The sequence below is a fragment of the Ctenopharyngodon idella genome, chromosome 9, assembly GCF_019924925.1.
Source record: "Ctenopharyngodon idella isolate HZGC_01 chromosome 9, HZGC01, whole genome shotgun sequence".
Classification (NCBI taxonomy): Eukaryota; Metazoa; Chordata; class Actinopteri; order Cypriniformes; family Xenocyprididae; genus Ctenopharyngodon; species Ctenopharyngodon idella.
In genome coordinates this window covers 30,802,761-30,863,708 of record NC_067228.1, presented here as the reverse complement: position 1 = coordinate 30,863,708, position 60,948 = coordinate 30,802,761, and the positions used below count along the sequence as shown (strand labels likewise).

General features: G+C 37.6%; 1 protein-coding gene across 2 annotated transcripts; it reads right to left on the bottom strand.

Annotated features, from left to right (window-relative positions):
- Nucleotides 1–1,192: 1,192 nt before the first annotated feature.
- On the bottom strand, nt 1,193–32,460 carry prpf40a (PRP40 pre-mRNA processing factor 40 homolog A). 2 transcript variants are annotated; one of them, XM_051905929.1, is made up of 27 exons: nt 32,327–32,402; nt 31,420–31,500; nt 31,170–31,310; nt 26,995–27,078; nt 22,870–22,897; nt 22,759–22,781; nt 22,555–22,599; nt 21,523–21,633; nt 20,872–20,992; nt 20,740–20,764; nt 17,822–18,037; nt 16,622–16,727; nt 15,927–15,991; nt 15,664–15,828; nt 14,847–14,955; nt 13,744–13,894; nt 13,488–13,621; nt 11,823–11,937; nt 11,393–11,484; nt 11,191–11,307; nt 9,621–9,758; nt 9,385–9,480; nt 8,658–8,744; nt 6,633–6,726; nt 6,450–6,511; nt 1,862–1,999; nt 1,193–1,775 (listed from the first exon to the last, which is right to left on the bottom strand). In XM_051905929.1, exons 1-27 carry the CDS (start codon nt 32,327–32,329, stop codon nt 1,686–1,688), a joined length of 2,637 nt encoding a protein of 878 aa, XP_051761889.1. In that variant the 5' UTR covers nt 32,330–32,402; the 3' UTR covers nt 1,193–1,685. The 2 variants fall into 2 exon arrangements, with proteins under 2 accessions (XP_051761889.1, XP_051761890.1); XM_051905930.1 differs by lacking the exon at nt 31,420–31,500 and having other exon boundaries at nt 32,327–32,460.
- Nucleotides 32,461–60,948: the final 28,488 nt, after the last annotated feature.

The window sequence follows — 60,948 nt, the reverse complement described above, 5'->3', positions numbered from 1 at the left end:
GCTGCTCCTCTCAGCCACTCACTGAACAGAACAGACGCATAGAGAGATGCGCCTGCGGCAGGAAAGCAAGATCTCGCGCTCGTGAGGCAGTACCGGGGGGTCTCGGAAGCTAGAAGGTTTCAACAAGTCGCTATATTTGTCACAATGCGCTTTCTTGGAAAAAAGGCGCTAAGTTGGCAACACTGATGCAGCTCTCCGTCTCCAGGTCCAAGCCGGTAAACCGCTATCAAAAACGGCGTTATGGCAATTTTGCACCGGCCGGAGGCAATTACCAAACTGGTTCCGCGTGTGTATCACACCAATGTACATACTTTGCGACAGCAAATCAATTATTAATTATGAAGGCTATATTCAAAATAAACTGTTAGATAGTTTTGAAGAAAAATAGTACTAAAAAATTTAATGCCTATAGGAATCAAACTTAATGCTTTTTAATGCCATTTAAGGCCTTAATTTTCGCAAAATCCATTTAATGACTTTTAATGTTTTTTAATGCCCCGCGGATACCCTGTGAAAGGGTTTTTGAAAAATCACCCAGTCTTTTAAAATCACTATGCTTACTGTTATTTTGTGCTTGTGAACCTATATCAATTAAATAATTTCAGTTAATTCACTTACATTGATATAGTCAGATATTTCTATTCAGCTGCCTTCTAAAACCTCTGTGGCAGTTTCATGGTGTTTTTTGTCCTGTTTCTTCCTCTAAACTACAAGAACTTCTTCAGTCTTTAGGCATGTAGTGTTTCTTTACAAAGTGACATCACCAGCTACTGGCCTGGCAGCATTATACAGCGTTTGAAGTTGTTTTTGTGGATCTGTGTGAATGGGGATCACTTTAACAACATTGTCGTCTGTACGCAAAGGAAGGAAAAAACCTTTCTGTTTTTAGTACATCATTGTCGTGTAAACGTACCCTAAATCTTCAAAGTGAATTACACGGAGAAAGTTTAATCCGCTTCTTGTCCATGAGAATTACAAGAGTCCATGTTTCATGATCGGTTGTTCACTGCAGAGTTGACATTTGTAGCAAATGTTGAGACTCAATCTAAATCAGATTGGATTTGTCAACTTTAAACCTACTCTGAAACTCAAGAGTTTGTTCAACTAGCTTCATGCAAAGGACATCTGAAGTTACTGAAGGGATGCTGAAGTTGAGTAAATGTACGAACAAGGCAACAACAACAAAAAAAAATCATTTTTAAAGTTTATTTGTCAAAATTCAAGTTGAAAACAACGCTGCAGACAATTTTTTTCATACTGATAACATTGTTTTCCCAAAATGGCTTTCAAAGACAATCTTACAGATTAATCTGAAGTTGAATAATAGGTGTTTTTATGTAGGCTTGGTCATTTTTCCATTTTATCAGTGATGTTTAAAACTATTGGCATTAACAAATATACAACTACCTAAAAAAAGGTTCTGCAGTTAAAGGCAACTTAACACTTGCAACCTCTGAAAATAATGTTACAAAAGACAAACATGCCGCCCAGATCAAGAAGAGTGCTGATGTTCAGACAATACTGCCTGTCAGAGAGACTACATGACAGTCAATGAATTCACAGCCAAGTATCCAACACTCAGATGCTCATCAATATTCTGTCAGCACATTCCAAAAGGATGCAAAACACATTACAGGAATGCAAGTGACAGAGAGACAGAGACGGACAGACTGACAGTGAGTGATTTATGGTGCATCGAGCTGCTCCAGGAGAGTGCGTCTCCTCTTTTCCAGCTCTCCTTCACTCAGTTCGCTGCCAGATGTATCCCATCCACCCTGAGAGACAGACACAGAGATTGACATCACATCTGGGTGCGAGTAAATGAGACTATACAGACGCTGTCTCCGATATGATCGCTCACCTCTTCTTTTGCACTCTTTCTTTTGGGGGATTTCTGTTTTGATTCTCCACGTGATTTCCCTCTGGATTTGTCGTTCTCTTTATCTTTCTCTTTCTCTCTTCCTTTCCGCTCTTTCTCCCCTTCAGACTCGGGAGAGGCCTGCAAGACAAAGTGTGATATTCCACATATTCCTCATTATCCTATAATAGCTGTTTAAAGTTATACACTTTATAAAACTTGTGTTTAATGAATGTGTGAGTAAATGTGTAGCACCATGGAATTGAACACTATTTAAGGAATAGTCCATGGTTGAATACAAATTAAGCTCAATTGACAGCATCTGGGTATATAATACACACTCATATTCAATACACTGCATTCAATCCCACAGACAGACATTTATCAGTAAATGATGAAGAAAGACTTAACAGGTGATTTATTTATAATTGAAGTTTTCTGGGGTCTTTATAAAGCAGAATTTAATTATTCATCTTCAACAAATACAAAACATCCCTTATTACTAAATGGAAAGGAATTTAAAGGATTTGTTCACTTTCAAATGAAATTACCCCAAGCTTTACTCACCCTCAAGCCATCCGAGAGTTTTACACTTTCTTCGTAAGTTGAATACGGAAGGCGGTCTGGCAGAAGCTAGATATTTTACTGCATAACGATGAATATGGATTTTTTTTTTTTTTTTTTTAATAACGCATCGCTTCATTTCAGAAGGCCTTTAATAACCCCTTTAATCTCTCATACTTGTCACTGGAAGTTCAACATGGCACCTCATGGCAAAGCACTCTATGAGGATCTGAAAAAAGAATTGTTGCTCTACATAAAGATGGCGTAAGCTATAAGAAGATTGCCAAGACCCTGAAACTGAGCTGCAGCACGGTGGCCAAGACCATACAGCGGTTTAACAGGACAGGTTCCACTCAGAACAGGCCTCGCCATGGTCGACCAAAGTTGAGTGCATGTGCTCAGCGTCATATCCAGAGATTGTGTTTGGGAAATAGACGTATGAGTGCTGCCAGCATTGCTGCAGAGGTTGAAGGGGTGGGGGGTCAGCCTGCATCAAATTGGTCTGCATGGCTGTCATCCCAGAAGGAAGCCTCTTCTAAAGATGATGCACAAGAAAGCCCGCAAACAGTTTGCTGAAGACAAGCAGACTAAGGACATGGATTACTGGAACCATGTCCTGTGGTCTGATGAGACCAAGATAAACTTATTTGGTTCAGATGGTGTCAAGCGTGTGTGGCGGCAACCAGGTGAGCAGTACAAAGACAAGTGTGTCTTGCCTACAGTCAAGCATGGTGGTGGGAGTGTCATGGTCTGGGGCTGCATGAGTGCTGCCGGCACTGGGGAGCTACAGTTCATTGAGGGAACCATGAATGCCAACATGTACTGTGACATACTGAGGCAAAACATGATCCCCTCCCTTCGGAGACTGGGCCGCAGGGCAGTATTCCAACATGATAACGACCCCAAACACACCTCCAAGACGGCCACTGTCTTGCTAAAGAAGCTGAGGGTACCTAAACCCTATTGAGCATCTGTGGGGCATCCTCAAACGGAAGGTGGAGGAGCGCAAGGTCTCTAACATCCACCACTCCGTGATGTCGTCATGGAGGAGTGGAAGAGGACTTCAGTGGCAACCTGTGAAGCTCTGGTGAACTCCATGCCCAAGAGGGTTAAGGCAGTGCTGGAAAATAATAGTGGCCACACAAAATATTGACACTTTGGGCCCAATTTGGACATTTTCACTTAGGGGTGTACTCACTTTTGTGGCCAGCGGTTTAGACATTAATGGACAGCAAATTTACACTGTTATACAAGCTGTACACTCACTACTTTACATTGTAGCAAAGTGTCATTTCTTCAGAGTTGTCACATGAAAAGATATAATAAAATATTTACAAAAATGTGAGGGGTGTACTCACTTCTGTGAGATACTGTATTAATATAACTCTGATTGTGCTCATCAGAAAGAAGAAAGGGGGGTTTTCACACTGGGCTTGTTTGCCGTGTTCTGAGCCCGGGCGCAACTGTTCCCGGTGCCCCCCGCAGCGTTGGTCTGGTTTCACACTCAAATTGATTCTATTGAACCCTGGCACGTTTGCGTTCATCTTACGTCATCAAAGACATGCACGCCGCATGATAGAAAACAGAAAGCGGGTCAGTAAATTGTGTTTTTTATTCATTTGGGGCTATCATTTGCAGCAGAGTAAACGACACTTGCGTTTACTGTATGTGCGCTGCATGTAGATGGTTTTTCCGCTGCTTGCAAACAGACTATCGACTATTGAGGAGACAGCTGATTACCATTCATTTGTCACTCTGATTGCACTCGCTAAGCGCAAATGCACTGCAGGCTCACTCCTGCTCGAATCCAAGGTAATTCATCAACACTATCATCTCTTACGTGCGTTTCATTTTAGTAAATATATTATAATCGGCTAAAACGGATGCGCAGGTTACTTTACTTCCTGAACAAGTACGCACCCGAATCAGTGTTGCTTTCATATTCAGGCGAACCACGGCACAGTTCGAGTGCAACCGAACTCAGACCACCGCCTTCAGGTAGTCTCGGGTTCGGTACCCCAATGCGTTCGCATGACAGCTTTCACATTAGCGATTTTTCATGCGAACCGTGCCCCGTTTCGAACTAAACTGCCAGTGTGAAAGCTCCCATATACACCTAGGATGGCTTGAGGGTGAGTAAAGCTTGGGCCAATTTTCATTTGAAAGTGAACTAATCCTTTAACACTGCTGGTTCTGATTCGACTTTAATTATTAACTCTTTCCCCGCCACTGATGGAACTTTCCATCATTTATGAGATAACGCTTCCCACCATTGACGGAATTTTCTGGCTTTCCGTGTTTTCACTGTTATACGGTAGGGGGCGCTATTACGCAACTTCTGAAAGAGTACAGAATCTCCTGATCAAAACACAGGTGAAGAAACAAACAAGCCATAGCATATGTAAGCAGATGCATATGTAAAATATAGTTTTGAATCTAATCCAGACATGATTTTCTCAGCAAATTTTATGAAACTTACCCACATTCAAGTGTTGATAAAAAAAAAAAAAAAAAAAAAAAAAAAAAAAAAAAAAATGCATGAAGCTAGAATAAAAGTTTTTTTGTTTAAAAGTAGAGGGTACGTTCTTTCTTTTGATGTATTGCATGTTCAGATATTCATACAACAAAATATTCTGGGGGGAATGGAACTTTTGTGAAAATGATCAAAAAATGCTGCCGCTGGCAACTTTTTTTCAAAAACGGTGGGGAAAGAGTTAATCAAATATTAATACAATTAACGTCCTATTTATATGTTTAAATACACTATACAAAACAGTACTACCTAAAATAGTACTATAAGTACCATTAATTACAACAAAACACAATGTTAAACTACAAAATTTCAAATGACCACTCAGCGAAAACACTGATTTAAGTCTCATGAAGTCTCATGAAGTGCGATCTGACAGAGTATATCACTCACTTTGCAAAAAAACAATTACTACATGATGTAGCCTAGTAAAAAATAGTTAGAATGCCAACAGAAATGGTTCCAAACAATGCAGGAGCTCTGAGCAACACACAGTGGTGTTTCGTTTCTGAATCTGCATTTCTGAATGAATCATTTGAGTAAATGATTCAATAAGCCATTAATACAGACAGTGCCTTTATTTCTGGATGAATAAAAAAAACGGCCATTTTGAAAAAATCATTTGAATGACTGATTCAATGACTAAGCACTCATTATGATAAGGGCCTGCTGTCACCTACTCGCGGTTTATATTAAAAATATTGCATTTTTTACAAATAATTTCATTTTTAAATATTCAAAATTTTATATTTTTAAAACAATCTCATAGTATTACTTTGCAATTGTATATCTGAGCTGTATTAAACATGTGAATGCATCTGCAGCGTAACTCTTACACCTCTGCAGTGCAAAGACTGCTTTTGTTGATGTGGGTTTCATATTAAAATGTAAGAATTTGACAAAAGACAACACATCTAATGAAGTTAGAAAAGATTGCCCTTATAAAAGTAAAAATGTCCACTGCACAGAGTACGGGAAAAGCTTCGGGATTCAGCTGTCCACGACAGTCAAGGTACCAGCACAAAAACATGCTCAGCAAAATATTGCACAAACCTAAGTACAACGTAACAGCAACAGTTCTCAGTGCTCAGTTCATTTTGAAGTAAAAAGTAATGACTTTTAAAGTCATATTAAATGCTTGAGCTCTATAAAACAGGATGGATTCTGATTGGCTGTCAAGATTTTGTTCATCACCTGGAAAAAAAATCATTCTGAAAGTGATTCCAACAATATTGTTTCTCTGTGCTGTCATCGCTATAGTTGTGTGGGACTCTGCTATTCTTTTATATTTAGAACGGTTTTTAGAATGAATATCTTTATTGTTATCATTAAGTCCTTGGTGTAAACAGCCCTTAAGACTTTTAAACAAACACTGATGTGCTATGTTTGTCTGTGGGTAAGAAATTTAGTAATGTAGTCAGGCTCATCCTCAAATGACTTGAGTCAGTGGCTACACAAGGATAAAGTATAAAAGAAGTTTGTGTCTTCTCTACTCACTGATTTGTGTCGTCTTTTCTTTCCCTTCTTCTTGTGTTTCTTAGATTTCTTGTAACTTCTCTCTGTGAAGATCAATATCACATGATTATCATTGAGAGTCTCTGACTGCTGTTAAACGGTTGTGATGTATTCAGTATTGATGTGCTGTGCAGGACACTGATATCGATCCGAAACGACACTGACCAGATTCCCCAGAGGAAGAGTGCTCAGACGGTGATTTAGATGTTGAACGTTTCTTCTTCTTCGAGTGATACTCATCATCCTCTGACTCCGAGCCCTTCCGTGAACAAACACACAGGACACAGGTTAGGAGGATGTGTGAGAAAGTGTCTTGAGTAAATGCATACCTGCGAAATCTGAACCAGATCTTAACGCAAATAATATTCATTAATAAGCCTCTTTAATACTCTTTAAAGTCTTTATTAATTTCATAATTTATTAGAATCAGCAGTGGAAACTGTCAATTTGTGTCAATTAATGTCAATTTTTTGGATTGTCGTAGATCAACTGTTGATGAACAAATTGTCTCTTCTCTTCATAGAAAAGACACCTGAAAAGAATAGTGTTCATGCTAAGAGTGCTCATACAACATCCTTAAAACAAGGGTTACCTTATAGCCAGTTTTTAAGATTCCATCGTATTTGTTCTTAGAAAAAGCATGTTGAAGTCAAAGTCCAGACCCTGTATGCAGATTTCAAGTCACGGCGATATCCCAATAAGTGGCTTGATACCGCACTTGCGAAAGTCCGTACTTTAGATGAACAAGAGGTGAGCAGCTTTATTTTCTCATGTGTCTTTAAATCCAATTATAGTCAGCACATTATTCAGAGTGAGCCTCACTCCTGTTATTGAATGAATTTAATGATCAACCACTTTGTGTTTTCACTAGGAGCTCTAGTTTAAGGGATAAACTTGTTCATGCGGATACTTACATCTCCTCTCTGACTACTTTTGTTGATGCCCAGGGTAACTTTCCAAAATATGTTAACTTTCTAAATATGTTATATTTAAATCATTTACACATCCTCATACATTGGAAACATACAAGGTTAGACAACTGATCACTTGCAAGAGTACATATGTGATTTATATTATTATTTGTTCATGTTCTTTGTTACATGTTGGTAAAACCACATGTGAATTATGCACAAGAATCATTGAACACACAAGTGCCATCAGGAGACAGGATGATACATCTCCAATTTATCATCATTTTAAGCTAGCCAGACATTTTGTCTGACATGAAGTTCCTGGCCATTGAGAGGATTTAACCTCATATAAGAGGCGGAGATAGAGACAAGAAATTGTTACAAAGGGAAGCCTTTAGGATTTTTGAACTTGACTATTTCCTGATGGTATGAACAAAGAATTACAACTTTAGTGATTTGTTTGTGTGTCTGTGTGTGTGTGTGTATATTTATTTATTTATTTATTTATTTATATTAACTCTGTTTCTTTGTATCGTTTATAGTATTTATAAATATTACAAATGCAATTTATATATTATTTGCTGCTGTTGTATATTTGTAATGTCCTGTCCTGTCCATGTTAACTGCCATAATCTCTTGGAGCTCTACTCTTGCTAATTGAATCCAGCTGATTTATCACGAATTGGTGATCTACAAAGAAAAGGGTGAATGTTTGTTGTAATGTGAGCACTGAAGAAAGCAATGTGCTGAAACGTCTGATTGTGCTTGTCTAGCTTTTAAATCATTTTATCTATTTTTTGCTATACATTTTTTTAGTCTGAATTCAGTATGTGGTTAGCAATTTTTTTTTTTTTTTGTTAACAACACCCTAAACTGTAAAATGCCTGTTAAAATGATTTAACAACTTTACAATTCAAATAATAAAGTTGACAAAAACAAAGTCAAAATCATAAATTAGGCATTTTATATTTAATTGGTCAGAACAAAAACAGCAGATGGGCTGAATGAAAATGCAAATTCACTCTGACAGCCGGTGGTGCGTATGGAACAGCAGAAATAGAGCGGTTACCCCTGTACACAAAGCAGCACTGTGCTTAAACACCACTGCATTTGCCATAATATGGAGGTAAGACGAAAAGAAAATGCCATCAAAACTCCTGAAGACAGTTCCTTTCAAGGGATACATTCATATAAAGCCACATGAATGGCCTATTTCAATGTCAGAATGACATATTTCCCACAAAAGGTATGATATGAGATGGCTAGAGGGAGTACTCACTGATCGAGATCGGGAACGTTTTCTGTGATGTTTCTTGGATTTCTTGGAGTGTTTTTTAGTCTTTGAGTGATGATGCTGACATTCATGCTGTAAAGAAATCACAGACATAACCAATGAATTACTGAATTCTTGATTCAAATTAGTTGACAGGCTTTCCAAGATGAATTTTCTTTTTAAAATTATGCCCTATTAAGTCTTGTTTTTTTGTTTTTGTTTTGTTTGGTTTTTTGTGTGTGTGTGTGTGTGTGGGGGGGGGGGGGGTTTGGTTTTCATGCTTAATTTGTTCAAACATTTTTCCCATATTTGACATAGTTGCAGCACCTCACTTCCCATTCTGTCAGTAATGCTCTGTTTAGTTATTAAAAGTGCGATGTGCTTTGATTGGTCAGCTGGACCAGTGTGTTGTGATCGGTCAACCGCAATATTTAAATAAGGAATATTGTGACATGTTCTTCCCAGGAAGTAAACTCAAGAGAATAACTCCCTTCGGAATGACTTTGTGGTTTGCTGGCCTTTTTAATTTTCAAACTGCAACATTACACACTAAAGAAAGCTGACGATGTTAAAAAATCTTAATAGAAAAATAGATAAATAGAAAAATAATAAACTGTACATTGAGTGAATGTGATATAAAAGGAAAAATGAACACCCACTCTCAAGTCAAATCTTGTACATATGAATCTTGTCTTGTGAAGTCTGGTAAAAACTTTTTAGAATTCTTTTATACCTCTAGTACATGCATGAAGTCTTTGAATATCCTCTTCCTCTCAGACTCCAGAGTGATGTCCTCAAACGCAGGCTCTTTTAGGAACCGCTCTCGTACCTGATTTAGCATGAACACACATCATTCGCACCAGATCAGTAAGGAAGACTAATACATCATAAGGATCCAGTTCAGATAGATTCTACTTCTAATAGATAAACCACATAATTTTTCATATTTATTGCAATAGAGTGACATACTCCCTCCCATGTGGCCTCGGGCTCTAGAGGGGGCGTGGCCTGTTTCAGCATGCTCTTAAACGCCGCCTCCTTCCTCTTCATCTTCCTGGCCTCCTCTTTCTCCCTCTCCCTCTCACGTGCTTCAGCCTTCTCGAGCAACTAAAAGCAGAACCAGGACAAAGAAACCAAACACAAGTCAATGAATACGAACGATCACCTCATTAATCAGTAAACATGAACTAAACACACTGGTTCTCTGCTCCAAACTCTAGTGAGCTGGCATTCTTTTTGAAGTCTACACAGGCAAGACAGAATCCACACTGAAATGAAACCTCATAAGAGACTGACCTGAATGGTTCTACAAAAGCAGCTCACACAGTGAAAGTGCAATCAGCACATAAACTACATTAGAAAATATAGCTTAATGCTAGCATATAGCTAACCTAAAAAGCCATACTCTAAAGTAAAAATAAAAATAAAATAAAATATCATTATGTAAATACTTTTGACACAGGGGACTCTAAAAACACATTTAGCGTTGCTTTTATACACCATGAACTGATATGAACAGTTTTAACTAGTCTTATTGTACTTGCGTATACATTTATTTATTTATTTATCTTTCCTCTGATTTTACTCAATCTATTTTACATTTGGGTGATTTCAATTCTCCTACTATTTGTTTTTCATTTTCAATTTTAAAATTTGAGGCAGGTTTTACATGTTTTTTTTGTTTACATGTTTAAAACGTTTGATATATGAACACATATAGCCATCCAAAAATGTCTAAGCTATAATTTTAAGCTTATTTTCCTTTCCAAATGTTCTTAACACACCATAGTCTTTCACATTCATAATATACAGAAATGGTCAAATGTTTGGATTTTTTTTTTTTTTTTTAAACGTATTTGAAGAAGTCTCGTATGCTCACCAGGGCTACATTTTGATCAAAAATACAGTAAAACAGTTATAGTGAAAAGTTACAATTTAAAATAACAGTTTTCAATTTTAATGTATTTTAAAATGTAATATATTCCTGTGATGACAAAGCATCACGTGATCCTTCAGAAATAATTCTAATATTCTGATTTGGTGCTCAGTTGTTATTGATGTTGAAAACAGTTTTTGCTGCTCAATGTTTATGTAGATTTGTCGTTGATGCATAACAAGATCAAAAGAACAGCAAATATTTGGGAGAGAAATCTTTATTGTAAACCATTATATGGGTTAAAATTCTCAACTCTTAATTATTAATCCATTTTCTTTTTCTAACATCTGCAATTTTTTTTTTTTTATAGGCCACTTTAAATTCTAAGTAGCCCCCAAAAATGCTACCTGTGTCTATTTTAACATGGCATGAATCTGACATGAAAACCTTAACCCTAGCAACACTGACCGAAATTTGGGATTGCCTTTTCTGTGAAGTATACATCTTCATACATCTTCGAAGTATACGTCTTCAAATTTTGGGCCTCCCTACCTTGGCCTCCCTACCTGCCTTCATGCTGGATGAAAAGCATCATTTGTTGCCTTAAAATTTAGTTAGACACAAGGCTTATTTGAATAATGTACAGCAAGGCAGTCTGCTTACACTGTTGAAGGCCAGTTTGATGTTTCCTGCATCCAGCGTGGTGGCACGTTTATCAGAGCTGATCACTGAGCCAAACTCCTCAAAGCCTGTGTTGATCTCGACCAGGAAGCCCTTATCCTGCACAAACACACTCACACAATTCGTCAAGTGCTTCAGCACAGATCTGATAAACACTGATCGTCAGTCTCTCTCTCTCTTTCACCTTCAGGATGTCTTTTATGATTCTCTTCTCGTCATGGTAACGAGCTTTCAGATCCTCCACGTAAAACTTGAATAAGTCCAGAGGGGTGGAGCCTAAAAAATGCACACAGCACAACACTGTTGAGCAGCTTATCACTTTTACAATAAAAGACACCAATATCCAATAGCATTGCATTAAATAATAATTATCATAGATAATCATAATATAATAGGATTTTTTATTCGTCATTCAATTATTTTGTTTTAGAGGGCCCAAAATAAGAAACTGCCCATTTTATAAGTGCTGATGTATCAGAGTCATGTGGAGTTCACAGACTGTACTGGTGAAATGGAGACAGTCAGAAATGAGGACAGGACCCTTTTACATGTATTATTCATCAGCATCAAAGCCTGCCACGCTCAGTGTGTGTGTGAGCGAGAGAGAGAGAGACCTGGCTGGCCCAGCATGTTGTTGAAGCGGATATCAGCGCTGACGGTTGGATACATCTCCATCCAGGCAGACATGGAGTGCAGCTGCCCATGATCGTGAAGCTCATCCAGGAATTTCTGGAAACAGACACACACACACACACACACAGAACTTTACAACCATGCCAATAATGTTGTCCTTCACAAAGGATTAATACTGATGGTAAATTTTATTTTTTCAACCTTAAAAATTGGAATCCACTGACTATAAAAAAAAAACAATGTTTATGCACATATATATTTTTGGTATTAACTTAAGTGTTTCAAACTGCACAAACTAAGACTTCTAAGAAGCCTTTCCAGTAAGATTGAATGTGAGTGTGTCATCACTAAACATTATGAAAATTGAGATAAAATTAACATAGAATAATTACTTTCTAGTGCAAAAATAAAGTTAAATTCAATCCAAACCAGTAAATAACAGTGTCAGTAAAGTGACATGTTGTCTTTCGGGGTTCCTACACATTTAGGAAAAAAAAAAAAAAAAAAAATCCATACTTTTCCAGATTCAAATTTTCAATCTTCTCTGTAGATTTTTCAAACCATATTTAACATCTGATGAATGGTTTTAAAATTCAACTGTTAACATGTATTAACATTCTGACTATGTATGCTGTTATGTTGCTAAATTATTGCCGTAACCCAAACAAGTTCAATGCACTGCATTTTATTAAAACGGCAATGCTGAAGTACAGAATTACACTTCACACCTTCACTGACTGCATACATTTTAAATATTTTAAATCCATATAAGTTTTAAAATAATATTGTCATTGGCCACATTTCTATTTTCAAAATAATGGCATTATACTGTATAGAATATACTAATATTTCCTATACTATAAATTTATTAATGAAATAATTGCATTTCACTTAAAAGGCATTATCACTTCATCCAAGTCCTCACCCATAAAGTATTCACCCATATAAAATTATTTTACATTATTATCAGAATTATATTCAGTATACAGTACAATTCAAAGGAGTCTTGCTTATAGTAAAGACAAGCAGTTTTGCATAAAGAAAATATGCATCTTGACTGAATGCATCTTCATTCAGTCGTGTTAAACGATCACTAAACGATACGTTTAATTTTTTAGGATTCTCAATTCTATATTTTAGAGAACTGAGTAAGGGCAATAGTCTGGAAACATGTATGTTTCCATACTTACCCAGACCCAGAAAATACTAAAATCAAATTCCATACTCTTCCATACTGTGTGGGAACCCTGGTCTTTGTGACATGGGAGATTTAAATTGTAAACATTTTTGTTCCAAATGGATTGCTGACAGATTTCAGAGTTCAAGCTGTTGTTGTATGCAGTTTGAACCCATATTAAAGTGCAAAATAGTTATCAATTAATAGCTTTAAAAAATATTTATACTCCAGTGGGTATCTGAGTGTTAATAACGCCGAGTAATGCTTTAGCATTCTGTCTCCCTCACGGCACAATGACCTGCAGTAACTTAAACTCGGTCAAACAGATCATCTGTCATCACAGACTTTATTGATATTCCAGCATCAAGTTCCAATTAATCAAGGTGAGAGCTTTTCATATTAACAGGCCTGGACAGGTGACGCAGCGGACAAACCAGGACATTCACGTGTGTGTGCGCGCATGTGTCACCTGGAAGGCCTCTCTGTTCTTGCGCTGTCTGCGTCTCTCTCGCAGCAGAGTTTTCTGTTTCTCGTCCTCCTCTTCTTTCTCAAGAGCACGGATGTGTTCCTCAAAACAGATCAACGCATCTTCCTTGTCCATGTCTAAAACACACACACACAGGGGAAGATAAAAGCTTTGTCTATATCAAACACACTCACTCACATTATGCAAGTTAAAAGCATCATCATGTGGAGGTGGCTGTACAGTGTGTGTGCGTTCATACTCTGTAGCTCCTCGTCTTCAGCAAATGTGGGGTTGTCCAGCAGGTACTGTTGTGCCTCAGACCACGTAGTTCTGTATGTCACATTGGCCATATTGTCCAAAATGTTCTTCAGCGCCTCCCAGTTCCTCTTCCTCAGCTGCTTGGCTTGTTCCTAAAACAAAGCATTGAGTCACGATCAAGTAATATTAGGCTGCAGACAGGACAAGATCTTATATGCATCGGGAGGGCAACTGAGCAAATTTATTAGCCAAAATATTTTTATTTCAAATTTTATTTAATATATTTAATCATTATTTAAGAAGAGTGTACAAATACACAATAGATATGACTCTATATATTTTTATTTATCTTGTGATCAGAATTTATAGTAATAAAAATAGTATATATGGTAAAATCAATAAATAAAATTAGCCAAAATATTTTTACTTCAAATTTGATTTAATAAATATTTAATGATTAAAAAGTGTACAGATACACAATAGATACGACTCTAAATTCTGATCACAAGATAGATAAAAATATATATAGTAATAAATAGTAAAAAATAAAGTATTATTTGCATTTATGAAAAACAAACTGATTTCAGAAACTAAGTTTTTGTACTGTTTATAGGTGGCATTATTTTCATGACACTTAAGCACATTTTCAGCATTCAAAAAAAAAAGAAAAAAAAAAGGTCTCAAATATAAAGGCATTGGTTGTACCAAGAAATACTCATATGCACACCAGTGATCACAAATCATGTGAATTTTAAATCTAAAATGTAACAAAAATTGACAAATTATTTAGTAAATTAATAAATTAAATTACTTCTAGACCATGTGTATGTTATCGTATTCTTTTTGCTAAAGTTTTATAAACATAATAAGCTACCATGTGTTCACATCACATCACACCTAACAACATCCCTCAATCACTGTAATGAACAGCAATATCTGGTTTATTGCTTTATAATTGAAGTTTGCAAGTTGAAAAGCATCCAAGTGAGCAAGATATCAACATTTAAATTGTTAAATAGAAAAATGATAATTAGTAGATTATTAGATTATTAGTGTAAATATGAATATGAAATAGCAGTGATAACCAGAATCAGTCTATCAAACCTTCTCTTTCTTTGCCAGATAGAAGAGCACATCTTCATAGATCTCCAGCCTGTCTCTCTCTGGAACACATGACCACACCTCCTGATCGCCAAACATCTGTTCTGCTTTCCTGTACAAGACACACATTTACTCACTAACAACCTCTACTTAAAACACAACTTTTTTTGAAAACACTTTGTAAAGCACAATTTCATCTGTGTGTGAGTACATACATTGCTGCAGTTCAAAAGTTAGTCAGTAGGGGGCAGTAATATCACAGCATTTTAACATCATATAACTACTAATTAATAACGGAGAGTATCTATGAGACCTTATGGCACAGTGCAGACAGGAACACACGAAAAACAACACTGCTATTTAAAGCCTGATTACAAGTGAGATTTACACCAATAACATAATTTAACTTAGTGACATCACCAAAACCTCCCAACACGTCACCATGACAACACTGATGTGATTTTAATCAACTAAGTAAGTGGGAGAGTAAAGTTCAACTGCTCTGAATCAATGACAGATAAAGAGAACAAAGAGCTGAAAAATCAGTAACCTTGTTTATAGTAATACTAGATTAAAAAAAAAAAAAAAAAAAAAAAAAAAAGAAAGAAAGTAGTGCTTGTGCATGCAAAACTGCAAAACACTATGATGCTGGGGTGATATGGGTGGTTGTCAAGGCATTGAGTGAGTGTTTAAGAGTGTTGATATGCAGTTGCTAGGGTGTTTGTTCAAAACTCCTTAACCTTAAGTATGAGGTATACGTTTTTATTTTTTTGTGGGAATTGGTTAACATTGCATCATCAAAACAGCTGTAAACACTCACTTGTATCGTGTGGTTGAAGTCATCTTCTCATGGTTCTCCAGAAAGCGCTGGAAAGTCTCTTTAGACTCCTTGTATTTGATTCTGGCTTCTTCCTTTTCCTCTTTCTCTGTCTGGACTTTATAAGCATTGAACGCCTGTTTCTTTTCACTCAGCTTGGGCAGAGCACTGCATGCGAACACACACACGGAAAGAGATACGAGTTTCAGTGCAGTGCACAGGATGTAAACGCTATCAAATGACAATGCTGTGCAGTATTTGGATACCTGTAACGAGGGTCGTTAATTATCAGCTTCATTGCCTGCTCCCATGATGCATTGGAGGAAACACCCTAGTTACATGGAGGGATAAAGATGGAAAGTTACTTTTCGTCGCCGACTACAGCACCAGACTTAAAATTATGTTACTCGATGCATGATATGTTTGGTAAAAATGTTAGGGTTGGAAAAACTCCAAATGGAAGGTGAAATTCATTTAGATTTGCTAAATAACATTTAATAATAGAGACATTTTTCATCAGGTAGAATTTGAGAGATTTTATTTGACCTGAATAGATAATTAGATTGATATCTCTTGTGATTGTTGAGAGGCTTATATGGACGTCCACAGAGAGGGGCATCAAAGTAGCAGAATGGAGAGGAAAAAAAAAAAAGATAGAGTAATAAAAAGGTTTGGAGAAGTAGATCTCCATGTTGACTTCACAAAAGAGAAAGTTCTTCATTCATTATGAGCGTGTCTCTCTGAAAGGCTGTCGGGGGTCTGTGAAGCGTGCGATTCCACCGTCTTCTGTTTCACTCACTCCAGTCTAATCACACTCACAGCAATTAAACAGCCGCGGCTCTCACAGGAGCACTTTGTGTGCCAAATTAAAACACACTAAATTTAGAAACACCCAGCCGGAATATCAACACCTCCCTCCTCACTACAGGGGGGAGAGAGAGCAAAAAAAATAAAAAATTACCTTTTCTTTCAGCAGTTCTTTAAAGGCCTGCTTGGCCTCCTCTTTTGTGTTCCACTTGTAAACCTTCTTCACTAGCTCAGGTCTCTCCTCCTTAGAAACATCATTACTGCAAAAAATAAAATAAAAATAAATTACAAAACTAAAATTTACCTTTTGAAGGAAAAGAGCATTTTGTCCTATATGGCACAAAATTCCCAACGCTAAATTTCATAATCTGACATTTTCAAGTGAATCAGAATTTTCAGCAGGAAATAATGTAGCGCAATTTTTTTTTCCACTCGTCAGGATACAACTGGATCGAGAAAAGTGAATCATGTTAGACTATATAATTAATATGTGAATAAAAGCCTAAATTAAATCATATAAATTGATTGTCTCTTTTCAGAAAATTTGGACTAAACCGATCAATTCATATGGATTAGTTTTACGATCTCTTATGAGCTTTTGGAAGCGTCAAAGTGGTAGTTTATTTGCTGTCAATAGAGGGACAGAGATCTCTCGGATTTCATCAAAAAGATCTTCATTTGTGTTTCAAAGATGAACGAAAGTCTTACGAGTTTGGAACGAGATGAGGGTGAGTAAATGATGGCAGAATTTTCATTTATGGTGTGAACTAACCCTTAATGCATCCTTGTTGAATAAAAGTATTAAAGTACTGAATTAAATTAAAAAATATATTACATATATACACACACATATACATATATATACACATAGCTGACCCCAAACTTTTGAATGGTAGTGTTAATCAATGAAAAAAATAAAAAGTAAAATTAGACGCAATTATGATTTAATATTATGATTAATATTGTGAAATATTATTACAATTTAGAATAATTTAAAACAGAATGATTTCTGAAGGATCATGTGACACTGAAGACTGGAGTAATAATGCTGATGTTATTTTAAATTATAATAATATTTCACAATATTACTGTTTTTACTGTATTTTTTTATTAAACAAATGCAGCCTTAGTGACTTCTTTCAAAAACATTAAAATCTCTCCATTTCAAACTTGACTGGTAGTGTATTTAATGTAATCTGTTCTTCACAGTGTATAACCATACTATGTTTTGGGCAGAGATCTAGTTTGTTTGATTCAGACAGACACACGTGGGATGTTTAGAATGTTCTGGGTGTTGTTTGTAGGTTACGCTGTTTTCTGTACCAAATGTGCTGAGCGTATACGAGTTCATTACCTGGGTTGTGTCTCTACGCTGGGCGTTTCCTCAGTGGAGTTAACGGTGACATCACTGCTGACCTCAGCAACCTGCGCAGGCACGTGAGCTGGCTGTTCCTCTGAGGTGCCTGTCGCCATGGTAGCCTCTGTCTCAGCAACTGCCGCCACAGTAACAGAAGACTCACTCTGAGACGTAAGAGCAGGGGTGGTGCCAGGAGCCACAACATCAGCCGTCCTTAAACAGACAGATTGAAAATGAATATAACTGGATGACCTCTGAATTAAAAAAATAAAATGTGTATGAAAAGTCTACTTTTTTGGATTTCACATTTTACATTTCAAATTACAGTGACACTACCCTTCCAAAAATTATATATTTGCTATCTTGCCATTCATTTGCAGGGTTTTTCCTTCATTGAAAATATTTTGGCAGGCACCAAAATGATTCTTTGATTGGTTTAATGTGACGATACCTGCCATTCTGCAGTACCAGTACACGCTGATAGCTTTAAAACGCTCCCATGAGAGTTTGTGTAAGCACTCTGTGAAACCTCCATCAAAGGTTTCTATTTTCAACATGTTTTTGCAGCATTGAGGTTTGTAGCCAATCACAGACGTATCTGTTGAGCGCATGAACGGAATGGACAATAAGAGGTGTTTAAGTTAGTCAGAATCCGCTCAACACCGCCGAGTTTGTTCTGCATGCTCTCGAATCCTGTCATTATAAACAACAAAGTATAAACGCAATGTAAAAAAGAGATCCATTTCGCAAGAGTGCAGCTTTTTCTACCTTGCATTATAATTGACTTCATCATTAATTATAATGGCAGTGATCTTTGCTCGATTTCTGTATATATTATATATTTTTCATGATGCTAACTACACATTACAAAAGTTTCTGGATTGACAACAGTATTTAAATACGCGACTGAATCCGAATGACAGTGAAAACCATAGCAATGGATGTCAAATGATCAGTGCATTAAGTCTTGGAGTGTAAATGCAAAATAACAGACCTGCCACTTTTTCTAGATTTTTGTGCAATTTGTTACTTTGTTGTTCATTTTATTTCTAACTTTCAAATCAGTTACTCAGTGACTTTGCACATACAAATTTACAGATTTTTGAATAGGACTATAAAAGAGTTCTAAGCACTTTTATATTTTATGATCTGTCCTGACAGTGATTTTTTGCTATTTCATGAATAAATAGGATAAGTTAATATTACAATGTTTCTTTGTATTTATTGTTTGTATTTATTGTTATTGTTGTATTTATTGATTTAATGTCAGTACTGGGCTCGCAGTTGACTTGGGTAGGGTACTTTGTACTGTGTATGGATGACCGTGTTCAACCGCCACCACCGAAGACCATTTTTGACCCATGAAAAACCCTGATTTGTGGGAAATGAAAGTTTTCACCAATATTGATGAACCTGCACCACCCTTTGCCAACAACAGACAGTTTTCCCTCAACTGGAAAACTGTTTTGAAAACTAAAACTGCTTTCTATAAATCTAATGGTATATTAAAGGGTTAGTTCACCCAAAAATGAAAATAATGTCATTTATTTTTTCACCCTCATGCCGTTCCACACCCGTAAGACCTTCATTAATCTTCGGAACGCAAATTGAGATATTTTTGTTGAAATCCGATGGCTCAGTGAGGCCTGCATAGTCAGCAATGACATTTCCTCTCTCAAGATCCATAAAGGTACTAAAAACATATTTAAATCAGTTCATGTGAGTACAGTGGTTCAATATTAATATTATAAAGCGACGAGAATATTTTTGGTGTGCCAAAAAACAAAACAAAATAACGACTTATTTAGTGATGGCCGATTTCAAAACACTGCTTCAGGAAGCTTGAGCATAATGAATCAATGTGTCGAATCATGATTCGGATCACGTGTCAAATCGCCAAACTGCTGAAATCACGTGACTTTGGCGCTCCGAACCGCTGATTCGAGATGCTGATTCATTATGCTCCGAAGCTTCCTGAAGCGGTGCTTTGAAATCGGCCATCACTATACAAGTCGTTTTGTTTTTTGGCGCACCAAAAATATTCTTGTCGCTTTATAATATTGATATTGAACCACTGTACTCACATGAACTGATTTAAATATGTTTTTAGTACCTTTATGGATCTTGAGAGAGGAAATGTCATTGCTGGCTATGCAGGCCTCACTGAGCCATCGGATTTCAACAAAAATATCTCAATTTGCATTCCGAAGATTAATGAAGGTCTTACGGGTGTGGAACGGCATGAGGGTGAGTAATAAATGACAGAATTTTCATTTTTGGGTGAACTAACCCTTTAAAGGCATAGCTCACCCAAAATGAAAATTCTGTCATCATTTACTAACCCAAAGTCATTCCAAACCCATAAGACTTTCGTTCACCTTCAGAACACAAATGAAGATTATTTTCTTTCAGAATTTGTCCACTCATTGAAAGTCAACTCAAAGTTTTCAAGCTTCAAAACATACACAATGTTTACAAACATTGTAAAAGTAATTCATAAGATGATCATGAACCAATGAGCTTTGTTCTCACACATCAAGCAAGTATATCTTCCATTTACCACACTGGATGAGCTCTATTTTTGTGCACTGATCAGTGTTTAAATGGGAATAAAAGCCTTAATTCAATCTGTTCACCATATAAGTGATCATGTCTCTTCAGAAGAATTATATTAAACCATTCAATTCATATGGATTAATTTTACTGTCATTTTACTGTCAAGATTTTGGTGGAATTAACTTTCAATGGATGGACAAAAATTATGGGTGAATATTAAAAATATCTTTATTTGTGTTTTGAAAATGAACAAGGACCTACAGGTTTGGAACAACATGAGGCTGAGTAAATGATCACAGAATTTTAACTTTTGGGTGATCTATCCCTTTATGGTCTTAGTAAATAAAGCTGATGCTCACCCATTTTCCTCCGCCTTTATCATCGCTGAAGAAAAGAGAAAAAAAAAAGTTAAACCATTTTCTCATGTAAGATTTTTAGATTTGTGTTTGTGTAACAATGCTGAATGTGTTTTATTCATTTTGTGTACTGACCCTCTAGGTCCTCCAGCTCTTTGGGTTTAGTCCAGCGAGACTCTTTGGTCTGTGAATTATAGTAATAGGGCTTTCCGGTATCTGACTTGTATTCCTTCCATGGGCACTTGGACAACATTTGCTGCAAAACAAAGTTTGTTTCAATTTACACAAGTATTTACAACAAATGAGCATATTCCTGCAAATAAACTTTTGAATAGAAACAAAGGATACCTCATATTTTGAATACAGTTGAGTACTAGGTGGAATACAAAACATTGTATTCCACCTAGTTTAATGTGTATAAATTTAATTCAACATATTAATAAAAAAAAAAAAAACATAAGTTGGTTTCAGCAAATTGTTTGGACTACACAAAAAATGTGTGAAAATGTGTATTTAAAAATAAATAAATAAATAAATAAACCTTGATAAGTCATTTAGATCTCTCCTGCAGAAAATCTTTTCGGCACTTGGCATAAATAAACCTTATGGATTTGTTTCACATTATGTGTGAACAAGCATCAATTCAAAACTCTGTCAAGCACAGACTAACCATGCCATTTAATTATTGTTAATAGTAGTAGTAGTATTATGACCTCCTGAATGAGCAGTAATTGGCAGATGAAATATGACTGTGTAAGCGAGAAGGGTGTGTTGACCTCTTTTTACCTCTGCAGGTGATTTGAGTTCATCAGGTTTCTCCCATGTGGATTGTTTGGTCTCTGTGTTGTAGTAATATGTTTTTCCATCCAGTGATTTGTGCTCAGTCCATACTGACTTCTGCAGGAGACATGATGAATACTTCGCTCATTACATTATTAGTCTCTAGTCATCACTAGCCATTTCATCAGCTACATCTAGTTTAATTATACAAAACCATGTATGACTATTGCTCTTTTCCATGCAATAACAATAAATGAACCATATAATGGCTTTGTGTAACAGCACTGACTCGGGACTATTTACGAGAGAAGCAGAGATGTCCAAGTTGTGAATGAATCAATCAGAACTACTTGATGAATTGAATTGACAGATGCAGTTCTCAAAAATAGACCAATCTGAATGTTACAGCCATGAATCAAACTGCTGTGCTTCACGAATGACTCAACTCACTGACACTGAGTTAACCACTCACTGGAGGGAAGTTTTTACCACTGCAATGAATAGGCTAATGATCAGTAATAATGACTTAAATTTCAATCTATCCCTCACACAAAGAAATGTCATGGCTTCAGAATACTTGAAACATAGCACTCAAGTCATAAAGACCACTGTTGCGCCTTTAAAAGTATAGAAAAAGTATTTAAAAATATAATTGAAATTGCATGGAAAAAGAGCAACCAGGACAATCCTTCTTTTGTGTTCAATGGAAGAAATAAAATCAACAGGGATTTGAAACTTCAAGGTGGTGAATAAATGAGTACAGAATTTTCATTGTTGAGTACTCCTTATTTAAGTATTAAGTATTCCTTTAACAACACTTTGTTACAAATGTGAGTCCACTTCCTATCTACAAGTCGCACAGGCTTTAAATACACAAAACATTTTATTTAAAAGCTAAAAATTAAGAATGGTTCAGATGTGTCTTAATTCTAGACAAACAGCTTTATACTTTCATATGCACTTTTTTAAAAAACTGAACTTTAATTTCAAGCACATGTATTCATTTTTGACTGATAAAAAGTGTTTGTTGTGTCTTGCCTTTTTCGGCTGTTCATCAGGTGAAGACTCAGTTGATGTGGTGCTCTAAGAGGAAAAAAAATATTTCCATGTTAATAGTTTTTTTTTTTTTTTTCAATAATAGCATTGTACATAACTTGTAATTTATAGAGACAGGAACATTATTTAAATCACAATCCTAACTGTACAACATTAACAATATTGTGTTTGGTTGTTTGTTCTTACTGTTGTTCCGGGAGCCGCCGGTGCTGAAATAGAACAAAAACACTTATTACATTTAGAAATAATAATCAACAATATGATGATGATGATGATGCAAAACCAGTTATCTCTCACCTGCAGACTCAACTGGACTCACACCAGGCTGAGATGGACAAAGAAAAGAGGGTTTCATTACAAAATAAAATAAACAACAGAATAAACATGCTGATTTATGTGTGACATCTTTTAAATGACTTGAAACTTCATATAATCTATGAAAGCTCTGTCAATAAATGTTGGAATTAAATTAGTTCATGAGCAGACCTAAAGACATCAGAGCTAACATCATTAGTAGTGTCCTTACCCCAAATTACAGGAAAGGAAAAAGCCATCTGACTGACAGGGCAGTTTGACTGACAGCTCCAGGAGCATCAGCTGGATTCTGCATCTGATCAGACGTCTTCATCTACAGCTCAAAGCCTGGCGCTAATTATTACTGATGTTATCAATATTTAATATGGTTAACTAAGGACAGGCTGTTTGATGCTTAATATAGCTGATTACTTGAAAGCAGATCTTAATCACCACTGACTGAGGAGGTGTGTTCAAAAAAGATCTGCACATGTATGGTTAGTTTGTTCTTATATATACTGAACTGAAACTGCCATGTTGTCCTTTCATCCATATTCATTAGTGATGTAATGCTTTGAAACGCAAATGAATTAAGCCACTCTAATTGAACTGGGCTGTTTCATGTTATTGGTCAGATATGAATCAGCTTTCCAAGCATTTCTCTCCATATCAATTAACAAATGGTCACAGCTAATGTGTAGGTACTTCCTTTTAAGGAAATGTATTTTTACATTTAATTTTGAGAAGTTAGTAATTCTGATAACGTTTGGTAATTTTTGTCTGAAAACTGTCAAATTTTAGTATAGCTCAACAGTTTTTAACTGTCTCACATCCATCAGAAACAGTCTCCTAAGCTGGATTATTGATGAATGAAATGAAATGTGCCATTCAAACGCTAAGATTATTCAGAAAGATCATCTGAGCTAGACAAATTTTACCACAGGGTACTTATGTTTAAATAAACTATGGGTAAATGTTTTTTTAAAATAAAGAAATTAATAATTTTATTCAGCAAAGATGCATTAAATTGATCAAAAGTGAAAGGGCTAAAAAAAAAAAAAAAAAAAAAAATATCACGGTTTCCACAAAAATATTAAGCAGCAGCACAAGCATTTTCAACTATGACAAGAAATGTATGTTGCTAGATACTTGATTTTACTTTTTTTCAGACATATTTTTAGATGCGTCATCAAGGCAAAAACAACAATTATGCTAGCATTTAGTTCTGATGACATTCTAGCAGTGGCTTTCTCTGCTTCTGAATGTCGCAGCTGCCACTGAGATTCTGTTCAGAATAGGTTTAATGCACAAATATTTGGATCAGATTGCCAAGTTTAGGGTACATAATATAAACAGTGCTTTCAGAATCTGAAATCATATTGGACTTGGATATATTCATATTTGGATTGAAGAACACGAGTGCATGTAAACATACGTAACGAATGTTCTTTTTGGACTGAGTTCTGAAAGTTATAGTATGTTTGGTTCCTAATGATCCCATTATTGAGGTCATATTAAAGGGATAGTTCACCCCAAAATGAAAATTCTGTCATTATTTACTCACCCTCATGTCGTTTCAAACCTGTAAGGCTTTCGTTCATCTTTGGAACACAAATGAAGATCTTTATGATGACAGAATACTGTCAGATTTCCTTCCATACACTGCCTTTGCAACTGACACTTTGAGATAAAGAGATCGGAAAGCTCAAATGTGCTGCGTAACACACAAGGGCTAAACCCCTCAAGTTATATGGATAAGTTTTCTGATCTCTTTATGAACTTTTTGAAGCATCAAAGTGTCAGTTGCAAAGGCAGTGTATGGAAGGAAATCGGACAGCATTCTGTCATCAAAAAGATCTTCATTTGTGTTCTGAAGATGAACTAAAGTCTTACGGGTTTGGGACGACATGAGGGTGAGTAATAACTGTCATTTTATTTTCTTAATATTTCTCTTATGGCCCATATGTTAGTGAAAAAATTATTTTCATTGATGACAGATAATTTCAGTGTTCAGACCTATTAATAAAGGTTCTTTATTCAGGGTTCCTACACATTTCAGTTTTGCATAATGAATATGTGCGCCTTGATCACTCAGTCATGTTTGACAATCAGTAAACCTTTGTCTTGAAATCACTCTGCTTGTATCAAGTCAAGTCATCTTCATTTATATAGTGCTTTTTACAATACAGTTTGTTTCAAAGCAGCTTCACAGTGATAACAGGAAAATTAATGGACAGTTTGTTTTGGCTTTACAGCAGCTCTAAGAAAAAGTTATTATCGAGCTAAAGTAAGTTTTTTTTATTGAATCACTTCCATTGTGAAAATCATTAATTATTAACTTAGGGGCCGCTTAAATGACACAGATAAGATATTTAAGATAAGATATTTAAAATAAGATATTTTAAATACTTTGTTTTATTATCAAAGCTCTATAGTTTTTATTGTGGGGACAAAATGCAGTTCAATACATTGAGAGATGTTCAAATAAATATTCCTCAAAAGACTTATCATATTTAACATGATTTTTCTAAAAAATTATATATGGATAATCAAGTAAACTTAAGTTCCTTTTGGACCAGCAAGTGTTCATCTTGAAATAACAATATAAAATGTACTCTTACATTTACAAAAATCAGTAAAAATTTCACTTGTGTACCTGTACCACAACCGGAAATAGGGACGTTTAGAATTATACTAAAACGCCTTTTACTTGCTAAAAAAATAAAAATCAGATGACAGAAGGCATGTAGTAGATTATGTACCACAGTTGTTATATTAATAATTTAGAGGTGTTAGAAATTTGCATATCAAATATAATACAGCTGGCTTTATCAGGTTAAAAATACAAATTTCCCTCAACAGTAAAGTGCTAAACTACTTGTATGATAATAGTCTGGATACAGTCTGTAAACAAGTATTTTTCCATACTCTGTTTTCTTTTTTCTATACTTTTCCAGACCTGGACAATACTAAAATCAAATTCCATAATTTTCCATACTGTGTAGGAACCCTGATAGATCCATGAAAAACCTTTAACGTCCTTGGAACCTTTCCATTGCTCAAAAGGTTCTTTATAGTGGAAAAAGGTTCTTTAGATAACTAAATGTTACTCACATTAAGAAAAAAATGGTTATTTTAAGAACTGTTCATTGAAAGGTTCTGAAAGACACTGAAGTTAGGGAACCAAAATGGTTCTTCTATGGCATCACTTCAAAAACTTCCTTTATTTTTAAGTGTATAGACTGGTATTATATAATTTTAATTATATAATTAATTGTATAATAGGGCTAAATGTTTTTAAAACATAAGTGCTTTGCAGAAGTTTCGTGTGCACACACATCTGAAACGTGCACATGGAAAGCCGTGTCTCAGATAGCACGTGAATATTAAATATTAGTATATTTGTGAATATTAGAGTTCACTTTCAAGTCTTCTTGCATCTGAACGGACAAATTCAAACAAAAATGTCAACATGCCTGTCTTGGTGAGTATCCTAGCAAACATAGTAGGTTACGTCTAAAGTGCATGTAAACAGTCAAGACAATGCATGTGTAACAGTATATTGGATGTGTTATGTCTTAAATTGACAGCAGCCTAATATTCCTGCTGCTGTCTGTTTTTTTTACAGTGAAGATTATATGCAGTGTTATTTAATATTTGATTACTTTATTCAATTTCTGTACCTGAAAACTAGTTAGACCTGCCTGAAAAGCACTGTTTTTTTATTTGTATGTTTTCTCCATTGTATTTATTTGTGCTATTCCTTGTGGTTTGATTAAAAGGACAGTAGTCCTTTTTTATCTTGAATATAGCACATACCGAATCATAGTGAAACCGTGATACAAACCGAACCGTAAGTAATTTGAACCATTACACCACTAATAGCCACAAAGTGTGCTGTAGGGAAGGAGTATTATACACCGAAATAAATTAGATCAAGCTGATCTTTTCTGCTACTATCACTCATAGCATGTGGATAAGTGCTATAAAAATGGTGTTGATTCTAAATTGGTACATTTTGCCACTTTGCAGTGTGTTCATTAGGGTTATTCTGACACTGCTGACAGCATGTGAGGGTCTATATTTAACCAGCACTGATGTAATAGTGTGATATTCAAGCTAGTTTACCGGTCCTGTAGGCTGGATTGATGCAGCTGGCAAACGGGGAGGCATCATCATTCCTGGCATCATTGGCGGCATCATGGCTGGCATCTAAGAAAAGAGTTTCATGAAAAATTCATGTGAACTGCTAATTTCCCTCCTACGCTTCACACGGGGAGAGGAAGGTGTGAGTTGAGGGGAGTAAAAGCACATCTTGTGCTCTGTAGTCTCTAGTCCCTCATTACAGTCTGATCCTCACAGCCAAAAACATCCATTGACACACCATTCATCTCTCACACACACAGGTGGAGCCATCAGGTCCAATAAGACAAAATTACTGCAGTCATATCAATGATTTACATGTCTATATTCATGTTCGAGACTATGCACTTCTCTCGTCTCCATATTAGTTTGAATCCCATGAAAACTTCCAAGAAATGTTCAAATCATTTTTCACCTCATAATCAAAAATAAGTGCATTTTGAATAAATAAAACAAAGCCTAGTTTAAGAGCCATTAGAGCCTTTTTTTAATATGATATTTGCATGACAACTGTGCACACCTCCACCCCCCTCAATACTGTAGCACAGACAGCAATGACAATCGGTATGGGAACAATGACTTTTCCATAAAGTTTCATTTTGAGGTGAAATACAGTGTGACAAGAACATTTGTTTAAGTTTCAAGCAATAACTATAAATACTTAAGAGGATGGAGTCATAAGAACGATAACTATATATTAGCAGCCACACTAACAGACAATAACATTCTGTTTATTATAAACGCACACTGCAGTTTTATAGTCTGCCACTTTAAATGCTCAAGCTGATTCTGATTGGCTGTCAATGTTTTTATTAGCTCATCAGCTAGAAAAAAACATTTTCTGAAAGTGATTCCAACAATATTGTTCCTCTGAGTCGTTATCGTTATAGCTGCAGTGTGGACTTCACAGAATTAAAATGATTATTAAAACTTCATAGTCATCATTTTTGTAATGCCTATTATGTTGCTGCTACAGAATGTGCATTAAAGGGTTAGTTCACCCAAAAATGAAAATAATGTCATTTATACATAATGTCGTTCTACACCCGTAAGACCTTCATTCATCTTCAGAACACAAATTAAGATATTTTGATTAAATCCAATGGCTCAGTGAGGCCTGCATAGCCAGCAATGACACTTCCTCTCTCAAGATCCAAAAGAATAAAATAATGACTTTTCAACAATATAGTGATGGGCGATTTCAAAACACTGCTTCAGAACTTTACGAATCGAATCAGTGACTTGGAGCGCCAAAGTCACGTGATTTCAGCAGTTTAGCCGTTTGATAGAAGATCCGAATCACTTATTCGATTCGTAAAGCTCCGAAGCAGTGTTTTAAAAAAGGCCCATCACTATATTGTTGAAAAGTCGTTATTTTGTTTTTTTGGCACACAAAAAGTATTCTCGTGGCTTTATAATATTAACATAGAACCACTGAACTCACATAAACTGTTTTAAATATTTTTTTAGTACTTTTATGGATCTTGAGAGAGGAAATGTCATTGCTGGCTATGCAGGTCTCACTGAGCCATCGGATTTAATCAAAATATCTTAATTTGTGTTCCGAAGATGAATGAAGGCCTTACGGGTGTAGAATGACATGAGGGTGAGTAATAAATGACATTATTTTCATTTTTGGGTGAACTAACCCTTTAATGCACATTCTGTAGCAGCAACATAATAGGCATTACAAAAATGATGACTATGAAGTTTTAATAATCATTTTAATTCTGTGAAGTCCACACTGCAGCTATAACGATAACGACTCAGAGGAACAATATTGTTGGAATCACTTTCAGAAAATGTTTTTTTCTAGCTGATGAGCTAATAAAAACATTGACAGCCAATCAGAATCAGCTTGAGCATTTAAAGTGGCAGACTATAAAACTGCAGTGTGCGTTTATAATAAACAGAATGTTATTGTCTGTTAGTGTGGCTGCTAATATATAGTTATCGTTCTTATGACTCCATCCTCTTAAGTATTTATAGTTATTGCTTGAAGCTTAAACAAATGAACTCACATAAACTGTTTTAAATATTTTTTTAGTACTTTTATGGATCTTGAGAGAGGAAACGTCATTGCTGGCTATGCAGGTCTCACTGAGCCATCGGATTTAATCAAAATATCTTAATTTGTGTTCCGAAGATGAATGAAGGCCTTACGGGTGTAGAATGACATGAGGGTGAGTAATAAATGACATTATTTTCATTTTTGGGTGAACTAACCCTTTAAGTATGATTTTCTGTAGCAAAACATGCATTTTAACACTAGCAGTCGGAATTTTATCTTCTGGAAGAGGACATTATTCTTTGTCATTGTTCTTTCGGAGAAATGGAAACGGAATTACTGCTGAGTATGAAATGTGCTATACAAATAAACTTGTCATGCCTTGTTTTGTCTATCAAACACAAACTGTGTTGAAATTGAATGTGACAAGAAATAAAGACTAAACCCTGCAAAAAAGTGCAATGTGACCACTAATTTCTGATTTGTGAATAAATGACTCCTAATGGTTGAGTTTACTGAATATTTAAAAAACTGATGGTTCATTCAACATGTTTTCTGTCATTTTGACAGACAGAAAAAATAAAGTATCTGGTCTATTGCATTTCTCCACTTTAAGTAAAGTACACAAACAGGGATTTCAAGTGCAGAAAAGGATGAAACTAAGAGTTCATGTACATAAATAATTACAGCCGGTGTAATAAGCTTTATTACTACTTAAAGCACGAAATAAACATGAATGAACATCAGAAAATATGTTAAAATATATAGTTTAACTGACCGAAACCCTTATGTCTCATGTAATTGCTTAATCAGTCAGTGTTTCATCCATGGAAAGACGTTTGTAAACACTGCATCATGTAATGTTACTTTTACCTCAAAAAAAGCCATTCAGTGACCATAAACTCATTAGTCAGGTAAAAAATGAACTCTAAATATATTCACCAAATTACATATTCATTATATTTTTAAATGTATGTTTGAATAAATCTGTCAAGTTTTTCTGACAGCCACTATTTAATATTTATTTCAAAAAACTAATTAGAGTAGAAACATAATTACATAATTATAAAGTTAGTATTATAACTATTATAAAAAAAATTCCTTGTGTAAAACGTAAGTGTCTGTATACAAATAAGTTAATATTAACCTTCAATATTATAGTAATGTAGTACCAACTGCCTATCGGTATATTTTACAGCATTAGTTGAGATATTTTTTCCTTGAGAAAATCTGCCATGTACTGTATCTGATATATATCCAAATTAATTCATGAATCAAATACCCAGCCTTATGAGGTAGTTTGTGGGAAAGTATGAGGTAATTTGTGGGAAACTGAGCAACCAGATTGCAAAACAGAATGTATCTGTTGTTGTTTTGATTTTGTGTGTGTTTTGTTTGTTTCTCACTTCAAAATGCAAAAGAATAAAAAAAACACAAGTAAAATTTAAAAAGTGCTCTCATGACAGAAGTTCTTATATAGAGCTTATGCCACATTAAATATTCCAGTAGTTACACTATTTTAAGTTTGTTATGGATGAGAGGATTTAAACTTAGATTTTTTTCAATCATTACTGAATACACAAATAAAAATCAGTTTCTCCAGACTACGTGTCCAATTTAGTTTTTTTTTTAAATATTAAAATGTACATTTTACATGCAATCTACAGACAAGTTGCTCATGTGACAATCATTGCGTCCAAATTTGCATACTCAAAGTATGTACGGAATTTGATGAAGAACTTACTTCATGATCATTAAAGGATTAGTTCACTTTAAAATGAAAATTACCCCATGATTTACTCACCCTCAAGCCATCCTAGGTGTATATGACCCGAGCACTGCCATTATGAAGCTTTGGAAGCATCAGCGTGATTATTAATATAACACCGACTGTATTCGTCTAAAAACAGAAAGTCATATACACCTAGGATGGCTTGAGGGTGTGTAAATCATGGGGTAATTTTCATTATAAAGTGAACTAATCCTTTAATATGAATAGCATTCTGACAGAGAAGCCACATTGAAACTGTCATGTGACATACATTATTGTTGTGCTCTGCCACTTATGAAATGTGACAACCCAGAAAAAAGCCCTGCATCCTTTCAAAATGAAATCTGACTGCCATAAGCAGTGTTTGCTATTAGTTCTTACCTGTCCCATGGGTGGAGCTCCCATTGGGGGCATCATGGGGGGCATTATTCCCGGGGGCATGGGGGCCATGCTGGGTGGCCTCTGACCCATGGGTGGCATTCCCATTGGAGGGAAGTGAGGCGGGATTCCTGGTGGCCCCATCTTTGGAAAACACAAAAATAAATTTGAGGCATGAATGAGTGCAAACACAACCAAGCAGCCTCAAAGAGAGAGATGGCATTACAGTAAAGGCTTTCCAACACCAACTTACAAAGGGTGGGGGGATTCCTGAAGGTGGTACACCAGGAAAAGGTGGTGCTTGACTGGGGCCACTATTAGCATCAGTCGAGGACTGTTATGAACAAGAGAGTCCATTACAGTAACCACTACAGCTCTGATAAAGATGCTGCACATCACTGATCTAAAGTCTGATGATGTTTTCCCAAGTCTAATGACAGAGCCAACCAACACATCCAAGCTTATGTGAACCTTCAGTATCAGATGTTTCTTAAATAGATCACTCTAAGCAACTAGCATAATCTCAGGGCTAAAAGTAGATATTTATCTAAATAGCCAGAAGATTAATAGATATAACTTTAAATATATAACAATCCAGTGATCTCAAACCATCTTACTAGCGTTAACGTTACCCTTAACAAGCCAAGCACATAAAAACTCAATCAACTACCATTAAAACCTCACTAGTTTAACAGTTTTATGAGAGTTTATCAGGGATAATTCGACTATCAGTTGCAGATTATCAATGAACACTCAAATCACTTTATCAGAGTGATTAAGTTCATATTCTCTAGTCTAAACCAGTTTTACCAACACCAATGAAGTCGGCTTAAGGAAACGGATCCATTAACAAACTGCTTACAAACATAAATGTTTAACACAATCAGATATGTAACACGTCTAACATATGTGCTTTAAAAATCACAATAATAAATTCTCATTCAAACACACATTAGCTTTAGCTTTAGCATCAGTCACTCATTCACATTAGCTTATATGCTAACCAACCTTTATTTGGTCTATAATATACCCTTTACTTCAATGCAACTGTCTTTAATTCAAGCGAAACACCGTTCATTGTTTATATGTGTCATTTGTAGCTGCAAGAATACGACAGTATTGTGGTTATGTGAATAAACTGTGTATTTTCTTGGACTCACCATGATGAGTGAACATGCAGCGGCCCTGCGCGAGACAAAAACCTACACTCTGATTGGCTGCTGCGCGCCGGGTTCAAACTACAGCAGGCGTGTTTCAGTGCAACCACACTGAGTAAGACGTGCGCATATACGAGTTCGAAGTGCAGGAAAAACACTGGAGCGCTGCGCAAGAAATACGCAGATCTGAAGCCTGAGCGCAAGTCAGATGGGCTGTCATGTTTTTTTAGTTTCACTAGGACCAATTTCTCGATGCTTACAGTTTTTTTTTAACTGCTTACACACGTTTTCAAAACTTTGCCTCTTTTTTTTTTAAGCTTACACACAAATCCAACAATTGCACACACAAAATGCCTCACATCTCTTGCAAAATGAAGCACTGCATTCAAAATATCACAAACACATCTTAAAAGCAAATATTTGTCTTACATTGCAAGCACCTTTGCCGTAATATTCTATTTTTGGATATATCATATACACATATATTCAAAACCTAAAGCTCTTCTTTCATGAGCTCCTATGTACATTTCTGTACAAGATTTAAAGTAATTAGCAGAGAGATGTTGAAAAATTCACGAAAGCAAGATTGAAACCAAACTATTTTTTTTACTGTATGCATTTGGGGTTGTGAATACAGTATTACACAGAACGAAAGAAAAGAAATACATCAACCATGTGTAGTTGGACAGAAACAATGTGTTTGAAAAAGGAAATCAAGATACTTCCTGTTAGATTTTTGTGTGTTACATAGAGAATTGTGTGTTGTGTTTTGCAAAAAGTGTTTTATGAGTCGAAGGCCGAGAATTAGTGAATGGTTTTGCAGATTTGGAGTGTGGTTCTGGTGTTTGAGTGTCAGGTTTCAGAATATTGTGTGACAAGTAAGGATTTTGTGTGTAAGCAGTTTAACAAAAATGTAAATGTCACTTCTTCCAATCTCTTCACACCGTGAACAGCAGGCTATGTGGGCTAAACTGTGGATCGTTTATCTTTGCTTTGGCACAAAATACATGTAATGACTACTTATTTCAAATTACATGAATTCTTTTCTCACACAAACACCAACAAAACTCTATGAACCAGTTGGCCAATTTGCACGTCTACATACTCTTTTCAAATCTGTTAAACTTAAGCTAAAACCTAACATAATACAAAACTGAATTGCAAAACTGACAGAAATTTGCTACACTTCTACAGTAATACCATATTGAAAATTTATTCCGGATCTAAAAAAAAAGGAAATACTATCAAAACAGTTAGTTGTAGCTGAACACACAGGTGTTAGTCTTTACAAAAGGGAAAACTTAGGAATAATTTTGTACTGTAAACATGGACCATGTAACATATACTGCAGTGAATTCTGAACAGTAGATAGTGTCATTCAGAATCAGAATTAGATTTATGTATTGCCAAGTATGCTTACACACACACGGAAATTGTCTTGGTGACAGAAGCTAGTGCACAGACAGAATGACAACAATAAGACACAGATAAAGAAATAAAATAAGTGAATAAAATAAATATATAAAATTCACAATTAACAAAATAGACAATATATACACAATTATGCAAGGGAATGTGAATAAGACGTATGATATGCTAAATACATGTAAGTATAAATAATAAGTACAGTGGTGGGTATTGCACCTGTTTTTATTGCACAGTAAGGAGAGCTTGGGGACATTCTTGTTTTGTAAAATGAATTGAATTTATTTTAGGTCGCTGTTTTACAAACCCGATTCCAAAAAAGTTGGGAGACTGTACAAATTGTGAATAAAAAAGGAATGCAATGATGTGGAAGTTTCAAATTTCAATATTTTATTCAGAATAATAGATGACATATCAAATGTTTAAACTGAGAAAATGTATCATTTTAAGGGAAAAATAAGTTGATTTTAAATTTCATGGCATCAACACATCTCAAAAAAGTTGGGACAAGGCCATGTTTACCACTGTGTGGCATCCCCTCTTCTTTTTATAACAGTCTGCAAACGTCTGGGGACTGAGGAGACAAGTTGCTCAAATTTAGGAATAGGAATGTTGTCCCATTCTTGTCTAATACAGGCTTCTAGTTGTTCAACTGTCTTAGGTCTTCTTTGTCACATCTTCCTCTTTATGATGCGCCAAATGTTTTCTATGGGTGAAAGATCTGGACTGCAGGCTGGCCATTTCAGTACCCGGATCCTTCTACGCAGCCATGATGTTGTAATTGATGCAGTATGTGGTCTGGCATTGTCATGTTGGAAAATGCAAGGTCTTCCCTGAAAGAGACGACATCTGGATGGGAGCATATGTTGATCTAGAACTTGGATATACCTTTCAGCATTGATGGTGCCTTTCCAGATGTGTAAGCTGCCCATGCCACACGCACTCATGCAACCCCATACCATCAGAGATGCAGGCTTCTGAACTGAGCGCTGATAACAACTTGGCTTGTCCTTGTCCTCTTTAGTCCGGATGACATGGTGTCTCAGTTTTCCAAAAAGAACTTCAAATTTTTATTCGTCTGACCACAGAACAGTTTTCCACTTTGCCACAGTCCATTTTAAATGAGCCTTGGCCCAGAGAAAACGCCTGCGCTTCTGGATCATGTTTAGATATGGCTTCTTTTTTGACCTATAGAGTTTTAGCCGGCAACGGCGAATGGCACGGTGGATTGTGTTCACCGACAATGTTTTCTGGAAGTATTCCTGAGCCTATGTTGTGATTTCCATTACAGTAGCATTCCTGTATGTGATGCAGTGCCGTCTAAGGGCCCGAAGATCATGGGCATCCAGTATGGTTTTCCGGCCTTGACCCTTACGCACAGATTGTTCCAGATTCTCTGAATCTTTGGATGATATTATGCACTGTAGATGATGATAACTTCAAACTCTTTACAATTTTTCTCTGAGAAACTCCTTTCTGATATTGCTCCACTATTTTTCGCCACAGCATTGGGGGAATTGGTGATCTTCTGCCCATCTTGACTTCTGAGAGACACTGCCACTCTGAGAGGCTCTTTTTATACCCAATCATGTTGCCAATTGACCTAATAAGTTGCAAATTGATCCTCCAGCTGTTCCTTATATGTACATTTAACTTTTCCGGCCTCTTATTGCTACCTGTCCCAACTTTTTTGGAATGTGTAGCTCTCATGAAATCCAAAATGAGCCAATATTTGGCATGACATTTCAAAATGTCTCACTTTCAACATTTGATATGTTATCTATATTCTATTGTGAATAAAATATAAGTTTATGAGATTTGTAAATTATTGCATTCCTTTTTTATTCACAATTTGTACAGTGTCCCAACTTTTTTGGAATCGGGTTTGTATGAGTGAGAAAGTTTTTTGCTTGTTGGGTGAAAACCTTTGCTATAGTGTTATGGAAGAATGAGTTGATCTGAGACATGAAAGAAGTGTTTTGGTAGTTTTAGTGCATTTTGAATGTGAAATTTATTTTTGTGGCAAGCTGAAAGTTGGTTAGGAGAACTGTGTGAAGAGTTTTGAAAAAGTGTCCTAACGTTAACGAAAAACTGTAGCTGAACACCAACACATGTGTTAGTCTTTCAATTTCATTGCCATTCACACAAAAGGGGAAACTTAGGAATTTTTTTGTACTGAAATGTAAACGTTGACCATGTAATGAATTCTGAGCAGTAGAGAGCTGTCATTCTTGTCTTGCAAAGAAAAATGTACTATATAAACGTGTAATGCTACCTATTGTTGGTATTTTATGAGTGATGGTTTAGTTTTAGTGCATTTTGAATGTGAAATTAACTGCTGTGCGTTGAAAGTTGGTTAGGGGGACTGTGTGAAGAGTTTTGAAAAAAGTGACCTAAATATTGAGAAATGGGTCCTAGTGATTGTAAAAAAAAAAAAAAAACTGTAAGTGTGTGATAAACAACAGAAGAATGTTACAGTAAAAGTAATTCTTTAATAAATATTATTTAATGCAATACTATGATACAATTTGTTCTATTTCAATACCCAATGCAGTGAATTTATATTCTGTTATAATAATGCAAGATAAAAGAAAAAGAAATGCCATTTTGAATTTACAGCATCTCTGGCCTGTAGTTAATTGTTGTTTCCATTTTTCTGTATATTGTTGGCTTTATTTGGAACTGAAATAGATTTGACTGATGAGACTGAACCACTAAAGTCTGATTCTTCAGTACATCCTTCATTATTATGAATTATAGATAACAGGCTGATGTACTGTTCAAACACATTTAATCTGTCATAATCTAAAAATATTTATTCTCTGGGTGACAGTAATTGCCAAAAGCATGTAACCATGAAAGGTTACTGAAGATGTATTTGACCTTTTATTAACTAATAGCTTGTACAGCAAGCCTAACATTTCAGAACATTTCATTGTGCATTAGTGAATAAATTAAATAATAATAATTGGTTAATTAAGGATTGCATTAGGCAGAAACCTTTAATAAATCAATGCCAATACACAAACTTCGCTAATCAACAATAGAGCTTAAAACACTAGAGAGCTCCTGACATTTAGCTCAGTCATTAACAGATGCTACTTATATTTGAGGTGCATTAAATCTACAGAGTGAGTCAGAGAAATATTTCACAAGTAAAACTTTTACAGGATAAGAGGCTGAAATCAATGCAGCCGCCCACCGTGCTCAGGAAACAATAGTCTCTCTGACACATGCTCTATTTCTAAACTCTCTGCAGGTAGTCAGGGAACTCGGCCTGTCGTCTCAGCACCACGGTCATCCGTCATGCTGCTTTAATTGGCCGCTTGTTCCCATTTACCGTAACATTTATTTTCTTGAGCCCGGGGGAGGGAGATGCAATTTTGAGACTGAAACATGTTAGACCCTGATAAAGGCCCAGCTGACTCAGAGTTTATGAAATAATTCACCTGTGTCTGAGCAGTGAATATTTGATCTATGAGGTTTTAAATGCATGTCTGTCATATTGGATGCTGAGACAGTATGTTTATTTTTCCCAACGTTCACATCAAATAATACTGAGATTTAATCTGTTGAACACAGATTGATTATTAGAATGACAATGATTATTAGAATGATTTCTGAGGGACACTGAATACTAGAGTAATGGCTATTGAAAATTCAGCTTTGCCATCACAGGAGTCCACCTTTGATGATGGAAGGTACTTTTGGTTTGGGGAAGTTCCACTCAAAAAAGACTGAAACAAATCATTTCAAATCATAAGGTTGCGCTCTACAAACAATCCTCATCCATCAGTTCCACTGAATGAGCTGTAAAATTTCCTTCATGTTCTATTTTCAGACATCAGGAGAATAACGCTTGGTATTTTAATGTGACATGGTATAAGTGTCACACACTTATACACTTTCATTTTCATGGACTTTCATCAGTCACATGTGTTCCTTAAATTTGTTTGAGTTTCCCGCCACTCATCTGTTTCCATAGGACACTAACCATTCATCTCAGCTGCTCATCATTTAGTTCCTCACCACTGTGTATTTAAGTTATTCCCTGTTCATTCTCAGTTGTCGGTTGTTGTTTGCGTATGTGTTTACACGCTGTTACGCCTTAGGTGTAAACAGCATGTGGAATTAAACCTTATTATTTTGCCTTCGTCTTTCTTCATCTTCTGCATTCCTAACAGAAAAACCGACCTAATATGGATTATGCAGCTCTATTTTCTGATGTGGCTCGTTAGAGCACTGATTTTTTGTTGTTTACGGAACGTTTTTGTCGTCTTGCCATCACCAGCCCCATACGACGACGAGACCCTGAAGTCACTGTTCTTGACATTTGATATTCAACAGTGTATATTCAACATCTGCCTGCATCAACACCATTGTATGCGAACTGAACTGAGCTGGATGATGGCATCACTGTTTACTCCAGTGCTGATATAGATAAATTAACTAAATTAATAACTATTGATTCTTACAACGGAATGAATCAATACTGAATTTACATAAGCTGGACAATGACACCATTTTCTTTAAGAGCTGCTGTGTAGCCAAAAATTATACACAAGTTATCACTGTAAAGCTACTTTGACACAATCTGCATTGTAAAAAGCACTATATAAATAAAGGTGACTTGACTTGACTTGACTTGACTGTTCATCCTGTTGACCTCCCAGACACCACCAGTCTGAACTGGAAAGAAGCCATCATCCGGTGTCTGGAGAGCGTCCTTCCCCAATCCGGGACACAGCCAGACCGAATCACCACCTTTGACCACCAGACAGAGAGCTACCACCCGCCGCGACGCGTCATCCAGAGCCAGAGGAGAAGAGGACAGAGCTGACCCTTGCCCCGGAAGTAGAGCTCCATCGTGAGTCTGACCAGGGGTGTGAGCTTGCAACATCAGCAGATGAGGGAGTCATGACTACGGAAAATGGGGACTGGCTGATAGACTTCAGTGAGGAAATATCGACTCCCACCCTTTCCCACCCAGTACCTTCATCATCGCTGTTTCTGAACAGCACTAATGACTGTATGAACTATGAGTACCTCATTTCATCGAGCTACATGGACTGTGCTATTCTTACCATTAATTTTTCTGTCATGTTGTGTTGCATTGCGAAGCTCAGCCAGTCCTCCAGCCCTGCCGCTGCCGGATGTCTACAGCCCTGCGCCGTCTCTGGGGAGTCCCTGTGATGTCGAGCCGCAGGTTGTGCATCCACCTGCAGCAGCCGTGTGAGAGGATTTTGCAGCTCCGCCTCCGGCCTTTTTTCTCTTCGCTCTATCTCGGCCTGTCAACCTGTTGGCTCGTCTTGGCTTATCCCACCTTCGGCTCCGCCGGAGACACTCCGACTTACGACTCCACTGAGTTCCCTCGTCCTGCCCGCACCCCCTTGTTCAGTCATCACACCACTTCTGCCACTGACTTGTGGGCCGTCCGATGCATTCCGACCCTCCACCCCTTTAGCTGCAGCAGGTTCCTCCTTCCCGTCAGTCTCACTTCTGTCCACCGTCACACCGGATTCACCTCAGCCCTCGGGTACTCTGGCTCCACCTTCGACGGTCGTTGCTGCGACATCGCCTTGGTCTCCAGTACCAACAATGTCACTCGTTTCCATCGGCTCTCCGTCTGCACCTATGGATACATTGCCCTTGTCTCCTGCAGTTGTCCCCCAGCTGTCGTCAGCCTCTACACCACCTTGGCTCCTCCCTCCCTCGACTCCGCCGTGGGCTGTCATCACTGTGCTCTGGGTCTGTGCCAGCGAACATCATCCATCTTCGCCGCCGAGGTTTCGTCGTCCTCCTGTCATCATCCCTTCGTCCGCCTCCTAAGCCTCCTTCTCCTCTCCATGCCGCGAGGTCGCGCCTTCCAGGAGGCTGTGTTCTGTCATACCCATACAGTTGTGTTTATCCTTAGTTTTGTTTTCATGGACTTTCAGTTTGTTTTCATCAGTCAGATGTGTTCCTTTGAGTTTCCCGCCACTCCTCTGTTTCTATGGACACTAACCATTCATCTCAGCTGCTCATCATTTAGTATGTATTTAAGTTCTTCCCCGTTCATTCTCGTTGTCGGTTGTTGTTTGTGTATGTGTTTACACACTGTTATGCCTTATCACCTGTGGCCTGTTGCATGAAGCTAGTTGAACAAACTCTGAGTTTCAGAGTAGGTTTGCAGTTGACAAATCCAGATAAATCCAACCTGGTTTAGATCAGGTTCAACTGTTGCACAACGCTCGGTATAAACTTTCTCTGTCAACTCAGGTTTAATCCAGAGTTTGCAAAGCGTGTGCACCTAAAAGTCTGACACGTGCGGCAAATAGCCAATCACACGGAACAAGGAGAATGTCAGTTTGATTCACTTCTCGCGAGAGAGCCGCGCAATTCATGTCGCTTCCGAAGATTAAGAGATCGTTATGAAAAACATGAAATAAAACGCATTTACAAAGCAGGAATAAACACTTCTGCTGCAGTGAAAGTTTGAGAAGGCAGCTGAAAGAAAATATCTGACTATATCAATGCATGTGAATCAAACAAATAGACCAAATAATTAATATAGTTTCACAAAGAGCTCAAAAGAATACATATAAGCTTAATCTGTTTAAAAGCTTTATATATTATGCATGTATTATATTTATTTTATATTTAAAAGCAAAGTTTAATATTGTCAATTAATATAATCGGCCTAATTATATGAATATGTCATGAATTATTCATAATTTTAATTTATTTAATAAAAATATAATGAATAATTAACAGCAAATGTTGAAAAATTTTGTCTCTAAAATGGAGCAGGTTAGCCGTGTAGTGTCAGTTACCATAGCAACAAACCCCGCTAAAAACCAATCCACCTTCATAAACCCGAAAAACCAGAGTTTGCTCAAACTAATCTTGAACTTACCTGGGTAGAAACTGAAACCGACTTTGTGCAACAGGCTACAGATTGTGGAATTAAACCTTGTTATTATTTTTGAATTTTCCTTTGTCTGTCTTCATCTTCTGTAGTGCTAACAATAAGATCTATAGCAAGAGCTCTTTCAGTCACTGCATTCTTTTTCTCCTGATTATTTTCTTTTTTCCCTTTGTAACAGTATGAAAAAAGACAATATATGTTGCACATTTGTTGTGTGTTCTCCCAAATAATTTGCTTATGATATATATGGAAGTTTATTAATGCCAAATGTTTTTGAAATAAAAAGCTTGTTGAATTGCACTAATTGAAAAAAATGTGCATTGCATTAACCATGCTTGCATTTTAATTGATTGTATTTTTAGGGTTTGCATTTTTAAGGGCTGAAATTCAACGTGATCGTATATTTATAATGTGAATATTTCAATTCAAAACATTTCACACACATTTTCATTATTAAAATTTTGAAGATTCATATTCAGCTTTTAGATTTCACTTCCAACATATTCAGTCTGTTTAAAAATACAACCTAAAATATTCAACAGGCAATTTTCAGTCCATTTTCTTTCGCTTTACAAATTCGCTTCCACAAATTCAGTGGTTCAAATTCGACAGAAAATTCAACATTGGACATCCGGGAACTGCAGGAAAAGCAGTAGATTGCCGATGCATAATCTCCATCTGCTGTCGTCCTCACCAGCAGGTGCCGCAAAAAAAAATATGTTACATAAAGCCCAAAGTATACTTCAGTTTTTATGTGTACGTGAGGATCAGCGTACAGTGCGCAATGCGAATTTCGTCATCAGAAGACTTTGTTACATGCAGGTTGCAAATGCGCATTTAATTTTTTTGCAGTAATTAGTTTATCCACAAGGTACCATGCCCTGGGGGCGTCGATTCACAAGGTAGTCGAAGAAAACCTGCATAAACAGAACAGACCTAAGCTGAGTCTCAATTCAGGGGTTGCATCCTCCGGATGTTGCATTTGAAGGCTGCATACGTCATCGAGTCAGTCTCATTTAAGAAAAGTAACCGTTAGATTGCAAAGTAATAAAGAAATTACAGTATTTTACACCTCACAAGAAATAAAAAACAATTTTATTATGGTTAATTTTCTTAAATGAGACAGACACGATGACCGGAGGACACAGCCCATGAATTGGGAAACAGCTCGAACAGACAGGAACACATGCAAGCTACAGCGACAGTGGAGGCCTATATAGACGACAGATTGTACAACTCTAGCAAGAAAATAATACAAATATATTTACATGGGTTGTAATTAGTGGTGAGAGATTGCTCAAAACTGCTCATGCGTTGAACGACTGTGTACGCTCACGAGTCAGGTAAAGTATACTTTGCAAGGTTGTGCGTTCTACTGTGTATATGCGTAAAAAAACTAAGTATACCCAGGGCTTAAAGGGGCACTCAGTGATATTTCAAATCCATTGTTTGGAAGTTAGTCGGGCCGAGTCCAACAACAAACGTCTAACCAATCAGCATCAGGGGGCATATGACGGTCGAGGAGAGAGAACGAGCAAGAGGGAGATTTGAAAATAATAAAAAAAAAAAGAAAAAAAAAAAAACCCCTGCAGAACAAGAAATAGGACACAATACAAAACAGCTCAAAAGAACATCACTGGAATGAATGTTTATGACTGGGCAAACGCTTTAGGACCTGGTTTATATTAGGAAAGCTTTCCAGCGCTGGAGAGAGCTAAGAGGGAAGGCCTGAAAACTGCTTTGATCCCACTTCTCATGTGAGTACACTGGGTTTTGATTGTCTGGAGCTGCTGTGCTGTTTGCGACTAACAGCGAACACTTTGGTTACTCTTGTGTACTGTATGTTCATTTTTTGTGCTTCCTTTTCGTTCGTTCATCAACTGCACTTTATTTTTCGTGAAGCATTTTGTCGTGCGTCAGCTGTGATAAACAGACATCCACTCGCATTGCGTGTGTAACAGTGGCCAGATAGTGAGAGTTATGCAGTTAAACCACTGCGCACTGATGGCTGCTAGAGAATGAGGTGCTTAGCAGCGTTGATAGTGCATTCGCCTCGTATACCAGCAGTGAGCGGGCCAGGGTTCGAGACCGATTTGGAGCAGTGTGGTTAGAATTGGAGTGTGAGTTTTGGAGGTGGAGCAATGAAGAGAGGGGAGGGTTTGTTTGGGTTGATTTCAAATATCAACAATGTCCAACAGCGGAGTTCAAATACCACTTACAGCACCTTTAATACAGACACATAGACTATTATAGAGGCCTATAATATAAAAATCAAGATTTTGGGGTTATTCATTATCTGTTATAATTTGTTAATGCTTTTACACAAAAAATTCTGTTGCTGACTGTTTACAAGTTACTCCTATAATTCACGCAAAGCATCACGGGGCATAGGAAAAAGATAGATACATTACATTGATATTTGTCAGGGAACATCAGACTCAGACACAAATGCTAGTTTTAAACCATAGCAGTGTTTTTATTAACAGAGGTGCACAAAAGACAATCAGGTGAGTATAGCAATATTGCAGGTTCTGTGTGGTTGATAGTATGTTAATGAGTCTTTGGTGTTACCAGGGTGAAGAAGAGATCTTGAAGATGGATCAGAGGATGAATGGAGCACACACCTCATTGCTGGAATAGTGTGAGTATTCAGGTAAGTGGATGACTGGCAAACTTGACTTACAGGAAAGTGAGGAGTCACCCCTTACAAAAAAGAAGTTTATTCAAGTGTGCTATTAGTATACTTCTTTTAAACTAAAAATAAGAATGTATACTTTCAGTCTACTTTTCATATACTTCTCAGAAATATACTTTATGTACTTCTGAGAAATATACTTAAAATTGCACTTAAGTATACTTGACTTATACTGACAGAAAGGTCTATTTGGTCAGGTATATTTGTAGTATATTTGGCCTATACTTGGACTCTGTCTTTTGATCGAGATATACTTAAAAGCATATTTATAAAAATATAGTATAAAAGTACATTGTTTGAAAATATTGATTTATAATGAAAACAGATAGAAGAAGAAGTTGAAACAAACGATAGAAGATTACTCAAGCAAATGTAAAATAAAGCGATCATCAAACATTAAACAGCATATTAATCAAAACTGCCTAACGTTACTGAATAAGGACTATGAAGCTTTGGGGGTGTTTATGGACTCGATCTACTCCACCTGTGTTTGATCATCGTTCTGAATCCCATCCGGACATAGTCTTTGACAAAAATGCAATTTTCTCAGCTTTTTGTTTAAAATATTTCCTTTTTTTTTTTTTTTTTTTTTTTAATGAAACTTACCCACATTTAAGCGTTGATAAAAAAGGATTCATGAAGCTAGAATAAAATGTTTTAAAATGGAAAGAGTTAAAGTACGGTTAAAGGTATTTTAAGTATAAAAATATTACCTAAATAGGAACAGAGTATTATACTTAAAGTGCAAAAATAATATATAAAAAGTAAACTATAAGTGTGATGTTAAGTTCACTTAAAAGAAAACTTACAAATATACTTACACTAAACTAGTAATTTACTGAGAGTATATTTCAAAGTGTACTTTCATATACTAAAAATTTACTATTAGTATAAAATAGTAAACTACTAGTATACTAGTAGTACAGATGCAGTACAAATGAGAAACGTAATTGTGAACTAGTTGTGTACTTAAAGTTTACCTTACACTTAGCTATAGTACACTTAAACGTATATTTCAATTGGGCCAATTTAGTCCCAAGCGGTATTAAAATAGTACACTTACAAGTTTACTACTAGTACATCGATACTAGTATACTTACTACATAAAGTATACCATAAAAATATACTTGAACATTACTTAAAGGTGCCCTAGAATTTAAAATTGAATTTACCTTGGCATAGTTGAATAATAAGAGTTCTGTACATGGAAGTGACATACAGTGAGTCTCAAATACCATCGTTTCCTCCTTCATATGTTACAGAGCCCCGCACATGACATGCAAGAAAAAAAAATTAAATCGTACGCACGATTTACTAATTCGTTCCCTCGATTTACTAAATAGTGCACACGCTTTACTAATTCGTTCCCTCGATTTACTAAAACGTGCGCACGATTTACTATTTCGTTCCCTCGCATGATTTATAAATCGAAGGAACGAAATAGTAAATCGTGCGCACGTTTTAGTAAATCGAGGGAACGAAATATAAATCGTGTGCACGTTTTAGTAAATCGAGGGAACGAATTAGTAAATTGTGTGCACGATTTAATTTTTTTTTCTTGCATGTCATGTCCGGGGCTCCGTAATATGTAAATCTTGTGCGTGAAAAACACTACGGAAAAACAGGCGAATCTCAACATAACACCGACTGTGACGCAACAGTCGGGATCATTAATATGTATGCCCCCAACTTTTGCATATACCAGCCCATGTTCAAGGCAGTATTAATGTCTGGAGCTGCACAGCCGAATCATCAGATGTTCTGCAGTTATTGTGAAGCATGCAAGCAGTGACAATAGCTAAAATGGCAGATGGATCGATAATAACTGTTCATGATGCACGATATCATGATATATTTAGTGATATTTGTAAATTGTCTTTCTAAATGTTTTGTTAGCATGTTGCTAATGTACTGTTAAATGTGGTTAAAGGTACCATTGTTTCTTACTGTATTCACGGAGACCAGAGCCATGTCGTTATTTTCATTTTTAAATGCTTGCATAAACGCGTCTTCATTCTTTATAAATCTCTCCAACAGTGTAGCATTAGCCCCGTTAGCCACGGAGCATTATCGAGCAAATGTAAACATCCATAAAAATAATTACCATACTTATGTGATCTGATATTCTGCATCACGAACACTTTGTAAAGATCCATTTTGAGAGTTATTAGCTGTGTGAACTTATTCTATTGTTTATGCAATGTATTATAGAGTTGCGACTCTTGCAAGCTTGGGGGCGGGGAGCACGAGCATTTAAAGGTGTACACACACCGAATTGGCGCATTTTTATTTACACCCCAAAATAGGCAGTTAAAACATGGATAAAAAAATCTATGGGGTATTTTGAGCTGAAACTTCACAGACACATTCTAGGGACACCTTAGACTTATATTACATCTTGTGAAATAGTGTTCTAGGGCACCTTTAAGTATACTTGATAAAATTAACTTGAAGTATACTTTTTCATAAGGGACAAGAAGAGTGTTGCTGCATTTAAGCTGTGTTTGGCTTTCTATTCATAGTTGTTCATGTCCTCGTACTGGGAATTATGCATTACTATGGCAACACTATCAATGCCTGAAGAAATGCCAGGAACTCACTGTGCCTTAAAAATTGTCCAAATAAGGTGCATAGGCCAAAAAATTTTAATTAGGGAAGCACTTCAAAAAAGCTTGCACGTTCTAACAATGAATGGGATCCACCAATTGACTGAGTGTGAGGTGTGTGCTTTTATATAATGCAGAATGGAGTGCTGATTGACATGCTGATGGGGAACAGGTGCAGGTGATCAGTATTCAGGTAAGAGTAAGCGTTGGGTGTGTTAGAATGTGGAGCCTGGTGAAACCGTGACAGTACGTGACAGTGAATTTTATAGTGTGAGGGTAACTGTTACTCATAGGTGATTGGATTGACTTGACAGACAACAGGGAAGGGACCAATGTATCTGGGACTAAGCTTCTTGCTGGGCAGGTGCAGCTTGATGTCTCATGTGGAGAGACCTTCTGCCCGGGCTGGTAGGTGGAAGTATTAGACCACCAGGCATCGGCATGATCCTTCTGGAGGCACACTGCCCTCTGAGGATGATGGTAAGCTGCATCCCAGACCCTCTTGCTCTCTCGGAACCAGTGGGTGACTGATGGTACCTCCAGGAACCACGGGAACAGGGGAGCTGGAAGCCGATTATACATTATTACGGAGTGAGTCCAGTTGCAGGCTGATGAATGGAGTACGGCCCAGGTGAGGAAACGGTTCCAGGAGTTCTGGTGGCCTTGGCAGAAGGTTCTCAGGAAACGTCCTATCTCCTGAATTTTCCTCTCCGTCTCCGTTCGTCTGAGGATGTTATCCAAAGGAGAGGCTCACAGTCACACCTAGGAGGGTGAAGAAGGCCTTCCATACACGGGAGATAAATTGTGGACCACGGTCAGACATTATGTCTTCTGGGAGGCCAAAATGTGCGAAACACATTATTGAACATCAGTGCGGCTGTTTCCATGGCAGTGGGGAATCTCTTGAGGGGGATTATACGGCAGGCTTTGGAGAATCTGTCTACTATGACAAGAATACAGGTGAATCCATCTGAGGGGAGCAGATTCGTTATGAAGTCCACAGAGGGGGGCAATTTACAAGTCACAAAGGCAGTCCTCCACTCGTCCCCCTCACGTATCTGGATGAGGTTATAAGCACTTTGGAGGTCCAGCTTAGTGGAAACAGTTGCTCCTCTTAGCTGTTCCAAGGCTGCTGGAATGAGGAGAAGTAGATAATGGAATTTAACTGTGATCTTGTTTAATGCCCGGTAATCAATGCAAGGCCTCAAGCTTCTATCCTTCTTTGTCACTAAGAAAAAAATGGAAGCAGCAGGGGAAGTGGAAAGGTGGCTATAGCCTTGCTGAAGAGCCTCTTCTACATACTCCTGCATGGCCTTCTGGGATGGAGAATGGGTAAATTTTGCCAGTCCCATGGTCAGTGAGGCGGTAGTTGTGAGGCTCATTTGGGGCAGAAAACATCACTGAAGGCGGCATAACAGGTTGATATATCCACAGATTGGTGTTCCACTGTACTCTCGATAGACGTGGAGTTTGGTCAGAGAGGTCAGAGAGGAGATAGCTTAGGAAGGACAGGGAAACAGCCAGGAAAGCATTTATCACCTCACTTCAGAACTTCTCCAGTGAACCAGTAAAGGATGGGATTATGGGTCACAAGCCATGGGCACCTCAGAATAATTCCAGCAGAACCTCCAGAACCAGGAAATGGATGGATTCAACATGCAGCTAGCCGACTCGTAGTTGTAGAGGTCCTACACAAAAACGAACATGGTTTTCCGAGCAGTTTTCCAGTTACCGACTGGACTTGATAGGTGGTTTCAATAGACCCCTTCTTGAGGTTGAGATGGCAACAGAGGTCTCCTGATATGGAGTTGCTGTCTGACCCAGAATTGATGAGGGCAGTAACTGGAACAGAAACATCAAAGGCAATAAGGTGGACAATAGTTGTGAGTGGAGTACATTTAACATTTGGACTATGAAAGAAACTTACCACGGGACGTGGAGGTTGAACTGGACATGCCAGAATGACATGTCCTCTAGCCAGGGAAAGTCATGCATGATCAATTTGGGCTTGTGACCTGGCTCTGGTGTGCTGGCAAACTCTGGGTGGAGATGGTATAAGGAGGACTGCTGGCACTGTCGGTCTTCCATACAATTTCTAACTCACTTGGCAAATTGGATGGACAGCCAAGCCCAATGGAGTCATTGTAAACTGAGAGATGCAGCCGCAGAGCTGGCTCCAAACCTTGACGGTAGGTGGTGAGAAGCAAGCGCTTGTTCCATTCACTGGCTGGTGCTAGGGTACGAAACTGCAAAGCATAGTCATTGAATGAAATGTTGCCTTGACATAAATGGTATAATTGCTTACCAACTGAAGAGTCCTCTATGGGTCGACTGAAGACCTCTCTGAAACAGACAATGAAGTTGCGGGTTGGGTTGTAGGACCTGCCTGCTACTAAATAGATTCAGCCCATTGTAGCGCTTGCCCTGTCAACAAGGAGAGAATCAAGGTGATCTTTGCTCTCTCTGTGAAAGAATCCATTGCAGTCCTCCGCTGAGCCAGAGTAGGGCACTGGGTTGACCATGGGACTGGCAACATAGACAGGGGAGCAAGAAGTGCTCGGTGCAGCTATGGGTTAAGTGGTGGATGCTGGAGTGGAAAGAACTCGCCAAAGTGAGTCGACAGTCTCTTTAAACGGATCCTGGTCTGCAGGGTTGTTACTTTGTGGTTCTGTTCAGGGAACATCAGACAAAGAGACAGATGTTCATTTCAAACCACAGCAGTGTTTTTATTAAGAGAGGTGCAAAAAAGACAATCAGGTGAGTATGGCAATATTGCAGATTCTGGGTGGTTGATAGTATGTTAATGAAGTCTTTGTTGTGTTACCAGGGCGAAGAGGAAATCTTGAAGATGAACGGAGCACATCGTTGCTGGCAAAGTGTATGACTGGCAAACTTGACTTACAGGAACATGTGGGGAGATCACAAGGAGATTGTAGGAGAGGATTCACAAGGAGATTGCAGGAAGAATCACAAGGAGTACATTGAAAAATCTTAGGGGGCTTTCACACCGGGCTCGTTTGCTATGGTCCGAGCCCGATCACGATTGTTCCCGGTGCTCCCCGCAGCGTTGGTCTGGTTTCACACTCAAATTGATTCTGTCAAACCCTGGTGCATTTGCGTTCATCTTACGTCATTACAGACGTGCACGGCGCATGATAGAAAACAAAAAGCGGGTCAGTAAATTGTGTTTTTTATTCATTTGGTGCTATTATGTGCAGCAGTGTAAACGACACTTGGGTTTACTGTATGTGCGTAGCATGTAGATGGTTTTCCGCTGCTTGCAAGCAGACTATTTTGAGGAGACAGCTGATTGCCCTTCATTTGCCGCTCTGATTGCACTCGCAAAGCGCGAATACACTTCAGGCTCACTCCTGCTTGAATCCAAGGTAAATCATCAACACTATCATCTCTTACATGTGTTTTATTGAAGTAAATACATTATAATCTGCTAAAACGCATGCACAGGTTACTTTATTTCCTGAACAAGTGCGCACCCGAGTCTGTGTTGCTTTCATATTCACGCGAACCGCGGCACAGTTCGAGTGCAACCAAACTCAGACCACCGCCTTCAGGTAATCTCGGGTTCGGTACCCCAGTGCGCACCCATGTTCGCATGACAGCTTTCACATTAGCGATTTTTCATGTGAACCGTGCCCCGTTTTGTGGACTTGTTAAGGAAGTAAAATAACCTGCGCATGCGGTGTCGCTGATTATAATGTATTTATTTAAATAAAACACATGTAAGAGATGATAGTGTTGATTTACCTTGGATTCGAGCAGGAGTGAGCCTGCAGTGTATTCGCGCTTTGCGAGTGCAATCAGAGCGGCAAATGAATGGTAATCAGCTGTCTCCTCAAAATAGGCTGCCTGCAAGCAGCAGAAAACTGTCTACATGCGGCGCACATACAGTAAACACAAGTGTTGTTTACTCTGCTGCACATAATAGCACCAAATTAATAAAAAACACAATTTATTGACCCGCGTTCTGTTTTCTATGCACCGTGCACATCTGACATAAGATGAACGCAAATGCACCAGGGTTCGATAGAATCAATTTGAGTGTGAAACCAGACCAACGCTGCGGGGTGCACCGGGAATAATCACACCCGGGCTCGGACCGTGGCAGACGAGCCCAGTGTGAACTCATTTCATAGTAGATGGAACTTTACAGTGATTGATCTTAACTGAATCATCAGCAGAATAATGACAAATGTTGCTTTTTAAAGCAGCAGACTTGAATTCTGTTTGCTTCATTGGTCATTATTTTTCTGTTAATCACTTGTAAAGCTGCTTTGAAAAAATCTGTATTGTATGAAGCAATATATATAAATGTGACTTGACTTGAATATTGAAATATATTAAAACAGAAAACTGCTATTTTAAATTGTAATAATGTTTCACAATATTACCATTTTTACTGTATTTTTGATCAAAAGAGACTTCTTTCAAAAAACATTTAAAAATCCTAATTATTCCAAACTTTCCAAACTATTAGAAAATCATATTTTGCAGTTCCGCCCTGCCTAACCCTTTACCTCATTCTAGTTGTTTTTATTTTTATTATTGCATTTTCCCCCCTATTTTATATTCAAATGACATTCACATCAAGGTATATTTCTTTGCTGTTTGATCAGCAGAACCATTAACATATCAAACTGCTATTTCTAGCATATCAAACAGCAAGTCACAGAAGTTTTCTTGAAAATGTTTCATTTGGTGTTCGCAAACATCATTATGAGACAGGGACACCGAGATCATTTAGGGAACAGGGAGCCATTTTTATGTAATTGGGTGTCATCAGTGGATTCTGGAGGTAAAGCCGACTTCAAAGCCGCTGGAAAATCAGCTGGGTGGGTGTAGAGAGGCTCACCACTGCTGCGGCCCTGGACATCTGCAACACACACACAATCTGCCACTCATTAGAACACGGTCATACACACACAACACACGCTCATTAACATGTGCACAGCTACAGACATAAGCATTTGACTCAATCTATGGCATTCTCAAAAGTGAACGTGACATTAACACTGCCACATTATTCCTCTGTGGTGAACAACAAGATGATTGTCTGTGTGCTGAAAAAAAAAAAAATCTGAGGGTTTTATGAGCAGATGTTGTGTAAGAATGGGTGTTCAAACACCTAAGTCAGTCCTGTATGCTTGAGAGACAATTCTCTCTCTCAAACACAGAAACATATTGGTGCATGCCAAAATGAACAAATTCACATTAACACATACACATGTTTCTCACCTGAGCCCCTGATGGTATAAGGAGGAGTTTTCATGGTCTGTCGGGGAAGAGAGATAATCTATTTATCTATCTATCTATTTTTACATTCAACCTTTATGAGCTATTCGATGTCTTTTTGACCCCAAATGATTGCTAGCTCTACACACAGAAAAATAAATTGGATTGATATCTGGTTGTATGTTAGCGTGAAAAAAAAAAAAAGTCCCTCTCAGTATGTTCAGGGTCACACATTGAAATGAAAATTTGATAAAAAATGAAAAAATCTATACTTTTTAAAAAAATATATTTTCAAATAATAATAATAAAATTATAGCTGCGAGCAGCAATTATCGGGGTTGAAGCTTTTCAAGGCCTTTAAGCACATGTCATAATCATACTTTAGATCTAATATTGTCACATGGAATCGATATTGATGCTGTTGAAATTCTGCAGCAGAGTGACGACATCTCAGATCATTATCTAGTCTCGTGTATACTACATTTAGTCAAGGCGGCTAAACTGCCTCCATGCCATAAATATGGTAGAACCATCACTTCTACCACTAAAGATTGCTTTATAAATAATCTTCCTGATCATTTTCATCGCCTTAGCATACCAGACAGCTTAGAAGACCTCGATGTTGCAACAGAAACTATTGCCTCTGTCTTTTCCAGCACATTAGACTCAGTTGCTCCTTTGCGTTTAAAAAAGATTAAGGAAATTAATCCAATGCCATGGTACAATGACCACACTCGGGCCCTAAAGTTAGCAGCCAGAAAAATGGAGCGCAGCTGGAAGAAATCAAAACTAGAAGTATTTCGTATTTCGTGGAGAGAGAGAATGATTGAGTACAGAAAGGCCTTAAAATCTGCTAGATCTGCCTATTTTTCAAAACTCTTAGAAGAAAATAAACACAACCCTAGGTATTTATTTGATACAGTGGCTAAATTAACAAGAAATAAAGCTTCAACTTCTGATGTTTCCAAAGAGCACAGCAGTAATGACTTTATGAACTTCTTTACTTGCAAGATTGATAATATTAGAGAAAAAATAATAACCATGCAACCGTCTACTACAGTATCGTGTCAGATAGTGCATTGTAGTGTCCCTGAGGAAAAATTCAATTCATTTACTGCTTTAGGAGAGGAAGAATTGTCTAAACTTGTTAAATCATCAAAATCAACAACATGTATGTTAGACCCTATACCGACTAAGCTATTGAAAGAAATGCTTCCAGAGGTCATAGACCCTCTTCTCAATATCGTCAATTCATCTTTATCATTAGGATACGTACCAAAAACTTTTAAGCTGGCTATTATTAAACCTCTTATTAAAAAACCACAACTTGATCCTAGAGAATTAGTCAATTACAGGCCGATCTCAAATCTCACTTTTATGTCAAAAATACTAGAAAAGGCAGTATCATCACAGCTATGTTCCTTTTTAGAAAGAAATGGTATCTGTGAGGATTTCCAGTCAGGATTTAGACCGTACCATAGTACTGAGACTGCTCTCATTAGAGTTACTAATGATTTGCTCTTATCATCAGATCGTGGTTGTATCTCTCTATTAGTGTTACTGGATCTTAGTGCAGCATTTGACACTATTGATCACAATATTCTTTTAAATAGACTCGAAAATTATGTTGGCATTAGTGGAATTGCATTGTCATGGTTCAAATCATACTTATCTGACCGTTATCAGTTTGTAGTAGTAAACGAAGACATGTCATATCGATCACAAGTTCAATATGGAGTACCACAAGGCTCAGTACTAGGACCGTTACTGTTCACTCTGTACATGCTACCCTTGGGAGATATCATTAGGAAGCATGGCGTTAGTTTTCACTGTTACGCTGATGATACTCAGCTCTATATTTCTTCGCGCCCTGACGAAACTTACCAATTCACAAAATTAACGGAGTGCATAGCTGATATAAAAAATTGGATGACCAGTAATTTCCTACTACTAAATTCAGAAAAAACAGAGATTCTAATTTTTGGACCAAAAACTTCTTCACGTAATAACCTAGAATATTGTCTAACACTTGATGGCTGCTCTGTTAAGTCTTCGTCGTCAGTTAGGAACCTAGGTGTGCTCTTTGATACCAATCTTTCATTTGAAGGCCATGTTACTAGCATCTGTAAAACCGCATTCTTCCATCTTAAAAATATATCTAAACTACGACATATGCTCTCAATGAAAAATGCAGAACAGTTAGTTCATGCGTTCATGACCTCAAGGCTAGATTACTGTAACGCTCTACTGGGTGGTTGTTCTGCTCGCCTGATAAATAAACTACAGCTCGTACAAAATGCAGCAGCTAGAGTTCTTACTAGAACCAGGAAGTATGACCATATTAGCCCAGTTCTGTCAACACTGCATTGGCTTCCTGTTAAACATCGTATAGATTTTAAAATCTTGCTAATTACTTACAAAGCACTAAATGGTTTAGCTCCCCAGTACCTGAGCGAGCTCCTAATTCATTATAGTCCTTCACGTCTATTGCGATCTCAGAATTCAGGCCAGCTGATAATACCTAGAATATCAAAATCAACTGCAGGTGGTAGATCCTTCTCCTATTTGGCACCTAAACTCTGGAACAATCTTCCTAGCATTGTTCGGGAAGCAGACACACTCTGTCAGTTTAAATCTAGACTAAAAACGCATCTCTTTAACCTGGCATACACATAACACATTACCAATTTATATTTCCAAATCCGTTAAAGGATTATTAGGCTGCATAAATTAGGTCAGCCGGAACCGGGAACACTTCCTATAACACCTGATGTACTCGTTACATCAGAAGAAGAATGGCATCTACGCTAATATTAGTCTTTCTGTTTATCCCGAGGTTCACCGTAGTCAACCGGATCCGGGCCGTATCCAGGTGAGACCAAGGACCTGCACCTTGACACGACCACAACGCAGCCCTGAAGTATCAGCAGAGATTGAGTCAACTAGATCATCCCCTGTGAAGGCCTCATCGACACGACAGCCACGACACAGTTCCTCAACAACCGTCCATACCGGCGTGATGAATACGATCCTCAATTGGATGGAACTGAAATAAATACTTTTAATGTTGCGATCCTATTGGACTTATGATAGCAACCTGAATTGTAACAAAGCACTGTTGGCCAGAGGAGAACTGGCACCCCGACTAAGCCTGGTTTCTCCCAAGGTTTTTTTCTCCATTTTAACACCAATTTGCCACTTGTCTGCCACCTGATGTCACCTGATGGAGTTTGGGTTCCTTGCCGCTGTCGCCTCTGGCTTGCTTAGTTGGGGACACTTGACTTGACATTTTGATATTCAACAGTGCTTTTGATCTGCCTGCATTGACACTATTCTTTAAGAGCTGCTGTGCAGTCAAACAATGTACCAGATATCAATGTAAAGCTGCTTTGACACAATCTACATTGTAAAAAGCGCTATATAAATAAAGGTGACTTGACTTGACTTGACATGCATGAAAAGGTATAAAGGTTTTAATTAGAAAGCCTGTAACCATCTCAATCATAGATGGAAAAGACCATTCACAGAAAATACAGGCAATTTGCCATAGGAAATATGTAGTTTTTAAAGCCAATTTAACAGCAATTTTCAAGTCAATCGGACTAACGGTGAAGTTGTTATAGCTGTTTTCATGTTTTTTTCCTGTTATAGTGCCACCAAGTGGCCAGTTGCCGCGTCCTTTTTCATGCGACCACAGAATGAGCTCTTAAATAGGTGTGCTGAGTTTGGTGAAAATATCTCATTCCGTTCACGAGTTATAGCCATATAGCCATTTTAGCAAAAGTGGCTCTACCCACTTCGAACGTTTTGGCAGCCCTTAGGGACCGTGAATCGAAATTTCGAGTCAAAAACCTAGGACTAGTTCGCAAAAGTATGTTTTTCAAAAAATCCAAAATATCCGAAAATTTCGATTTTTGGCGACAAGCAAATCTGATTCCAACAACACTTGAGCCTAGGCCTAACGGTTCAGGAGTTATGAGCCATTTCGTACTTTTGACTGCTGTAGCACCCCTGTCAGGCCAATCAGGGCGAGCCTTGGTGACGTTGTAGGCGGTGTGAGTATACCAGCCCTCAAAGTTTCAAGTCTCTACGACTTACGGTTTGGTCTGCCCGATCACTTTTAGGGGAGAATGCTAATCCTTGGAAAATTTAACAATTACAACCCCTACAAAACTAAATCAGCCACAACACAGAACACAGATACACAGAAGTGAAGTGGCAACCCTATAATGCATCCACAATGTGGAACACTCGTGCTCACACACACATACATCGCTCCACCCCCCCACAAACTGCCCCTCCACAAACTGCCCCTCCACCCAAAATTCACCCACCAATGGGAGACTATAAAAAATGGCTTTTTGTTACATAATTTGTCAAAAAAAAAAAAAAAAAAAAAAAATTCAAGTACAATGTAGAAAACACAAAAAATGAAGGCTTGATACCACAACACATCCCTGATGGAGAAAACACACACACACACACACACAAAATTATTTATAAAATGTAAAAAATATCTTAAATCCTCCAACACTGCACAAATGTATGGTTAATTGGAACATGCGTCAACAATTTTAGTTTATTGTTTAAAGCAAAATTATTTAATGTATTTTTAATCATTTTAAAATGCATAGGGCATGCCATTTATTATGAAAAGTGGTCTCTATATGGTACTTGAAGTGGAGGTGCTTTATGTCAGCAGAAAGGTAAAGTGCACATTGTTCTAAACATTTGTTGTTTAGAACAATGTGCACCAATGAATTGTTCACAAAAAGAGCACAACACACAATTAACACAAATGTTGTGTGTGTAACATAACAATTTCCCATGAGTTCTACTAGTGTTCATATGATCATTTCATTAACAATGTCACAGGTGTGAAAATATGATTGTTCAATTCCTCATTCTAATATTACTCTCATCTCATCTCAGTCTGTTCTCTGTACAGGGAAAGCACAACCATGGCTGGACGCGTCTAAATATGTCTTTCTGATTGTGTCTCTGTATGCTGTGATTTCAGCTCATTCAACTCCAACACAAAGAAACTGATTACTGGGGAGAGAGACAGACAGACTCCCTACCTCAACCTCTCTAAAGATGCCTGATTTCATGAATATAAATCAGTATGCGTACTTTGCCTATGTCTCACATTCTGTCTCTCTGTGATAGAATCAAGATGTAGTTTTATTATCATTGGTGTTTGCTAAGTCTATTATTGCTCATATGTAGCCCTTAACCCTAAATTCTAAACTTCAGAAAGGAAATTGCTTTTATTCAGTCATGAATGAAACCATGAATCATGTGGCTTGTATAGGAGGGGTGTGCTATTTTTTTTTCAAGTCAGATACAGTATGTAAGCAGCATAAGTTGGAAAAAATCACATAAGACTGAAAGATTAATACCAAAAAACTACCAAAATGTTATGCAGTAAGCATTTGCAAAGCAACTCCAACAACACCTTAGTAACTGAATGCATCACTCAAGCAACTGCAGCAACACCCCCAAAATCACTCCAGCATGACGGTATGGCGGTAATTTTCTTTAAATATGCCAGTTACGGAGGCTTCTGGGTAAGCTGATCTTCAGCAGCTTTTGCGCCTTCGCTCTGTTGTAATGTATCGTCATCATCATTGTCCTGCATTTTCATTGGTTTGCTGGCCTATGGAGGATTCCAAGGGCTGAAAAAGCTGTGAGTGGATCGCTCGCCCGAGAGGAAAAATGAGCTGCTGCTGGAAGATCTCGATCACCAAAAATCACACTGTATTTGAGGCAAAACTAACTAGACTAAATCAAGTGAGAAAAAAAGTAATAACTGAAACTATTTTCATTGTATTTCATTTTCACCACAGTGAAATGTTTTTATAGCGATATAAATATGTATATATATATATATATATATATATATATATATATGTATATATATATATATATATATATATAGCAAAACTCAACTGCTTGATTTTTTTATATCATAGTAAACTGTAATAAAATTATTGCCCACCTCTTTATATAAACATGGATATATATGAATGTCCAGCTTTATACGCCTATATGTAAATCGATTTATACTATATAGCACATGGCAAATGCTTGATTGTTCATTGCCAAATAAAGCACTAAGCCCCGTGGTTTACATAACAGCTAAGAGGGTAACAACGCCCCTTAACTGTTATAAATTCACTGTAAACCACAGCTTCACGGGGGCTTATTGCTTTTATAAAATGGTTAACACACAATATAAATATTAACGCCAAATAAAAAATATGTATCAATGCAACTTTCATGAAGTAAAATCATTAAAAGGCCTACTTCCGCTGGAAAAAGCTTTCGATTAAATTTCATATTTGAAATCACCAATGAAATCTGACAACAACTGTCTCATAATTTTTTTTCCAAACGCTCAAATCATGACAAAAAAAACAGTATTTAGGCTGGATCAAGCTAATGCGCATGCGCAGACCTAAATGCGCGTCTCTTGTGCCTCATTTCGGAGGCGCGCGTCTGACTGTTTCTATAGAAACCGGTGCTTCTAACGGCCGCTGCAGTGACGCGATGACTTTACAGGTCGGCGATTGGCTCTTATTTTGAAGGCGGGACTTATTACGCCTTATTGAGCGTTAAACTTTCTCCCATTCAAAACAATACGAGTGACATGTCTTGTGTTATTCTATAGTCTTTGATAGGACTGACCTGAAGGAAAATGCTAAATTTGAATGCAGGTAATACACTATATATCTCTCACAATACTCTTCTACATAATGCAGCTTCAATGAACAAAATCAATAGAGAACAAACATATGTTTACGTTGCTAAGACTTGTAGCAGAGCCGTTAAATATGATAAATGTTATGTTAAATATTTTTAAACGGCTCTGACTTGTAGTGTTCTTATGTTTAAGCAAAAGCCAATCACATGTCTGAATTGATATATGCCTTATTCCTATTGGTTCTTCTATCTGCCAATTAGATATGGGTGTTTGGACTATGTGGATGTTACTGTGACGAGCTAGTGCTCATGTTCTGTGCTCTGTGCCAGAGAAATGGAGAGTAAAGTTTCCTGTTAATATAAGTAATGCTTGCGTCCTGAGCCTTTATCATACAGCATAAATACAACATGGTGTCAGAATAAACGGATTACATTACAAAGATGGATACAGCTGGAGTTCCGACGCCCACGATGAACTGGGAGGCGACTAACCTGCCCGAAGCAATGGCGCAAGTTTCAACAGCACGCAGAGTTGATGTTCAGCGGTCCCCTGAAGAAAAAGGGTGAGGACGAGAAATGTAGTTATCTTCTCCTATGGGTCGGAGAGAGGGGCCGCGACATTTTCAATACATGGTCGCTGCTTGCAGACGAAGCAAAGATTTTAAAGTCGTATTATGACCGCTTCACTGCATATGTTGAGCCCAAAGCCAACGTGATATTTGCACGCTATAAGTTCCACGAAAAGGTGCAGGGAGAACGTGAGCAGTTTGTGACAGACCTACGGCTGCTTGTCAAAGACTGTAATTATGCAAACAGTGATGAAATGGTCCGCGACCGCGTTGTATTCGGGATACATTCACCAAAAGTGAGAGAGACACTTTTGAATGTAGGCTCCGAGTTAACGCTCGAAAAGCGATAGATGTCGCTAGATCTCACGAGTTGGCTCAAGCACAGTTAAAAACTATTTCAAGCAACATGAGTGCTTCACGTGAACATGCAGTGCGCGCAATTTTGCGCAGTACATCAAGAGGCGCAGTTCCAATGCAAAATATACCAATAAAGACAGTGATAACTTAAGAGAACCTAGAAATGCAACTCCAGCAAGCCCTAATGTATGCAGATATTGTGGAAATAAACCGCATGCTGATCGATCTTACTGTCCTGCAAAATTTGCTGGAAAACAAACCACTTTGCAAAAGTCTGCCGCTCAAGCTGTGAGAAAACTGTCCACACAATAAGTAATGACAAAACAGACCAGATTGAAGAGTGTGATGAGCTGTTTATTGACTCGCTGACACAGGGCAAACAGGGCTCAGACACAGAACAAGTTTTTGTGAACATTCAAATTGGTCCAAATCAAGAAAATGAAATTAAGTTCAATCTGGACACTGGATCCTCAGCGAATGTCATTCCTCTGTATGAGTACACAAAATTGAGCACCCAACGCTCTCTGCAGCCAATATCTCACCCCCTGTGTGGCTATGGTGGTGAACGCTTGGTGGTAAAAGGCAAATGCGACCTGAAATGCAAGCATAAAGACATTGAGATGGTCATGACATTTTATGCGGTCGACACAAGTGTGCTCCCTGTCATAGGTCTAAAAGGATGTATAGACTTTGGCCTCATAAAGCTTGTACTGTCAGTTACAGAGACACAGATAAAAGCACCAGTCTTGGAGGAGTTTGCAGATGTCTTCAGGGGGATCGGACTGTTTCCTGGCGAGTGTACCATACACCTCGACCCGCACGCAACCCCAGTAGTCCATCCACCCAGACGCATTCCTCTCGCATTATGCAGTCATCTTAAAGAGGAGCTTGAGAGCATGGAAAGACAGGATGTCATCGTCAAAGTCACAGAACCAACCGAATGGGTTAATTCCATGGTTGTGACCGAAAAACCACGCACTGGTCAGTTAAGGGTGTGTCTAGACCCGAGAGATCTTAACAAGGCCATCAAGCGGCCACATTACCCTCTACCCACTCTTGAAGATATAACATCCAGGCTATCTGGTGCCCTATATTTCAGTGTTCTAGACGCTCGATCAGGCTATTGGGCTATTAAGCTCACTGAGGAATCATCGAGACTTACCACCTTCAACACAGTCTTTGCGCACTACCGTTTCCGACGCCTTCCCTTCAGACTGATTTCGGCCCAAGATGAGTTTCAACGAAAAATTGATGAAAAGTATGAAGGCCTAAATGGAGTCATGGCTATAGTCGACGACATTCTTATTTTCGGGAAGACTAAAGCTGAGCACGATGAGCACCTCCGTGCTATGCTACAGCGTTCAAGAGAGAGAGGAGTCAAGCTCAATCCAGAAAAGAGCGTCGTCTGCGCTAGGGAATAAAGCTTGACCTTGCCAAAGTCACTGCTGTGAGAGACATGGAGCCACCTAAAGACAAAGCAGAACTCGAAACAGTGCTAGGTATGATTAATTACCTCTCCAAATTTGCACCTGGCCTCTCTGATGTCAACGCACCGTTGCGACAGCTCTTAAAGGAGTCAAGTGAGTTTGTCTGGGACGTCCAGCATGACAAAGCCTTCAAGAGAATAAAAGAGCTGCTCACATTTGAACCAGGTCCAGTCTTAGCCCATTTTGATCCTCTTAAGGAGCTAAGGTTGCAAGTTGCCTCAAAGTACGGGCTCGGGGCAGTACTACTGCAGGATGGAAGACCCATCGCATACACGTCAAAGTCTCTTTCTGAAAGCGAAATTAATTACGCTCAAATTGAGAAAGAATTTTCCATATTGTTTGGCTGTAAGCGTTTCCATCGATACATCTACGGCTGCCAAGTCATTGTTGAGAGTGACCACAAGCCCCTTGAGTCAATAATGCGAAAACCCCTGGCATCGGTTCCCCCAAGGCTACAAAGGATGATCCTTCAGCTCCAGAAGTACAACTTCATCATTGTACATTGACCAGGCAAGGACATCCCTGTCGCTAGCCCCGTTGTCCAGAAAGTCACTTTCTGACCAAGATACGAGCCTCAGCGAAGGAATGGATCTTCAAGTGCATACAGTGTACAGTAGCCTTCCT

What these genes read in the sequence shown, in the direction of transcription:
- prpf40a (XM_051905929.1), bottom strand. An exon ending in AACTCAAATCACCTGCAGAG is followed by an intron (nt 20,993 to 21,522) that starts GTAAAAAGAGGT and finishes TTTGTTTTGCAG; the next exon opens with CAAATGTTGTCCAAGTGCCC. An exon ending in CTCTTCCTCTGGGGAATCTG is followed by an intron (nt 6,512 to 6,632) that starts GTCAGTGTCGTT and finishes TGATCTTCACAG; the next exon opens with AGAGAAGTTACAAGAAATCT.